Genomic DNA, 72,089 nt, shown 5'->3' with positions numbered 1-72,089 from the left:
GCACCTAGAGAAAAGCCCGTACAGTAATGAAGACCCAGCACAGCCAAATAAATAAATAATTATAAACAAACAAAAAAAGAGAAAGGAATATAGAACTTCAAGCCTCAGTCTTTTACAAGCTATAGAAAGTGAGAAGCTAGTATAATTTACACCACGGTGATGGTTTAGTTGCTAAGCTACATCTGACTCTTGTGACCCCATGGACAGTAGCCTGCCAGACTCCTCTGTCCATGGGATTCTCCAGGCAAGAATGCTGGAGTGGGTTGCCATTCCCTTCTCCAGGGGACCTTCCCGACCCAGAAATTGAACCCAGGTCTCCTGCATTGCAGGCAGTTTCTTTACCAACTGAGCTACACCATGTAGGGAGCCAAATGGGGTCTTCTTTCCCTTATCTGTGCAAGCCTGTCCTGGGCGTTCCTGCCCAGTGCCATTTCATTCATTACCATGTCATCTTTCAAGGCCAGCCCTCTCTCTTTCCTGCCTTCCTTCAGTTAGGGTATGGCAAGCGATTTATGCTGAAATAACTGATTTGACTCATAGTTTTTCTGGCTGGCAGTTAGGTCAGCAAATCCAGATAAAGAGAAATCAAAACCTTGTTCTATTCCACCATCTCATTGATCACTAAGATGAAGTATGTATTTTAATATTCATTCATCTATCAAATACCTATGGGGCTTCCTGGGACAAGAAGTAACATGATCAAATTTAAGATCTTGAAGATCAAACTGACAACTGAGAAGAATGAATGTCAGAGGAACAAGAGTGGAAGGAGAAGAAGTTTTAGGAGACCAGAGTAGTACTCCTTGTGCAAGATGTCAGTGACTTGGACCAGTAGAGATAAGAGAAGAAGACTTTGGTTATGATTTAATGGCAGAGCCAACAGAACAAATGGATGGATTGGATATAGCGGAGGTGGGAAAGACATATCAAGGATGTCAACTAGATTTATGTTTTGATCAATAAGTAGCAGATAACACCATTTCCTAAGATACGAAACTAAAAACAACAACAAAAACCCAAACTGGTATTTTTGATAAATGGGAAAAAAAAAATTATTAAGAATGACCCTTCCTTCAAAAGTGTATGTGTACTGATGCAATTTCATTCAGAAGCTGACATTAGAATAAAAGTAGAAGGGAAAATATATCTGAGAATTTAGAATAATTTGGTAATTATCATTAAAAAAAAGAAGCTATCCTGATAAGTGTTATAAATGCTGGAAGTTCTCTGGCAAACAATATTTTTCATTATGATGCAAGTTTAATAGGCTCTTTTGCCTAAGCCTGGAATTTCCAGGGAAAGGAGATGATTTCTTAGAACAGGGATGGATGGAAAGTTAGGGTATTTCTAAAGACCCACTAGTAAAAGCAGTAGTGTCTCAAGATTGCTTCCTTTTGGATTTCTACAAGTGATTTCTGTCATTTGAAAGAGTTTAAGAAAAAGTTAAATTTTTTTCTCCAGTTGAGCCTCTAACACATTTTTCTGGTACCACTAATATGATTATATTTCCAATAGAAAGGATGGTTCAGTAATAATTCAATATTATTGTTCAAGTCCTTTTTTTATTTTAAAGTTGTTTTTCCTTTAATTAGTTTCTTTGTCACTGGTACACCTGGAAAGTTCAAGTGAAGTCAGTACTGAAGAAAAGGACAGAAAGAATGCCTTTCCATAAGCTCTGAACCTCAGTGACCTAGTCCAGAAGAATTCCCGGTAGGGCTCAGGGTTTTTAGGCTAAATCATTTTGGACAAATGTTTTCTTCCTTTGCAGTTAGGTAGACACAGCAAAAGAAATAATACTCTTTGTGTCAGCCTTTGTTCTAGCTTGATTTCTCAAAGGGAGATTGTAGAAACCATGGGAATGCCTCCCTGGATGATACAAAATTGCATTTTTACCACACCGTACTGCACATAGCAGATGCAGACATTCAGAAGATGTTAATTGAATTACATCTGGGTTCCAAGAATCTTCTAGAAATCTTAGATTGGTCCCTTTCATCTTGCAGATAGGGAGCTGCAAGTGGAGGGGGAGGAAGGGAGAGTAGCTCCTAGGCAAAAAGACACATGTTGGTTAGGAACGTCACTGTTTCCTTTGAAACTGAAACCTTCAGTTTCTTAAGGACACTTTATAGATCAAGGCCCAGAATCCATAAACATTCCATTTGCAGTGATCTTGCCAATTGTACACATGAACTTTAAAGTTTCTATTTACTGCTGTGGCAGGGTAAGCAGAGATCCTTCCCACCTCCCACTCCATCTGGGGAGAGCTTGGGGATCAAAAAATTCTATCCTAGGAAGTAAACATGCTCCACTAATGAAGGACCTTTCTAATGAAATAGATTTAGGAAGGAAACAAAAACTACTTTATCACAACAATGCCAAAATTTTAATAAAAGGGTGAGGCCCAAAACACGTTAATACACTGAAAAATACTTTGTTCCTCTGTTCCTGACCTGCATTGTCTTTGGAAGAAAAGTAATTCTGACCATGCGGAGATATTTGTCCTTAGGTAGGTAATTCATGAAGAAACTTTCCCCGCACCAGCAGCCTCCACTGCCTGAGAGGGAAGGTACACCTGTGCTCCGCTACAAAACCAGCCCAGGTTCCTCCCACTTCAGAGAGAGCTGCAGGCTGGGCAGAGCAAACTTCCATCAACATCCAGCTGAAGCCCACGGCATTAATTTTTTCCCTTAAAAAGAAGGGACCGCGGCGACGTGGGGCCACTTCCTCTAGTGGAGAATAGGGTAGAATGGGACATTTTCTGTGGCAGAAGGATGGAGATGTTATCTGGGAAACTTGAGGGGAGCACATAAGAGGAGGACCGCAGAGGTCTGAGGAGAGAGAACGAGAGAGTGACATTTGGGATAGTTCTCAAAGACCTCAACTGTGAGTCCTTGTCCCATCTGCTCATCTCTACCTTTTCCCAGATGCTAGTAGGGAGCAGGTTACTAAGGTAGGATTATAACTACTAGTCTTCCTACTAGGAATGATTTTGCAGTACTTACCTGTGCTGTGCTTAATCACTCAGTCGTGTCCAACTCTTTGTGACCCAGTGGACCCACCAGGCACCTTTGTCCATGGGGATTCTCCAGGCGAGAATACTGGAGTGGGTTACCATGCCCTCCTCCAGGGGGTCTTCCCAACCCAGGAGCTGAACCCGGTCTCCCACACTGCAGGTGGATTCTTTGCTCTCTGAGCCATCAGGGAAGCCCAAGAAAACTGGAGTGGGTAGCCTATCCCTCCTCTAGGGGAATCTTCCCAACCCAGCAATTGGACCGAGGTCTCCTGCATTGCAGGTGGATTCTTTACCAACGGAGCTACCAGGGAAGCCCGTGATACTTACCTAACTTACCCTTTTTTGGTTATGTTATGGACCTGGGTTCTTGGCCTCCTTAATCAATAGAAATTGAAAAGAGGCCAGACAAGAAATTCAGCCAAGGATTTATTAGAGCTCCTGCTGCAGCAGGAGGGAGTGAAAACAAGTCAGCTTCCCTTAATCACTCCCCAGGTAGGGTAAGCTGGATCCTTATATGGGGTGAGGGTAGGGGAAAGTCCAGGGCTCAGGATGGCGTGGTGGCTGAGGTGGTTTGCCTACCCCTTTGGAGGTGTTGTGTTTATGTGCAGCACTCTGATTTTGCTCTGGATACCCTGTTTTTGCTCCCAGCTCCTCAGAAGTGGCAGTTTTTGGTCTTTTTGTATCTTATTTTTCATAGTTTGTCCCAACTGCACATGCTTGTGGTTAGTTTTGGTGCTGTATACCTAGACAGCATATTAAAAAGCAGAGATATCACTTTGCCAACAAAGGTCCATATAGTCAAAGCTGTGGTTTTTCCAATCATCATGTATGGATGTGAGAGCTGAAGAATTGCTGCCTTTGAATTGTGGTGCTGGAGAAGACTCTTACAAGTCCCTTGGACAGCAAGGAGATCAAACCAGTAAATCCCAAAGGATATCAATCCTGAATATTCTTGGAAGGACTGATGCTAAAGGTGAAGCTCCAACACTTTGGCCACCTGATGCGAAGAGCTGACTCATTGCAAATGACCCTAATGTGGGGAAAGATTGAGGGCAAGAGGAGAAGGGGACAACAGGGGATGAGATGGTTGGATGGCATCACTGACTCAATGGACATGAGTCTGAGCAAACTCCAGGAGACCGTGTAGGACAGGGAATCCTGGAGTGCTGCGGTCCACGGGGTCACAGAATCAGAAACGACTGAACAGCAACAGTAATAGTTCCTTTGCATTTTGCAATAAAGGGTCTCAGTTTCCACCCTGTCTCAGTTCATCCATCAGTGTTTGGGGACTCAGGGAAACAGGTGTGGGTGGGTCTGAGAAAGACAGCAGACTCCCTGATCACTTGGTGTGTCCTGATGGAGACGGGTCTACGAGGGACATGGGTCAGACTCTCTTTCATGATTAAAATAAAGAGAAAATTACAGGCCAGCAGGTGACTCCCTAAAATGGAAGACAACATGCCTACTTTGTCTTGATCCCCCCACAAGTGCTAGCAGTTCAGATACATAGCTGGACAGAAAGGGTTCATGGGATATCTGGGTCACATAACATTTAATTGTTATTATTACAAAGGTTTTCTCCCCTCTAAAGGATTTGTAGATGCTGGGCATAGTATGACCCTGAATATTCCTTCACAAATGCTAATTTAATCCCTTTAGATGGCAGACTTTAATCTGTGTTCTGGGCTAATCAATTCTCTTTGGTCTCTGACCTTAGTGATCTCATAATCTACTGGGGATGTCAACCATGAAGAGATTATTCATTTCAATTCAATTAGGTTGAAGAAAACACTGCAAAGAGAGTCCAATTAGTTCACCTAAGAAATGACAAGGATCTGAACAGATGCAGTGGCAAGAAGGATGAAATAGGAAAGGGAGGCTGAGTCTGAGAGATGTCTCTGAAGTTGTTTCAAGTAGATTTGATAGACAAATTGGAGACAGTAGGAAAGGGGGGTGTCAAACCTTAGACCACCACAACCAAAGGGAAGACTCTGCATAGTTAGGGTGGGGCAAGGGTCAGGGAGTCACTGCAGTTGTGGCATCGAGACATTAAGTATTCTGTGTCATGAAAGGTTGTTTGGCCTTTCTGGATGAGTGTGTGTATGTGTTGGAGAGTTTGCCGATTCTGGCAGTCCTAAAGGGGTGGGGCAGGGGACTAACCTCTGAGAAGGGACGGGAACAAAGAACACGGGCAGAGTAAACCTGTCCAACACCAACAGCAGATCCACCACCTTCCCCCTGGAAGAATGAAACCACCACTAAAATGAGGAAGATACATTCAGGAGGACAGTGAAGTGGCTGAGAGTATGGGCTCCTCAGTCAGACAGACTGGGCTGAGGAGGCTCTGGGCTCTTTACCCAGGGTGTCTGAACGCTTAGCAAAAGTCTGGCACATAGCAAGTGCTTAGTGAACATTAGCTTCTACTCTTCTAAGTAATTCAGGGCAGGAAAGGAAAGTCAGAAGTATTTTTTTCTAAACATGAACAGGAAGCTAGGAAAAAATAGCTTTCAAAATGGCACTAGACTGTAACTCCAGAGCAAAAGCAACAAAAGAAGAAAATAGATAAATTGGAAAGCATCAAAATTTAAAACTTGTGCTTCAAAGGATAGTATCCAGAAAGTGAAAAGACATCTCACAGAATGGGAGAAAAATTTTGCAAACCATGTATATCCAGTAAGAAGCATACATCTAAAAAATTATAAAGAACATTAATAACTCAATAATAAAATGACATATAACTGAATTCTTTTAATGGGCAAAGGATACTCCAATGACTAACAAACATGTGAAAATATACTAAACATCTTTAGCAAACTTGCAAACCAAAACTACAATGAAATGCTACTTCACACACACTAGGAAAACTATAGTGAAAATGATAAACAGCAAGTGTTGGTGAGGACGTGGAGAAATTGAAACAAACACTGCTTCAGTTCAGTTCAGTCGCTCAGTCGAGTCCGACTCTTTGTGACCCCATGAACCACAGCACACCAGGCCTCCCTGTCCATCACCAACTCCTGGAGTGCATCCAAACCCATGTCCATTGAGTCGGTGATGCCATCCAACCATCTCATCCTCTGTCATCCCCTTCTCCTCCTGCCCTCAATCTTTCCCAGAATCAGGGTCTTTTCAAATGAGTCAGCTCTTCACATCAAGTGGCCAAAGTCCTGAAGTTTCAGCTTCAGCATCAGTCCTTCCAATGAACACCCAGGACTGATCTCCTTTAGGATGGACTGGTTGGATCTCCTTGCAGTCCAAGGGACTCTCAAGAGTCTTCTCCAACACCACAGTTCAAAAGCATCAATTCTTTGGCACTCAGCTTTCTTTATAGTCCAACTCTCACATCCATACATGACCACTGGAAAAACCATAGCCTTATAGGAATATAAAATGGTGCAGTCACTTTTGAAAATGGTCTGGAAGTTCCTGAGAAGCTCAAACATAGAGTTACCATATGACACAGCAAATATATTTCTATTATACATGCAAGAGAAATGAAAATTTATGCCCACACAAAAACCCAAACATGAATATTCATAGCTGCATTATATAAAAGAGTCAAAAAGTCCCAAACATCCCAAATATCCATCAAATAATTAATGGATAAAGAGAATATGGTCTATCTCTACAGTGAAATATCATTTGGCAATAAAAAAAAAGATGAAGCACTGATCTATGCTCAACATGGATGAGCCTTGTAAATATTCTACTTGGTGAAAGAAGCAAAACATTAAAAAAATTGTGTATAATTCTACTTATATGAAATATCCAGAATAGGCAAATCCATAGAGACAGAAAGTAAATTAGTGATTTCCAGGGGCTAGAGATGTTTGAGGAGGTATGAAGTGTGAAGGATACTGAAAATGGAGATCCTTTGGGGTGGTAGAAATGTTCTAAAATCAATTATTGTGATGGCTGTATAATTCTGTGAATATACCAAAATATATTTATTTTATACACTGTAAATGGGAGAATTGTATGATATATGAATTGTATCTCAATAAAGCACACACAGAAAACAGTATATTGAGCATTTTCCTGGGCTTCCCTGGTAACTCAGTCAGTAAAAAATCTGCCTGCAGTGCAGGAGACCTGGGTTTGATCCCTGGGTCAGGAAGATCCCCTGGAGAAGGAAATGGCAATCTGTTCCAGTATTATTGCCTGGAGAATCCCATGGACAGAGGAGCCTGGCAGGCTACAGTCCACAGGGTCTCAAGAGTTGGACATGACTTAGGGACTAAACCACCACCACCAAGCATTTTCCTGGTTAAGATATATCACTTGGATGGCATGTTTCAGACTAATGTGTTAGTTAGTCAGTTGTGTCTGACTCTTTGTGACCCCATGGACTATAGCCTGCTAGATTCCTCTGTCCATGGCAAGAATATATCTCCAGGCAAGAATACCATAGTGGATAGCCATTCCCTTCTCCAGGGGATCTTCCCAACCCAGGGATCAAACCTGGGTCTCCTGCATTGCAGGCAGATTCTTTACTGCGTGAGCCGCCAGACTAATAGATTCACATTAAGTGAAAGTTTTCCAGTGACTGTACAAAATGGAAATTCATGGTCCTTGGATGGTCTACGTTTCTTGGGTTACCCAGTAAAAGACCACTTGTGCTGGATATCTTGCCCTTGCTTCTCCAGATCCACTCTCCACCCTCCACTCGCAGTAGAGGCTGATTTGTGTGGACTCTCCAATGGACTCCTATGACTTATGTTTGGGTCTGGCCATGGGGAGCTGTAGCAGGAGACCAAGGAGAGGGAAGAGTGAGGAGGTTTTGGATGCTAACTGAAATACCACCAGTGTATAAGCAATATAAAGCAGGATCCAACAGGACCTGGGCTGGGAAGAACAATGGAGTGATTCTAGCAAGATCATGTTTAATAGGAAGTTCAAGTGAAGATGTGGTTACTACAACACAATGTGAAGTTGTGATTATTGTCAACTCACTGTGAATCAGGGGTTGACATGATGTACCCTTCCATGGTAAAATTGTAACTTCATAGTGCTCCAGATAAAGGAGTTTACATTCACTTCCTTTGTGGTCAGACCACTCTTGGAGTCCTGTGTTCAGTTCTAGGTGACATATGAAAAAATTCTCTGTGTTCAAACTACTGCAGGCTTTAATGCATCCATTTTATTTCCAGCTCCATCTTTTGGGTACTCAGACATCAGGAAACAGGAACTGGGAAGTAATTTGATAGGTAGAAATGGGGCTGTTTTAAAGTTGCCTTCTCTTTCCAATTCTTAAGACATTGTTTTTGAGCAAAACTCTCACTTCCACTACAGTAAATTCTTTCCCAGGAGGCTTCTGGAATCTTTATACAAATAAACTTAACTCATCCTACAGACCTTAAGCCAAACCAGACTTGTGTATACATTTTGGCCTCATGCATGTATGCATGCTAAGTTGCTTCAGTAGTGTTTGACTCTGTGCGACCCTATGGACTGTATGCCAGGCTCCTCGGTCCATGGCATTTTCCAGGCAAGAATACTGGAGTGGGTTGCCATGCCCTCCTCCAGGAGACAAACCTGGTGCATACTGGAGAACAATCTAATCAATAAATTTGATCAGAAATAATTTCTTTAAAGGCCTGGTTTTAAATGTATGATGAAATTCAAGTTGAGGTCAAACAGTGTCAGAATGTTGATTCCAGAAGTATCTTTGATATCGTTTAGTCCAGACCTCTGCCCTTATTAAGTAAGGAGACTGTGGCCCAGAGACATGAAGTGATTTGCCCAGAGTACCAGGACCTAGACAGTGGCAGGACCTAGACAACATCTGAGCTTTCCTGATTTTTAACCCAGAGTCTATTCACTGGGCTACACTGTTTCTCTGATGAAATCATGCTTCTAAAAGCTGATGCATTTGAGCCATCTTGTAGTGGACTTGATGAGACTTTTTCTTCTTTCAATGTTTCATATCGACATTGTGATAAGGCACCACAGATCACATATGCAAGGCATTTGTCTGCCTTAATTCAAACTAGAAAAATAGAGTGCTTGTAATGTTTACCAAGACACTTTAAAATAAAAAAGTTTCCCTAATATTTCTTCTTACACGGGTATTCATTATACAAACATTTATTGAGAGTATTTTGTGTTAGGTAATATCCAAAAGTGTAAACACAACAAGTAGAAAAAAATCCTTATCTTCATAGCATTTATCCTGTAATTTTGTTTTTATATTTGTGGTGGACTTCAAGTAAATTGAGAGAATGCTTGTCTTGCTTCCTGTGGTAGCCAGCCTCCAAGTCAGTCTCCAGTGACCCCTGTCTCCCAGTATTCACTCCTGTGTATAATGCCCTCTCTGCTGTCCTGTATGCACAATAGAATACTGCAGAAGTGGCAGTGAGTGACTCTGATCTTCAGTCATAAAAAACATGGTAACCTCTGTCTTCATCTCCCTTGGATCATTTGCTCAGGGGGGTCATGTAGAAAAGCCATATGTAGGAAGGAATTAAGGCCTCCTATTAACAGCCAGCACCAACTTTTTAGCCATATAAGTGAGTCTTAGAAGTAACTTGGAAGTGAGTCATTGGTGCTGTCTTGGAAGCAGACCAGCTAACCTCTCTGAAGTCTTCAGATGACTGCAGCCTCATGAAAGACTTTGAGCCCAAACTGCCAACTAAGTTGCTCCAAAATTTCAGACTCATAGAGACTGTGAAAATATAGATGTCATTGTTCTCTGACATCACTAAGTATTGGGGTAATTTGTTATGCAGCAGTAAGTAATGAATACACTTCCCAAGTTTTAGGAAGGCTCCCTACAGAAAAAAGATCTCATACATACCCTGTATATTATAAATTGGAAAGGAAGCAACATTTTCCTGCACTTCTGAGTCACAAGAAAACAGAACAAACTCATAGTGGGAAAGGCACCTACAAACATTGACTGTTTCAAACTCATGGTTTCTGATAGAGTGTTCTATGTTTTTGGTGCCACCAGAAATCTGGGGTTTCAAAACTTGATTAGGAAGAGTGTAACGTAGATATACTTTTATTAATGGGAGAGAAGAGAGATGCATGGGTGAAGAAAAGAGAGTCTTCTCCACTACAGTAAAAAGGACTATAGCTATTAATTTAGGGCAGTTAAATTCAGCGGTAGGCATAGCAACAGAAAATTTTGTAAAAAGTGCAACAATTCAGCAAGACTATTTGCTGATAATTTATTTTCATCAAGAAAAGAGAAACATACCTTTGGAAACGTGCCAATTCTCAACAAGCTAATTTGTGGCAAGTCTTTCTTTGGGAAAAGAGATAATTAAATCTTTTTGAAGTTTTTGCTCTCTAACTATGATAGTCATTAGGGCTGTTCACCAATATTCCTCTTCTCTTTCCTTCCTGACATATGGTGGGTTGTACTTTCCCGCCCACTTGAAGATATTACGATGTGACTTGCTTTGACAGATGACGTTGAACGGAAGCTTTAAAAGTGATGATGCTTTGCCATTTTATCTTTTTTCCTGTCACGACAGCCAGCATATTCCTGCTGGTGGCTGCTCTGTTAGCCTAGGACCTGGAGTGAAGATGCAGTAGTGTGGGATAGAGCTTCTGGCTATGATAAAGAGCAGGATGAATGAAGAAATAAATCTTAAAATTTAAGTCAATGAAAATACAGAGCTACTTGTAACACAGCCTAATGTAACCTGTACTGACTGAAATGCTAAGTAACTGAAGTTCCTGTTCATCAGTCCTGCTCATCAGTTGCTGACTCAGCTGCTCTCAGCTGGTTGAGAAGAGCTACTATGTTTAAGAGTCTTACTGGGCCTCTTGCATCTCAGTACATTCTCACAATAAACCTAAAAGGCAGGTATTATTAACTACATTTACCCTATAAGAACTGAGAAGGGAAATGACTTGCCCCAGCTCCCCAGCAAGCAGCAGAGCTGGGAGAGGAAGTCTGGTTTTCTGCATATAAAACCCAAGCAGCCTCACTAGGCTGTACTGGGGCCTCCTCTCACTGATTATAAACCAAGGTAATTTTAGCTTACTTGATAGTTCAACTGTGACCTCTTCCTCTATTAGTCATTTTTGCATCCTCCCCCTTGTCTTTGCTTTTCTATCTTCCTTTAGAAGCCGAGCTGTGGGAAGCTCTCCTTCATCATGTTCCCTCACTTAGAGGTAATTGTCGCCCTCCCACTAAGTGGTGAGGAAATAAATCCTTGGTGTGCAGCCCCTGAAAAGTATGCTAAGCATTTTATATAGCTTGCAATTTTTTTTAGTCCTTATCTGAACCCTCTCGCAGTAGTATTGACTCTATGTTAAAAATGGACAAGTGAGTACCGGCATGTTATGGAAATAGTCTAAGGTTTCAGTTAATAATCATTAGTGGGTAGATTTCAAATCTTTGTCCCCCTGACTCCAAACTTCTTGCTCATTCCCATGCCTTTTCCCACAGTAATATTCCCTGTATCTAAATCCTTAAGGGAAAAAATAAAAACAGAATTGGAGAGGATTAAGACATCCTGCTTTCTGTTTGGATGGGCTTTTCTCTATAAGAAGTAGCTTTTTGGTAGCCCAGAGTCTGCAAAGATCCAGAGATCCTACCATCATGAAAGAACAGGGCCCTCCAAGCACCTCACGGTAAATCCAGGAGTAAGATCGGCTGGAAACAGTTAATTTCTTTTTTGATTTGCATATAGAAACTGCCTTTTTTATGTATTTCTTAATAAATTTCAGTTCTCCAGGGGCTTGTCAAAGTTAATGGTAGACAAATGAGGCTTGTTTAGCCCTTGCAGCCTCAGGGTTTTAATTGGTCCTCTGAATGGGCATTTCCAGTCTCTGCCTTTTCCCATCAGCCTTTTAACACTTTTTTTTTTTTTTTTTTTTTTTGCACTACCATGATCTAGGTACCAACTTCTTAGCCCTTGGTCCAGTTCTGCTCCTGTTTCACTTCTCTGTACATTAATTATCCAGATTCCTGTAAGGAATGAAAAGATGTTATGTTCCTGGGTATACAAGGCTAAATATGTGAGCAGTTGTTTACCATACTCCTTATGCTCAGCTGCTCATAGGTTGATTTGATGTGGTCAGGTCTTAACTTGTCCACACTATGAAGGACTCTCCTTCACAGCCACTTCCACACAGTCTCATCTAGAATGGGACTTGTACATTTGAGAGGATAAGCCTGAAATTTTCCTATCTCAGTGGGTGAGTTAGGGCACTTCCTCTTCCCTGCTACTCTGTGGCAGACACTGCAGGTTGGCTTATCCAAAGCCTCTTTCCTTATTGCCCTCTACTACTAAAGCCATAAAAATCACGCTATGTTTTTACCCAGACTCCTTTGCAGGGATGGTTGGTCACATGGTCCAATTCTGGCCAATAAGCAGACATCACTGGGTGGGCTTTCCTGAAGAACATTTTTAAAGGGACAGATTGTTTTTTTCCCCTTTCCCCACATAGTCTTCTTCTTTCTTGCCTTGAATCAAAATGAATGAACTGGAAGCACAGCGGCAATCTTGTGAGTACAGGAAGGAAACTCTTCTCTGCACGTGTGCCTGCTAAGTCACTTCAGTTGTGTCTGACTCTTTGCCAGACTATAGCCGGCCAAGTTCTTTGGTCCATGGGATTCTCCAGGCAGGAATACTGGAGTGAGTTGCCACGCCCTTCTCCAGGGAATCTTCCCAACCCAGAGATTGAACCTTCCTCTCCTGTGTCTCCTGCATTGGCAGGCGGGTTTTTTTTCCCACTAATGCCACCTGGGAACCCCCAGTCCCTTCCTTGTACTTGTGTTAGTCACTTAGTTGTGTCCAGCTCTTTGCGACTCCATGGACTGTAGCCTGCCAGGCTCCTCTGTTCTTGGAATTCTCCAGGCAAGAACACTGGAGTGGGTTGCCATTCCTTTCTCCAAAGAAACTTCCCAATCCAGGGATTGAACACGGGTCTCCTGCATTGCAGGCAAATTCTTTACCATCTGAGGCACCTGGGAAATCCCAGTCACTTGCTAGGGATGCGGAATTGTGAAGTAAGGGCCTGTTTCCTCTCATGGCTCATGTCAAGCTGCTATATTGGCCCTGCCGGTGCCCTGACTTAACTGTTCTGAGAGGCTAGGGACTCTCTCAGACTAAGGTGTTTCAGGTATTTCTCCTCTTTATTGTGCTACTAACCACATCCCTGCAATGTGTTTAAGCTGTGATTCAAGCTGAATCATATTTGTTTGGACTATGATTCTTGGGATTGCAGAGCCAGCTGCCTTTTGAAATGTCTTAATTTAAGCACCTGGGGCTCTGGTATTCCAGGGCTTCAGGTTAAAACAGGTAAAAAGTATTCAGGGAGTGGCTCCACCCCGAAGTCTGAACACAATAAAGATGATGCAGATCAACTTTAGAAAATAATAGCTGAAGGAAAAGTAGGGGGGAAAAAAGTGTAGAGGATAAAAAGGTGAGGGTACAAAAACAAGTTTTAGGTAGTGCGTCAGATTATACTTCCTTTTGTAAGATCTCCAGAAGTGGGAAACATATCCTTCTGAGGGAAGTCTTTCTTTAAGACAGAAAACTCCTCCAGATATCTCCTTTTGTCCAAATATTACATCTTTTAATTACAGGGAAGTATTTACAAAGCAGATTTTCCAAGGCGATCACATTCCTCTGCAGTATAATTTCAAAAGGATTTTCTTACTGGAAAAAATCTGCCCTTTTATTTGCCCGCTGGAATACAATCCCAGAGTTTGTACATCAAAGCTACATATCAACCTTATCATAGATTACTTTCTCTGATTCAGAAATGTCGATCTCTGTGAAGGTGATCTTCAAAGAGCCAGACTAGCCTGGATTCAGTAGTGTGTTGTGTATGTTGTCTGCCGCACCAGCTGGACTGGAGAGACTGCAGTGAACTGAGTTTATTTTTTGGCCGGATCCTGGACTTGTGAACAGCAGTCTGGAAATAAGGACAGCCACCTTCTATAGGGGGATTTGAAAGACCCACTTGCCCCTCTTCTCCTCCTTTTGGGTACCTTATAGGGGCCACTGCTTTGGGATAAGACAGCAAAGATCAGTGCAGGGTGCGAAGTGGAAAGGCTCCCTTTGTTTTCAGGAGCAGAGAAACATGGAGGCCAACTTGGAAAGAGAGGATTTATCACGTATGTGAAACTGGAACCAGAAAGCTGATCAAGGGTTGAGTCAGCTACAGGAACTGGCTGTTCTTTTTGTCTCTCTCATGATTTTCTCATCTATCTCTCGTGATTTCTCTCCCTTTCTTCCAAGATATGTCTGCTCTATTTTTTTCTCTTTATTAACAGGCCAATTCCTCAATCCAAATGCCAGAAAGAGCAGTCCAAATGACTTTGCTCTTTGACATCGCCCCTTTGGGTAGAATTCTTTGCCAAAGGCATCGCCACAAGCCATTGAGCAGCTAATGAACAGGCGGCCTCAGGCCAGGGGCCCACCTCAGTCCACTCAGTGGCCACTGATGCACAGACACCAGCCTCACACAATCTGCCTGATCCGGGGGGCCTATGGCCAGGGTCGTTTATACCAGAATCACGTGTTAGCTAACGTAGACTCTGGGACTTGCGTTTAGACTGAGTCCAGTGTAATCATGTGATACTTAGCCCGACCAGCAGCACTTAGGTTTCTTTGTCTGTAAATAGAAGGATAATACTGAAACCTATTTCACAGGGTTGCGGTGAGGCTTAACCAGAATAATATGTAGGAGAAAGGGCTTTGTAAACTTAAATATTATACTAACGATATTACTGTCAGAAAGGGATAGCCTCAAGACATTTTGACACATTTGGCTTCTCAAAAAGGCTAGTCATTTAAAAAGAGAACAGTGACAGGGAACAAAGAATGGATGGAGAGTGCCAGGGACAGGAATCTCCTGCTCCCCACTGTGTGAAGGGGTGACTGGGATGGCTAGCCAGGAGTCCTACATTCAGGTCTCATAAGACTCTGGGTGCTTCATGAGTGTGTGTGTGTGCATGTGCGTGCACATGTGTGTAAAATGAGTAACTGAGAGCACAGGAACGCTTTTCTTCTACATGTTCGGAGTCTCTCCTCCTGATGGCCCCCTTTTTACCACTAACCTCTTTACCTTTCTTTAAAGACAAAGAGAAAAGTAGACAGGAACGTTTTTTAGAAAAAAGTTGATTTGCTCAATGTTCTGCATCAGCCTGGATGGGAGGGGAGTTTGGGGGAGAACTGATACATATTTACATATGGGTGAGTCTCTTTGCTGTTCACCTTCACTATCGTAACATTGTTAATTGGCTATATCCCAGTACAATATAAAAAGTTAAAAAAAGACAAAACATAACATGCACACAAAACATAACATAACCTGTGAGTGCTCAGTCACTTCTGTCCTGTCTGACTCTTTGTGACCCCATGGACTATAGTCCTCCAGGCTCTTCTGTCCATGGGATTTTCCAGTCAAGAATACTGGAGTGGGTTGCCATGCCCTCCTTCAGGGGATCTTCCTGACCCATGGATTGAACCAGTGTCTCCTGTGTTATAGATGGATTCTTTACCACTGAGTCACCGGGGAAGCCCAAAACATAATACAATGATAAGTAAAAATAAATAAAATGAAAAAAAAAAGAGTTGAAAAGAGAAGGTGGCAGTGAGTAAGCAGAAGTAATGAGATATTGGGTGTGAGTTGCCTAGAAGGGCTGGACAGTTCAGGCAACAAAACTGAACTGCTGGGAATTTCGGCTCCTAACTAAACTTCCTGTGGCTGTGGGTAAATATCAGGCTCTTTGTGTGAAACACGGCCCTGACCTTGGGCAGAGCCTCCTGAGGGCACTCCTGGAACTCCCTGACTCACTGCGGAGGTAGCTGAATGAGGGCGGGGCGCTGGGCCAAGGACAGCAGGCTGCTGCTGAGCTCACCAGGTGCCCCGCAGAAGCAGGAGGAGAGGGCAAGAGCGGCTGCACAGATGCCTCTTTTCCCGGGCCTTCTGTCCTAGATTGGACACTGGGGGCCCTATTTGAGTAGGGTCAGGTTGCTCACATTTAGGTTGTCAAGAAAGAAATATCCTGAAGTATAGTGAAAAAAAAAAAAAAAACACATAAGATAGTCATAAACCAAAGTTTTCCAAAACATACCTCAAAGTGGAATGTTCTGGTCCAGCAGAATTCTATAGTATGTGCAAAGCCACCGGGAGTAGGAAGATTATACAGGGGAGCAGCAGAAGTAGAAGCAAAGTTTTGACATGATCTTTCAAGAGGAATACAGGAAGGATAATCAAAGGGAGATATGGAAGAGAAGAAACAGATGAATCACTCTGTTCTCTACTTGACTAATTCCCTCACTGGCACTGGGGATATGACTGCTGAATCAAAGTCCTGGGGTCCTGGCTTTCTTCTTCCAGGGTTTGTCGTTCTCTGTTAATTAGGACATTGGAGAAACTGTCATGGTAATTATAGTATCTAGACTTGGGGAACTATGGGGAGCAGCAAGAATATATTTAATTGCAGAGCTGAGAAGACACATGAAGACGGTAGGGTTTTGAAATCCTGTTCTGAGAACACTGCTATGCTAAGTTGTGTTTTTTGGGATTGCCGTGACATTGTCTGTTATGTAAGGGAAATCTTGGATGTTTTGTCTGAGCATTTAGAGTTGTTAAAATGTTCGTTTTCTCAAGAGGAGTCCAAGGATCGGCAGAGAAAGTTCTGCTTAAGTGTTTAGCTCTTTTTCAGTTTTACTGTCACAGCGAGTCATCATGAAGGGTGGCAGAGGCAGATGCTCTTATGCATAGCTGATTGATTCCTTTAGAGCAATAGAAAAGTGATTAGGTTGGAAACCTTTTACTTTGCCAAGTTTGGTCATCATATTTTCCCTTTGATAAATTCAATGACATGTTTTATTTGGCTTATTGGTGGAAGAACAGAGCAGAATATTTCGCTTCCTAACATATAGTAAAATCCATGCCTACTGGTGTCTGGTTATCTAGAAACCTCCCTTTAGCCAGCATTTCCTTACTTGGAGGAGACAGTATGATTGGTGTTCATAATGATGTCCTGAAAGTTCCAGGCCATCCCCAAATGCCTTTTGCTTTTCCCAATGGAAGTATCACTATTGTTTCTGCTGATTATGCATGTAAAACCAGCTTACTATAAAGATTCAACATTGAAAAATGGGAAAGTGGAAAATCCCCTTGTAAATGTCTCATCCCATAGTTAAGTAAAACACTCAATAGTGTAACTCCCTAGGAAATTTTCATACATACAAATACACATGTGTATATAGAATATATTTGTGTAAATTAGATCATACTCTGCATACTGTTGAGTAACCTACCTTTTCACTTTTAGTCATAAATGTCCATATCAAAAATACAGCACTATCTCAATATTTTAATGCTTGCACAGTTCCTATACTTAGTTTCTTTTGATTTTTACTAAATATCTGTTGATTAATGTTTAGTTTCTTCCTTTTCTTTGTAATTATAAATTCTGCAATGACATCTTAGTAGTTCTCTGATTATTTTTTAGAGATTAACTGTATTACCCTTTCTTTCTAAAATTAACTTTATTAAAATACAATTTGTATACAATAAACTCATTAAAAGTGGACAATTCTGTGAATTTTTACAAAAGAATCCACCTACGTAACCAAAACTACAATCAAACTATAGAGCACTTCTATCACCTCAAAAGACTTCCTCACATTCCACCTCCACCCTGGCTCTGGGCAATTGTTGCTCTGCCTTCTGTTGCTATAGATTATGTTATATTTTCTAGAGTTTTTTTTATAGATGGCCTTATATGTTATGTATTTTTTTGAATCTGGCTTCTTTCATTTAGCATAATATTTTTGAGTTTCATTCATGTAGTTGCCTGTATCATGAATTCTTCTCTTTATATTGCCGAATATTATTTCATTATATGAATATACCACAATCTGCTTTTCCATTCATTTGCTGATGAACAAATTGTTTCCAATGTTTGGATATTATGAACAAAGTTATATGAACTACATAAAAGTCCTAGTGTAGACATTTGTTTTCATTTTTTAGGGTACGAACTTTATTAAAAAAAAGTGCAAACTGTTTTTCAAAGTGGTTGTACCACTTTACATTCTTACCATCAGTGTGTTAGAGTTTCAGCTACCTATATTTTTGCCAATATTTGACTTGTTATTTTTTCTAATTTTAGCCATTCTACTGGAAGTGTCATAGTATATCATTGTGGTCTTGACTTGCATTTCTCTGACTTCTGATGGTGTTGAGTATCTTTTCACAAGCATTAATCATTTATAGATCTTATTTTATGTTACAATTCTTGAAATATGTTGCCCATTTAAAATAATTAGGTTGTCTTCTTACTTCATTGTAAGAGTTACTTATATATTCTAAATACATGTCCTTTGTTAGATATGTGCTTCAGAATTTTTTTATTCCCAGCCTGTGGCTTGCCTTTTTTATTTTCTTAATGATGTTTTCCAAAGAGCAAAAGTTTTTAACTTTACATAAAGTTCACGAATTACAAATTATTTTTTTAACATCAGAGAGAGAGAGTGAGTGAGAGAAATTAAATGGTGGTTAGTGTTGTTTTTGTATTGAGTGCATACAATATTTCAATTCCTTGGAAATGGTTAACTATGTTAATCAGAGTATTGTATTAATCAAAACACCCATTTTTCTTATTGTTTTGGGTAACAGAATTTGCTGTATTTATGTGCCCTCATGCAGTGACTCTGAAATTTAAATACCATCTTAAATTCTTTTTTTTAAAAAAGGGACTTAACTGAGAAATGCAAGGAAAAAGGAATGTATCAGATATCTGATTAACATTTATTTCAGAATTATTTTTTTCCCTCAATGAGTAATCTACAAAAGTACGCCAAGAGCAATAATGAAAACATATAATGAGTACTTACTATGTCAGACACTGTGCTAAATGGCTTATTTTATTTAATACTCACAACCATGACCCTATGAATTGGTCATAATTTTTATTCCCTCTTTGTAGATGAATAAACAATTCAAGTTCAACTTACTATAGATCCAAATCCCAGATGATATGTGCCTGTATACCTTGACTACTGCCCACACTTCACTCATTCTCTGTGTTTCCTTCTGTGCATTAAGAGATGTATTGTACACCATCAATAACATTAACTTTACCATGTATTTAAATTGTTGCACCCTAATATTATTCACTACCCAATCTATGCTCTGATTTCCTAATGTGTCACCCAATATTTTTAATGCCAATATTTCACACGTAGAACATTAATGTTCCATGCTATTTGTGGGTTTATAATAACCAGCTATTGCATCTCAAACATACAGTCTTTATTTTTAAATAGCTTTTATATAATGTCATATAAAAGCTTTTATATATGACAATGATCTGTGTCATCATCCTTATTTAGGTATTCATTAGTTTTAAGGGTAAACTTTTGAGATTTTTAAATATTTCATTTTAGCCTCAAAAATAACTTTTTCAATGTAGAAACTTAATTTTTGAAGTCACATTTGCCAATATTCTTAAGCAAAAAATTAGAAGATTCTAGTATTGACCGTTCTATGTCTCTGGCAAGGTACAGCTCAAAAGACAAGAATCTGGAAGGAAAGAGACGTTGCTATGGGAGACGAGGGCCGTACCTCATAAATAAGAGAGTTTGCTGAGTCACAGCTGTTGTCCTTCATTTTCAGATAAGTTAATGAGAATCAGTGGAGGCATGTGGAGGTGAGGTCTCACTGCCTCACAGAGCTGGCTCCGGCTGAGGAGCAATGCACTTTCAATGTGGAATTCAGAGGGATGGTGATAGTACATCAGTGTCATGGCTTTTGATGGCCCAATCTGGCTTTGCTATTAGGCTCTCTGGTTCCATCCTCCTGAGGTTCTCTAACAGTTGCCCCAGGGGGAAATGTCTGAGTAGAGTTACAGTAGACAGCTGTAGGACCTCTTTCTCAGCATTTTGTGCTTTAAAAATTAAGTAAACAGTCAAATGTACTAAGAACATTTTTTTCTCCTCTCCAGTTTCCTGAATCAAAAAACATCAAAGAAATGAAAGGGTATGAAAAAATTCCTTTTACCTCATATTAATTACCAAACTAAATGTCATACCATTATGACCTTTCTTCTCTTAGTCATTCATATCGGCAGGAACATAGACAAATAAGAAAACTTTGGGGAGAATAGTGTACTGTGTAAATAGGAACATCCATTACCTCTGTGAGCATGATCATTCATTCTCAGGCCTAGAGCACATATTTTGTTAAAACAGTTAGAGCCAGATCATGCCATCTGTACTTTCTCTCTCCCAGGCAGTTTTGGGGTAAGGAAAGGAGTGGAGGGGGAAGAAAATATACCCAGAGCTTTGTTCACTGATCCCAGCCAGGGCAAGTAGATTTTTGGGAAAAAAGTAGGAACAGATCCCCTTCCCAGCTGTAATCCTCTTCTCCTCCCACTCCATCCTGCCCTTCTCTCTGTACCTCTTTTTAGAGTTCCTGAAAGGATGTGGTTGGAGGGGGGGAGACTGTAGAGAAACAATCGGAAAACAGCTATTCAAGACTCAGGGTAAGGGGTGTGTCAGAAAGCTCCTTGGATTAGATTTACTCATTTTCTAGTCTTATTACTTCTATTTATTAGCTGAGTGACCTTGGATAAGTACCTGAACTTCATTAGGCCTCCTTGTCCTCATCTGAAAAGTCAGGGGTTTGGACTGGAACTAGATGATCTCCAATGCTTTTCAAGATTTGACCACCGTGAGTCTCTTCTGTAATTCTTTTAGTACCACGTGCCCCATTTAAGACAGTGCAATGCAGCATGTGCTTTTTCTAGCGGTCTGCTAAAAAAAGACCCTGGCACCCTTCTTTTTAAAAGAATTCATTTTCTTACAGTCACATGTTTCTTTAAAAACAAATATAAGAGCCCTGGATTGATCATAGCAATATTCTTCTAGAAATATCTTGTGAAGGGAAGGCTACTTATTTCCCCTAAAGGACTGCATATTGGCCAGAGTACCATTTCACATGCTTTTCATTTCTTTGAGCCAGAGCTTAGCTAGTATGCCCTTAGTAAGGACTGATGAAACTGTATGAAAGTTTCTTTAAAAGTAAGTTTCTTTTTAAAGACAGGAGAGTGAGCCTATATGTACCTACTTCCCACCATTACTCTGCTGAAATAAAATTAAACAAGTACTGCCCCAAAGTAGGTGTTTGGAATCAGTAGAAACTCATGGACTGGAGATTTCAACAAGTTTCTAAAAGATAAAAAGAGAAAGGGGGAAGATTAATGGTTGAATTGGCTGAAAATCCCACAGTCTAGAATATATAAAATAAAATGACAATTAGAAACTTGAGAGATAAGGAAATTCAGAACAACAAAGACCACATATGAAGTAAACTGCAACTAGGCATGAATCTAAGCAGTTAATAGACTGTAAGAAAAAGCAATCTATTTTTCCTTGATGCTGGAAATAAGCCTCATTTGAGAGAGCCAAGGGTTATAACACTGGGTCCATGGAAAATATCATCCTAGCATATTAACATTGAACAATGTTTATATTGATTACAATAAAATACATGCAGTATATTGGCTTGCTTCCAGTGTTTATTATATTTTAATAAAATTTATTTTTTAGAACAGTTTTAGATTTACAGAAACATTGTAAAGACACTTCAGAGTTCCCCTATTATTAACATCTTATATACCATGAATTTGTTACAACTAATAAATGAGTATTGATACATCATCATTAACTAAAATCCGTATCTTGTGCAGATTTCTTTAGTTTTGATCTAACGTCTTCTTCTGTTCCAAGATCCAATCCAGAATACCACATTACATTTAGTCATCAAGTCTCTTTAGGCTCCTCTTGGCTGTAATAGTTTCTCTGACTTTCCTTATTCCTGATGACCTTGACAAGTTTGAAAAATACTGGACAGGTATTTTGTACAATGTCCTTTATTTGGGATTTGTGTGGTGTTTTTCTTATGATTATACCGGGGTTATGGGCTTTGTAGTGAAGACCACAAAGGTCAAGTGCTGTTTTTGTCACATCAAATCACTGGTATATACTATCAACATGACATCACTATGACTCACCTTGATAACCCGTTTGAGGTAACGTTGGCCAGGTTTCTCCAATGTAAAGTTTCCCCTTGCCCCCACTGTTTCATGCTGTCCCTTTGGGAAGGAAGAATATAGACTATTAACTTCTAAAGTCAATCGAGAGATAAAACAGGAAAGAATTTTTTGTGGTTGAAGTAAAGACTTGTAAGTATTAACAGTTTTGTTAGTGGTAAAGTGTTGCTGACAAAAATAAAAGGGACAAGAAAAATGGAGGAATGGGAAGGGGGATCAATACCTACATTGAGAAATTATTTACTTACGGCTGCACTGGATCTTTGTTGCTGTGCACAGACTTTCCCTAGTTGCAGCAAGCAGGGGCTATTCCTCCTTGTGGTGCACAAGCCTCTCATTGTAGTGGCTTCTCTTGCTGCAGAGCACGCGCTTCAGTACTTGCATTGCATGGGCTTAGTTGCCCCACAGCATGTAGAATCCTCCTAGATCAGGGATTGAACCTGTGTCCCCTGCATTGGCAAGTGGATTCTTAACCACTGGACCGCCAGGGAAGTCTAGTACCTGCATTTTTATAGAGGAAATCCATTTTGTTGCCGTTCAGTTGCTCAGTCATGTTCAACTGTTTGCAACCTCAAGGACTGAAGCATGCCAGGCTTCTCTGTCCTTCACTGTCTCCCAAAATTTGCTCAAACCTATGTCCCTTGAGTCAGTGATGTCATTCAACCATCTCATCCTCTGTTGCCTGCTTCTCCTCTTGCCCTCAATCTTTCCCAGATTCAGTCTTTTCCAATGATTTGGCTCTTCAATCAGGTGGCCAGAGTCAAGCTTCAGCTTCAGGATCAGTCCTTCCAATGAATATTCAGGGTTGATTTTCTTTAGAATTGACTGGTTTGATTTTCTTGCAGTCCAAGAGACCCTCAAGAATCACACCACAGTTTGAAAGCATCAGTTCCTTGGCGCTCAGGCTTCCTGATGGTCCAATTCTCACATCTGTACAAGACTACTGGAAAGGCTATAGCTTTGACCATATGGAACTTTGTCAGCAAAGTGATGGTTCTGCTTTCTAATATGCTGTCTAGGTTTGTCCTAGCTTTTCTTCCAAGGATCAAACATCTTTTAATTTCATGGCTGCACTCACCATCTTCAGTGATTTTGGAGCCCGAGAAAATAAAATCCGTCACTGTTTCCATTGTTTCCCCATCTATTTGCCATGAAGTGATGGGAACAGAGGAAATCCATAGATACATTATAAAAAATAGAAATTTGAGTCTTTGTTTAAAAATGTAAACATTTAGTTCCAGTAGAGGATATAAAACACTGTCACTGTTGTTAAACATTGTGAAGAAAAGAGTAGAATGAGATATACGCTGATCTCCACACTGTGAAATTGATTGATATTGACTAAAGTCGGTGGCCTTCCCCGTTTGTTCAGAAGTAAAGAATCCGCCTGCCAATATAGGATACACAGGAGACGTGGATTTGATCCCTGGGTTGGGAAGATCCCCAGAAGAAGGGCATGGCAACCCACTCCAGTATTCTGGCCTGGAGAATCCCAAGGACAGAGGAGCCTGGCAGGCTTCAGTCCATAGGGTTGCAGGGAGCTGGACACGACTGAAGTGACTAAACACACGCAAAGTTGGTAATCCAAGAGAGAGAGAAAGAATGCAACGGAAGTGAAGATTGAGTGATCTAACTCCAGGTAAAACCAGTTTTCCTCTGTAGAGAGAATTGAAGCTAACTAAGCAAGAAAAGAAAAGGTTATAGTTTTTCACTGGAATTTTTTTTTATACTACTTGATTTATTACCATGTGCACAAATTATTCGCTTTAAAGCCAAAGACAGTGGGTAGGGTGGTGTCAGGACTAAAACTAGATCACCCGGTATGATTCCCTTTGCCTTCAATGATAAAGCAAACCTATCAACTGCCTAAATATCACTCACACAAACCATACTACTGTATCATGTTTTGTTGAGGCAGGAACCTTACTTCTGAGAGAGCAAACGGGTAATCTTCTTAGGTCTTTGATTTGTAGGAAAGGCACTTTTGAAAAAAGAACTCCTTTTGTTTAGAAACAGATTAGGAAGATTTCAGTTGCAAGAGAAACTTTCTGAAAGATACATCAACTGTTTCTGGTTGTAAAGTATTGGCAGACAGTGGAATCCTTTGTGTGCTTCCTGTGTTTGGCATTATACAACATGTTTCAGTTTAAAAGCTCTGTACAGTCATTAGCTAATTACCTCCCAAGGGCTGCAGGGTAGTTAGAGGGAATACTGGCACCAAGCCAGATTTTAGAGCTGAAGGATGTGTATGTGTCTGTACCAGCCCTGATTCAGGGCATAGTTGTTATACAGTTTCACATGCAGGGATCGATCAGTTAATGTGTGGCTATTCAATCTATAAAGTTTCTTTTCTAGACTCAGCATTTCCTTGAGAAATACAAGTTACTGAAACAGAAGAGAACTTATTCTGATATCATCTCTTGTAAGTGTCTTGAAAATCAACATTGTTAACGGTTTTAGATTCATCATTAAATCAGAATCTTCAAAGTGAGGCCTGGATTATGGAATTTTTTAAAAGTACCCAGATTATTCTAGAGTAAAGCCAGGCTTGAGGACTACTGACTTCAGTGGAAAAGAGCTGCTTCTGTTCCTACCCCCAACACTAACTAAATCTACAATGAGAATGAAATACAATATTTGGTTAGGGAGAAAATTTATTAAAAACACTAATTACTGATACATATTTAATCTTGTATAAAATTTTACATGATAGAAGTGCTCAAGAAATTTGGATAGTATAGAAGAGTAAATATCTATGTCTATGTGCATATGAGAAAGCATCACAAAAAGAATCACTGTTCATGTTTTGGGATTTTTCTTCCCATTTTATTTTCATGCTTTGTCTTTTTAAAAAATATTGACATTTCTCTTGTAATTCCATATACAATTTTGTATCTTGGTTTTGAAATGTATCAATGTAATAAGTTTTTTCTTGATTCATCCTTTAAAAGTCATCTCTAAAAATGAAATCTAGTGAAATGAGGCAAACAGGGAAATTTATATCCACAATTAAGCCAAAATAGAAATTCAGGTACCTGTAGAGCACAGGCCCAGAGGAACAGTCTCTATGTCTATTTAGAACACTCAGACCAGCCTTGTCTAGAACACCCGCTGAATTTCTGCAGCTGAATTTTGCCTATATTTGGTGTGTGGTGCCCTCTACTGGCTCTCCCAGGGTTGTGCCTTTTTTTCTATTTGTAAACTTTGTGTTTGGGTCCTAGGTGCCTCAGATGGTAAAGAATCTGCCTGCAGTGCAGGAGACCTGGGTATGATCCTTGGGTTGGGAAGATCTGGAGGAGGAAATGGCAGCCCATTCCAGTATTATTGCCTAGAGAACCCCATGGACAGAGGAGCCTGGCGGGCTACAGTCCCTGGGGTCACAAAGAGTCGGACACAGCTGAGCAACTACCACTTTCACTACTTTTCCAAGGACTCTAAAGAAGCGTGTTAAATTGTATGTGTGCATGTTTGATTTTTGCATGTCTGTATTTTTATTAATATGTGTTGCCTTAGTGTAGAATTGAAGCTATCTAAATAAATATTGGATTTGATTGTGGGTCTGTTTCATTTTTATTTATTCCACAAACATTTTCGAGTCTACTAGGGGTATTGTACTAGGGGTCTGGAGACAAAGAGCTGAAATCTCCACCTTCAAGTGGCTCATTATCTATCCTAGGCAGGATCACGATCTAACATGCTTTGGCTATTCCAGCAGAAGAAGCTGACTCCTTAAGGACCCTTGTCCCTGCTCTGTCTAGGAAAATCAGCCTCTTAAATGGCATGAGCAGTTTTGGGAGAGACAGGTGTGGCACAGCCAGGAAGAAAGAGGACACCTTTCCAGCAAGGCAGATATACCAAGTTGATTCTGGCAACTGATTGCCAGATGAATAGATGTCACAGAGAGCTTGCTCTCGATTTACTTAGGGAATTAAAATTTATGATGGACCATCACACATTAATAGATAAAGTGAGTAGTAATAATTCAGAGGCTTACCTGAGCCCCTGTAAGGGAATAGACCTCATTTTCTAGAAATGTAAACTTCATGTAATGTATACGGAAGGAAGGGAGGTAATTATTACATTTTGAAAGCACTTTTGTATTTAAAATTTTACCTCCATTTGGGGGGAAGGAAGTGCCTATGAAAAGAATGGAGTTTTTCTAATCTGAGGAAAGCCAAAAGGATAGAACAAAGTGAGGAATTTCTAAAACATTCATGATCACCTCTTTTGATTTGTAGTTTCTTTGACCACACTATGTACAATGATGCAGATGATACATTAGCAAATCCCTCTCCTCTCTTTTTAACCTGAGAACCTGGATGATGATGTTGGGCCTACAAAGTTGACTCCATACACCAATGGATACAAGCATGACTATAAAATATTTATGATGAATATTAAACAAGTTTATATCATATATATATATATATATATATATGATATAAAGAGCCAGATATCCTGGAGTGCAAGGTCAAGTGGGGCTTAAGCAGCATCACTACAAACAAAGCTAGTGGAGGTGATGGAATTCCAGTTCAGCTGTTTCAAATCCAAAAGATGATGCTGTTAAAGTGCTACACTCAATATGCCAGCAAATTTGGAAAACTTAACAGTGGCCACAGGACTGGAAAAATGTCAGTTTTCATTCCAATCCCAAAGAAAGGCAATGCCAAAGAATGCTCAAACTACCACACAATTGCACTCATCTCACAGGCTAGCGAGGTAATTAATACTCAAAATTCTCCAAGCCAGGCTTCAACAGTATGTGAACCATGAACTTCCAGATATTCAAGCTGGATTTAGACAAGGCAGAGGAACCAGAGATCAAATTGCCAACATCTGTTGGATCATCAAAAAAGCAAGAGGGTTCCAGAAAAACATCTATTTCTGTTTTATTGACTACGCCAAAGACTCTGTGGATCACAACAAACAGTGGAAAATTCTTCAAGAGATGGGATTACCAGAGCACCTTACCTGCCTCCTGAGAAATCTGTATGCAGATCAAGAAGCAACAGTTAGAACTGGACATGGAACAACAGATTGGTTCCAAACCAGGAAAGGAGTTCATCAAGGCTGTATATTGTCACCTTGCTTATTTAACTTATATGCAGAGTACATAATGTGAGATGCCGGGCCTGACAAAACGCAAACTGGAATCAAGATTGCCAGGAGAAATATCAATAACCTCAGATATGCAGATGACACTGCCCTTATGGCAGAAAGTGAAGAGGAACTAAATAGCCTCTTGCTGAAAATGAAAGAAGAGAGTGAAAGAGTAGGCTTAAAACTCAACATTCAAAAAACCAAGATCATGGCATCTGGTCCCATCACTTCATGGCAAATAGACGGGGAAACAATGGAAACAGTGAGATACTTTATTTGGGGGGGCTCCAAAATCACTGCAGATGGTGACTGCAGCCATGAAATTAAAAGATGCTTGTTCCTTAGAAGAAAAGTTATAACCAACCTAGATAGCATATTAAAAAGCAGAGACATTACGTTGCCAGTGAAGGTCTGTTTAGTCAAAGCTTTGGTTTTTCCATTAGTCATGTATGGATGTGAGAGCTGGACTAGAAAGAAAGCTGAGCACCGAAGAAGAATTGATGCTTTTGAACTGTGGTGTTGGAGAAGACTCTTGAGAGTCCCTTGGACTGCAAGGAGATCAAACCAGTCAATCCTAAAGGAAATCAGTCCTGAATGTTCACTGGAAGGACTGATGCTGAAGCTGAAACTCCAATACTTTGGCCACCTGATGGGAAGAACTGACTCATTGGAAAAGATCCTGATGCTGGGAAAGATTGAAGGTGGAAGGAGAAGGGGATGACAGAGGATGAGATGGTTTGATTGCATCACTGACTCTATGGACATGAGTTTGAGCAAACTTTTCTCCCCGGCTTGGGAGCATTGTGCGCGGCTTTCGGGAACAGCGGGCCTCCCGCGGGGAGGGAGCAGCGGCCGGCCGGCGAGAGTGCTTGCAAACCGGCCTTTGGAGGCAGCCGGGGAGGTCTTCCAGGGGGAGAGGGCCGGTTGTGCTCAGAGGCCCCACAGGCCAAGCCTGGCATACTGCAGTCCATGGGGTCGCAAAGAGTCAGACGTGGCTGAGGGACTGAACTGAACTGATACCTAAGAGTATGAAAAAGTAGCTGGACAAAGAAGTACCTAATGAATTGCAACTAAAATTCAATGTTACTAACTGCTATTAAGGTAACATAGAGGGAAGGGGATTCTTACTAAGAAGGAGGCATTTAAAAAGAGATAAAACATGGATATTGAACCTTTAGAATGGTGGAGGAGAGGAGACGTAATAGATGCAAAGAGAACAAGACAAGCAAAGGCATAGAAATGTGAAAATACATGACTTTCATGAGGGACAGCAGATGATCCTATGTCATTGGAGCAGAAGGTATGTAGGTGGAGGGTTAGGAGATGAAGAACAAAGGTCCCTGGGTTCTCAGGAAGTCCACTCACCTGGCTTTTCTCAGGTTCTGGGGAATGTGGGATGGTGGGGCTTCTCTGACAGCTCCGTCATGATTGCATCTTAGGTGTGGCCCCTCACTTCCTCCTCCCTGAAGTCTTTCCTTAGTCTCAGCCCACCCTTTAACCTCTGCATTTAAAAACCCCTACTCTCTTTCATTTTCCAAGGGACTCTGCTGGTCTGGTCTTTACTAACCTTGTGTCTCTTGCGAAATAGATGGAAGATGAAATGATGTAAGACTTTGTATAAAACACTGGCCCCTCAGGGTAAAAATCTGAGCCTAGTAAAGCCGGAAAAGACCAGGTAGCCTAGCTAGACTCTGGGGAGCAGGAAAGAGAGAACAAATGGAGAAAACTATGTTTGGCGCATGGTCGGTGCTTAACCAAGATTTGTACAGTAAACAGTTGGTGGTGGTGTCACTTAGGTGCTAAGTTGTGTCCAGCTGTTTGTGATCCCAGGGACTGTAACACGCCAGACCCCTCTGTCCATGGGATTTCCCAGACATGAGTATTGGAGTGGGTTGCTATTTCCCTCTCTAGGGCTCCTCCCAATCCAGGGATTGAACTTGCGTCTCCTGCATCGGCAGGCGATTCTTTACCTCCTAATTGCTAGGGAAACCCCAAAAAAATGAATTAGGGAATGACTTGATAGTCTCTTGAGTATTATGGAGTACCTCAGGTATTGCCACCTGCCTCTGCAAGAACAATTTGTATTAGGGAAGGAGGAAGGAAGGAGGGAAAAGATCCACGTATTCTGGTATTTCCTGGAGTTATGAGTTTCTTATCTGGCAGTTTTCTCTTTCAGGGGAATAAGGGGTGTGTGTGTGTGTGTGCACACGCATGTGCATGTGTACACATATGTGCACATGATTCACAAAGTGACCCAATATTTATTTTTTTCCACTCATGCCAAGACCTGAAGACCCTGGATTATAAAATCACTTCTTTGCTATGATAACAAGAAAAAAAGAGTCTCAGGAGAACTCAGTTTTAATTGTTAAACTTATGTGCTTGGCACTTAGGATACCAATAAGACTTGGGTCTAATCTCAAAGGGCTTTTAATATGGAGAGACATAGTATTTTGTGCAAAGGAGATAGTGCTAGAGCAAGGCTGTCCCAGGAAACTCAGAGGAGGGGCTTTTAATAGAGCCCAGGGCCTTGCTACTTATTCCAAGTATAGTTTGACTGCCAGCAGCAGCATCTCCTGGAAAATTGTGAGAAATGCAGACTCTCCAGCTTCAACCCAGACTGATTGCACATTAATATTTGAGAAGCACTAGGTCTAGGGGCAGGGGTGGGATGTGAGAGTGTTCTTAGAGGAAATAAGTTCTGAACTGTTTTGAGCATGAGTAGGGTTAACCAAGGGGGCTTCCCAAGTGGCTCAGTGGTAAAGAATCCGCCAGCCAAAGCAGGAGATGCGAGTTTGATACCTGGGTCAGGAAGATCCCCTGGAGGAGATGGCAGGCAACCCACTCCAGTATTCTTGCCTGGGAAAGCCAATGGGCAGAGGAGGTGGCAGGCTACAGTCCATGGGATCACAGAGTCAGACAGGACTGAGCAGCAGAGGGAAAGCCTTAAGCAAAAGTTCAGAGTCATGAAAAAGTATTGGGGTGTTTTGGGAACTGTACGTAGCTTAAAATTGCCAATCAATAGGGAAAGAGTAGGGGAGAGAGGAGGACGGAGAAATGCAGGAAGGTGGCAGGGCAGGCAGAGGCCAGACCCTGCTGGATGTGCTTTGTGTTAGAAGCTTTGCCTTCACCCAATCCGTGATAGAGATGCATGATGTTTCAGATTTGCCTTCACATCACTGAGGCCCTGAGGAGCCCGAGAAGGTCAAGGTGGAAAGACAGAGAAATTACTTAGGAAGCCAAGGCAACAGTTTAGGAGAAAGATAATGAGAGTCTAACTCAGGTAGTGCAGTGAATTGGAGATCATGGGCAAACTATTAGTAAGACATTTTAGGAGGTAATAAGCAGATGAAAGACTTCGGTATGGATTGATGATGAGAGAATGGGAGAGGGCTGAGTCTTGACTGCATTAGTAGTGGCTGGTTGCTCATGACGCCACTCACACAGCATTATTCACAGATGAAAGAATAAAAGTAGATGAACAGGTTTGAGGAAGGAAATTATGAGTTCAGTTTTCAACATGTTCTGCTCTGGCAAATAGAAAACGTGCATAGGAGGGAAAAAAGAGAAGAAAACACTGTAAGGGTGGAGAACTGGGTGAATCAATGAGGGTGGAGAAGGAAAGCGATGAAGAAGGAACAGTGCCCTACCCAGATCTGGGGCTGTGCTCAGTTGTGTCCATGAACTATAGCCCCATGAACTGTAGCCCGCCAGGCTCCTCTGTCCATGGAACTTTCCAGACAAGAATACTGGAGTGCCTTGCCATTTCCTACTCCAGGGGATCTTCCTGGGATCAAACCCGCATTGCTTGTGATTCCTGCATTGGCAGGTGGATTATTTACCTCTGCGCCACTGGGGCTACAGTCATACAACTTAGTATACCTGTGAGTTTTCCCTTTAGTCGTGTTTCCAGAGACTATTTTCTTGCAACTTGGTTCTGGAAACTCATTGGACCTCAAAAAAGGGCAAACGGCTTGATTCATGCTTTTCTAACCTGTGATCAACTCATCATTGACACAATTTGCTCTATGAAAAAATATCTAATCTGGAGTTCAAGCTGCTCCAGGATTAGAATGACCAAATAGTTGTCTTTTCCCACGTTGTCTTATGGGCGAGTGACTGTCCACTGTCCTCAACACTATTTCCAAAGTGAGAATAATACAATGCTGAGTGATACTCCCTCTGTCGTGTCCGAGTCTTTGTGACCCCATGGACTGTAGCCTGCCAGGCTCCTCTGTCCACGGAATTTTCCAGGCAAGAATACTGGAGTGGGTTGCCATTTCCTTCTCCAAATACAATGTTAATATATAATGTATCAATATGTGTGTTTGCCCGTGGTTGTTCTTCAAGTTCTGGATGACTCCTTCCAAAAATCTTCCCTCTGTTAACTTTTACAACACTTTCATTTTGCACCTTGAAATTCAGAACTCGACCGTGGTCTGTCTTGGATCACACTCGTAACTGTTTCCTGTTTAGCAATCTGTTCTCTGCTCACAGGGGTCTAAAAATATCCTGGCCTTCTGAATCTCCACGGCAGAAACTCCAGAAGGTTTTTTTTTTTTTTTTTAAACATTTTCCGATCAGTCATTATCAGCCAATAAAAAGGGAAAGGTCGGCACGTGGTATACTAGTTCGGGCAGGAGGAAGGTATTCCAAGCAGATCCTTTCGCTCTTGCCAGAATCAAACATGGCGGGCTTCAGCCCGACCTTCCAGAAAACCCGGCTTTCTTTCCCTTGAGCCCGGCCAGTCTTTGGGATCCTTTCTAACCTTCCTTATCCCTCGGCGACTCCGAGAGGGTCAGCACCTGGGAGCGTGACAGCGGACCTGCTTCCCGCCCCCATTCTAGGGCCCGCCCACCAGCCCGCGCCAGCCAGTCGCGGGCCGCGCTGCGGCGGCTGGCAGCGCCGGCCGGGCCCGCCCCCCAGCCTCGCTGTGGCCTGCGGCTCCCGGGCCGGTAGCGCCGCTCTTGGTCGCGCTGACTCGTAGTGTGGAACCGCGGGTCACGGGTGCTCTTCTCCGGCCACAGATTAGCCAAGCGCCGCCGAGGCCGTCGGCCCCGAGCCTCCGCCATGGACTTCGAGGACGGTAAGCGCGGCCTCTGGCTGGTCACCGCGGCGGGCGGCAGGCGGGGTGGCCTGCCCCCGGGGTCTGTTTACCGTCTCAAGATGGCCGTGTGGGCTTTGTTCTGCGGGCCTAGAGGCCGCCCGCCCGCCTGCCCGCCTCGGGCCCGGTGCCTGGAGTCGGCCTCGGTGGGGACCCGCGCGCCCGGATCGCCCCGCCCGGCGCCCTCTGCGGCCCGCGACCCTGAATTCCGCTCCGGCCTCGGCGCGGGGAAGGAAGCTCCCAGAGCGCCGCGGCCTCCCGAGTCCCCAGATCGGCCCCCGCCCCGCTGCGAGCAAATTGCCAGGAAGCCTCCAACTTCCCGTTCTGGGCGAGAGGGCGAGCGGGCCTCCCCCGCCGCGGCTCGCGCTCGCCCGGTGGGCAGCGACCCAGATCGTCCTTTTAGTAAATCCCCAACTCCAGGTTACTACTCTCCAGATAGAATTTTCTGAGGCTTGTTCATGATCATGTTCCTTGGTTGTCTTAGTTTTTAAGATGAGTTTAAAGGGCGTCTGTAAGTGATTAAGTATAGTAGATCTCTATCCAGAATGGAACGTAAGGTATTTCTGGTTAGCAAAGTGGGATGTTTATCCGCCAACAGACAGTGCCCGGGCGTTAATCCCTAAATTTAAAATGCTTCTGTGAACCAAAGTGTTTTCTCTGGACAGTGTGTTAAGTTAGTCAAAATTATGGCACAGCTTCACATGCCCTTCAAATTCAGACCTGTACACAGCCGCCTGGGGGTGGACTGCTGATTAATTAAATGAGCACTACCTTTCGGTCGTCTCTCACGCCAGTTCTTTAAGCCGTTTCATACACTCACGAAATAAAATTAATTTGGTCTTCATATTATCTTCAAATCTTGCCCAACTTTTATAGTGATTGGTGTCAGGGTAAGATGAGTACGTAATGACAGCACTAGGGAGACATGAAAAGGGATGTGAATAAACTGAATTTAGTCCTGAGTTACCGGGCATTTCTGAATAAAATGGCTTCACTAATTAGTCGTAAGCCTCTAACCCAATCAAAAACATTAACTTTGAATATGCTGAGCCTGATTAAATGATCTTTTGACCTTTGATTTGATTTCATGCCACGAAGAATTAAAGCTGCCAAGTCTAAGTATATGAAAGGGGACTGGAATAACCTTTTGTGGATACTTTTAAGTTACTTTGAAATAGGAAGTTCAGATATTAACAGTAGCACACTCCAGTGTTTGTTTTAGTTGAACATTGACTCATTTTGATATCGATACCTTTAAACTGAGTATTTGAAATGCCAGAGTTGAGAATGAATTTTATTTTATTATTATTATTATTATTTTTTTCGAGAATGAATTTTGAAAATATGTTGCTGTGTTTTCACACCAAACTTTGGTGACAGTACTAACACCCAAGGTGCAGCAGAAACTACCAGTGTGGGAGAAGGGAGTGACGGGAATGGTCCCCTCCCCCCATGAAGGAACCCATTGTCTTAGCATGTCTACTTTTTATTATCACCATCTGCCCACAGTTCTAAACAATGTGAATCATAAAATTCTAAACAATGTCAGTGATAAAATGTTCCCTCTCTCATGCTCCCTCCTTACCCCTACTGCTTTATTTGAGGGATGGAATTTGCCTGACAATATGTGGGACTCTGATCCTCTGTGATGTAGTTGGAGTCTATTGTATCCAAAGGACTGCTCTATTAAATTCCTATTTGTTAGTAGAATTAACTAAAGGGTTTAACAATTGCCAAATTAGTTTTGACGAAGAAATTATCAATATGATCTTTGGTGATGATGCCACATCCTGGATAGAAATAGCACACACAGGTATACACATATATGCATGTGCATTTCTCAAATAAGATCTTGAAATCTTATTTGAGAGCAAATTAAGTGCTAAGAGAAATAGTAACTTGGGAAGAAAATATATTGAATCGATTTTCACATGTCCCTGTTTTTTGCACTGTTTGATATATAATTTATCTGCCTTCCCTTTTGTTATGCTGTATAAATCAGTATTGGATCTCCTTTTTGGACTGTAATTATATATCAGGTTTTATTAACTAATTTTTACATTACCATGATTTGGATGATAAACCTGCCATTTGGGGAGATAGTGAAAGGGATATATATTTTCCCATATGAAGTATATATAATTATTAACACCCTGTTTTTGTAGATAGTTGAGTTAATGGCAGTTTAAAAATTGTATTTGTTTTTAGTAAGTGGGTATATAATTCAAGATTTTTGCTAATATTGCACTAATTCCTTTCTGTTAAATGTGTCTTCATAGATTATACACACTCTGCTTGCAGAAATACTTATCAGAGCTTTAATGGTGAGTATCCTCTTTCATTTGATCTAAAATACATTAAGGGAATGCATCTCCGTTTTTTTTGTCACCCAGCTAAAGTATCAATGTAAAAAGGAAATTCTGCCTTGTTTCAGTCACTGTTTAGTCTTTTGATGTGTTAATGTTGTCATTACTACATATAGTATTTGAGTTAGGAAATTTGGAATCAGAAAACCTTAGGGCTATTCAGATTAGTTTGACTCTTTATTTGAATTCTGAGTTCTTTATTCCAAAAGGCCCTGACTGTATTAAGTGATGACTTATAAGAAACTAGCTGAGTTATTTTTGTTGAATTAGAGGCTTTGGTATTGAGTAAATGTAGATTAAGTGGATTATTGGCTTGGTTTTATATTGCTTCTTTCATAATTCATTTTGACCTTGTTTTTGAGGTCATTTGCTTTAATGTGTCCAAATGTGTTAGTATATTAAGAACTGTCTAGAGCATATAAAAAAGCCTTGTCAATATAAGCATTGACATCAGAGTGACTAAAGAGCTAGATAAAATCATGGCATATGTAGAATACAATTGGGGTGGAGTTTTGATAGTTTAGATTAGAGTTAAGGCTTTGCCAGACAGGATAAGAACATAAAGAAGAGCATGGAACAGTTCAAGAGGTTATAAAAGCATTATATGAAGGGCCCCAGAGAGTGGAATTAAATTCCCTGATTGCCAGAAAAATGCAACTTTCAACTGTTGTACAGAATGTAATATATTCACAAAATAAAACTGAAGCAAATGTACTACTAAATGAAGACTGTGTCATTTCATGAGAATAATTACCATGCAGTTAATTGCTACTTATCATCTCTAGGAATTTAGAGAAACTTCGAATTTGATGTCAGCTAAAAAAGTTAAACATATAGGAATAGTCAATATATATTGAGTGCTGAAAAACATATTTTTGAGCAGGAGAGTGATATAATAAAGTTACCAAAAGAAGTTTAATTTTCATCCACTGTAGGTTATATTGAAAACTGGAGAATTATCAAGTTTCATAAATTCAGGTGTAAGAATTTTACACCTTGGGAGGTGATGATAGTAATTTTAAAAATATTGAGCCATTTCTTGAGAAAGTTAGCAGAACTTTCCAGGCTGCCTAGTAGTGAGTAGAAAATTGAGAAGGATGCATAAAAATGAATCCAGGATTGGAAACTGGAGTGAGCAGGACTAGTACTTTTACCAAAGAGATTTGGAATGATAGAAGGCCGTGATTTCCAGTAGGATGTACCAGAGAGTTGAATTTATGCCTCAATATAGGACTTTGAAATACAGAATCATAGAGGGTCAGAAGTTTATTTTCTTAACATACAGGACTGTGGGGGAAAAAAAAAGCTTAAAATATTTCTGTCACTGACATTATGACCTTCTTTCAAAAACAAGCGCTTTAATTGAGGTGTAGTGGACATCGAGCATACTAGTTTTAGGTGTACAGCAGAGTGATCCCATGTTTGTACATGCTGTGAAATGATCACAGCAGCAGTAAGTCTGGAAACCCTTGATCAGCACATATAGTTTTCCTGCAATGAGAAATTTTAAGATTTACTTTTTTTAGCAACTTTCAAATGTGCAATACACTATTATTAACTATAGTCACTATGCTGTATATTACATCCCCATGACTTATTTATAACTGGAAGTTGTTACCTTTCAACTCCCTTCACCCATTTCAACCACTCCTACCCCCTTCTCTGGCGATCACCAATCTGTTCATTATGTCTACAAGCTTGGATTTGTTTGATTTGTTTTGTTTTGATTTTTTTTTTAAATTCTACATATAAATGAAATCATACAGTTTTTATTATTCTTACTTCACTTATTTCACTTAGCATATGCCCTCAAGGCCCATCCATGTTGTTGCAAATGGCACGATTCCATTCTTTTTCATGGCAAAAGTAATATTCCATGTATATACACACATATATATCACATTGCATCATCTTTATCCATTCATCTATTGATGGACACGTAGATTATTGCATATCTTGGCTATTGTAAATTATGCTGCTGTGAAAACCGGGGTTCATATATCTTTTCAAATTAGATTTTTTCTAACAGTTAAATGTTAGACTCTTTTTTTCTTTTAATTTTAGTAGTGGTTTTCATTTAAGGGTGATTGTTAGACTCCCCTGTGGAGCTTTTTCAAAATGTATCTATTTAGGTCATACTGTAGTCCTCTTGAATCTTAATTTTTAGGATAAATGGTCCCAACTGTGTCAGCTTTAAGAACTATCGATACTTTGAATCATTTTAGAATGCACCTCTGGTTAAAGAACACTGCTTGACAACACTTTGAGGCCTGAGTTATCTACATTTTATAAATGAAGAACTTAATTTCAGGGATGTAATTTGACTTCATTCAACAGATATTTACTGAGTGTTTTGTATTAGCTAGTGTTATTGGAGCTGGCAATACAGCAGTGAACGAAACGGACAAACAGTCCTGCCTTTGTAGTGTACCGTCCAGTGGGGTGAAATAGTAAACAAGAAGTAATATTTATTGTATTGCAGCAATTGCTTGGGAGAATAATAACACGGGACAGCTGTGTATGTGTGTGTGTGTGTATTATACTTTTAAAAGAGATTAGCAAGGGAAAGAATCACTGACAGGGTAATAAGGCATCGAGTTGAGGGAGGTGAAGGTGCAAGCCATGCCATTGTCTCCGTATTTCCATACGTCTGTAAATCGACAACGGGAAGGCATTGCTGGTAGAGGGAAAACAGGAACATAGGTCAGGCCGAGCGCAGTGCGCTTCAGAGTGACTTAAGAAGATGGGCTTGACTACAGCAGGTGATTTTTGCTGAGTGATCTTAAAATAAGGTTAGAATAGGGAGGATTATGTAGCCAGAAGGCAGTGAAAGTCAAAGACAATTTGCTTAACACACATGAAGTAGTAGAAAGTGAAGACCTGAAAGAACTGAGCGTGTGAGCAACACAGATACAGAGGAAGAGCATTCCAGGCAGAGGGGATAGTAGGTGCAAAAATGGGTGTGTACCTGTTGTACTCTAGGAATGGCAAGGGACCTAGTATGGCTAGAGTGGAGTGAATAAGGGGAGATCACAGATGATGAAATTAAGTGGAAATAAATCAAGTTAAGAGGTAATGGGAAGGATTTCTTAACTTTGTCTCTATTGACATTTTGGACCAAATTCTTTGTTGTGGGAGAATGTCCTATGCATTGTAGAATGTTTTAGGAGCATTCTTGGTCTCTTATCATTTGATACAAGCAGCATCCATTACTCATTTTGGTGACAACCAACAATGTTTTCATTGTTTGACCCCCTCTGGGGTTCAAAATTGCCCATGGTTAAGAACCACTGATTAGGGTCTTATAGATTATCTAAAGGTTTGTTTACTTGGAGTAAGTTGGGAAGCCATTGGAAGGTAATGGGCATTGAACATAATTTAACTTACACCTTAACAGAATTCTTCTAGCTATTTTCTTGAGAATGAACAGAAAGGTTGCAGAAATGAAAACAGGAAAATCAGCTGGGGGGCTGTTGCAGTAATGTAGGTGAGATATGCTAGTGGCCTGTACCATGATGGTAGTAGTGTGGAGGTGATAAAAAGTGGTCTCATTCACGACTTAGTGTTACACAACTTGTTAGTTATTTTGATCATGTCAGTTGTGTTTTGTATTACTCCACACCTCTTGTGAGTTAATTATAAGTGAACTTAGCATTTTGTTGAGCTTATCATTTATGAAAAGTGAAAGTGAAAGTCGCTCAGTCGTGTCTGACTCTTTGCAACCCCATGGACTGTCGTCCATGGAATTCTCCAGGCCAGAATACTGGAGTGGGTAGTCTTTCCCTCCTCCAGGGGATCTTCCCAACCCAGGGATTGATTCCAGGTCTACTGCATTGTGATTCTTTACCAGCGGAGCCAGAAGGGTGTAATCAAACCAGTAGAGTAGATTTGATTTAAAATATGTCAGATTAATTTTGAGTGAATAGCTTTCTTATTTAATATATATTTTATTCAGGGATAATAAATATGGAATGCTAAATATGTGAGATATATAACAGTGATTCACAATTTTTAAAGGTTATATATAATATAGTTATTATAAAATACTGGCAATATTTCTTGTGTTGTACAGTATATCCGTGTTCTCATTTACTATTAACAGTAAAGATATGTTATAGTCTTAATAACTTTATTTTTAGTGGTTTTTAAATTCATTCAGTAACCTGGAAGAATATAGTTTATATGTAAATGGTCATGGTCATCTTATAGACTCTATCCCTATAATCAACACTGATCATATGTAGTATATATAAAGACTTTCACTCTTTTCCTTTTTAACTAACTGAATAGTGACAGTACTGTGAACAGTAAACCAAGAGACACTGCTGTGTAAAGATAGCTCTGTTAACCCTTGTGTGCTCTCTAGGCCTGGGCAAAGGTGAGTGTTCAGTAAATGTTAGTAATTTATGACTTTGTAGTGAAGTAGAAATATACAGAATCAAAACCTCAAAGATTTAGTATCCAAAGGCAGCCTCTGCTGATTGAAAATAGAAATTAGCAGAAATAGCAGTTTAAGTTTTTTTGTTTTGTGTACCTAACTGAACCTAACTCTAAAATTACTTTTTAATACTTTTTAGAGGAAAGCTTTTTATTTTGAAGTCTTCATCTTAATGTCAAAATTATCCTCTGTTTGAGAGATATGAGCAACTTACATTGTATACTTATCAACTCTAAAGACAAATGACTTTTATTAGTCTGGAACTGTGTTATCTGATGTGGTAGACGCTAGTAGACACTAACCATGTATGACTGTTGATAATTTCAGTGTGGATAATCTGAATTGAGGTGTGCTGTCTTAATATGAACTTGATTTGAAATCTTAGTATAGACAAAAAACATTTAGAATATCTCATTAGTACTTTTTGTATATTGGTAAACTTTTTGTCATTAAAATTCATTGGTATGTGTTGTACTTTGAATGGATCTTTTTATGATGTGTAATCCTGTAATATCAGGTATTAGTTATTTGAAAAATACTGGTTTATAGAGTTATTCAGATTTTTCAAATATTGGCAGATTTTATTGTAGAAATTAAAAAGTTATATTCATTAATACCAGTATCAATTTCATCAGAAAAGCCTTTAAGTATTGGGAAACTGTCAAGCTCAAGTTTTAAATTCTAATTTTCACATGAGTGCTTGAATTTTATCTTTGGCAACAAATACTATCACTTGTTTTCTTTCAGGTGACAGTTTCACTTCATTCATTTTTGAAAGAGTGTCTGCCAGATGCTCAAGTCTGAAAGCCATAGTTTTTGAATGTCATCTTTCCTTTTAGTAAAAACAGTGTTCCTTGTAAAAAATGGCTGTCAGTGGCTTTTCCTAAAGAGAACTATGGCACTTAATGAAACTTTATGCAGTGATATGCAGCAAAATTGCTTTATGTATACTTTCCATTTTACTATCCAGAATATCATAAACTATACACAAAGGTCGTGATTTAATAAAATTGCTAATTTTTACTTCTTCATCAAGGACATTCTTTAAGTGAAGATTATGTTATTATTTTTATTATCTTTTATATTTTATTCTTTTACTGCAAGTGTGCAATACAGCTGTCAATACTAGTGTGGTCTGGTGTCACTGCCTTGATTTGTGCTATAGCACAAACCGTTTTACCCACCGATGGTTTTGCATCTTCAATGCAAAAAAATTTTCATCACTGTGTAAAAGGCAAATAATGTTTTAGTATCAATAATGTTTATAAAAATAGTTTGACCTTGTGGATCCCCTGAAAGGGGCCTGGCAACTTTTAGTGGTCAACAAGGCTATTGAAACCTGCAAGCCTGGGGTACATAAAAAATTAGTAAAAAAGAGACCCTGATCACAAGACTAGCGTACATTTAAAGTGAGGTCACGGGACTTTCCTGGAGGTCTAGTGGTTTAAGACTACACACACCTACCTAGGGTGCATGGATTTGATCCCTGATTGTGGAGCTAAGATCCCGCATGCCGCGTGGTGCAGTCAAAAAAAAAAAAAAAAAAAGATTAAAAAAATGAGGCCACAGATAGCAGAATACTGTATAAGGCAGAGTATCATAAACACCATGTGAAAATGACAGACTTTTGTAGATATTCAAAAAAAAGAGATGATAATCAATTGAGGCAACATCAGTAAGGTGTTCTTAAAAGGGTTAGTATTTGAAATGGACTTTAAAAAATTAAAGAATTTCAATAAGCTACTATTTGGGCAGTAGAGAGAGCATTTCTTGTAGAAGTAATAGTGCGAAGCTAAAGGGGTTGATATTTATAAGACTTTGGGAAAATCATTTCATCTTTTTGGTTCCACAGTCTATCAAATGAAAAGGTTAAATTTGATCATTTAGGTTGCTTTCAGGTTTAAAATTGCAAGATTTTGTTGTTAGGACTAGAAGTATTTATGTAATTATAATTACAATTTAGTGTTTTTTTAAAAAATAAATGTAGTTGCTTTGTGTATACTCTTAGTACATAAAACTTAGGGTGATAAATGAAGACTTTTAAAGGACTTTATAGGAAACACATTGTAAACAGTTTTAAAATTTTTTCAATTTTATAATCATAGTAAATTCCTTTTATTACCTTTTTTGTTGTATTTGTTTTTCATGTCAGGTGGAGATGTAGGTGGAATTATAGGAATTGTAATAAAATACATTTAGTGCTTTGATTATAATTTTTTTAGTGTTTACATTGCTAGAATTCACATTCATTCCCTTTATTCAAAGTATTTGAGGATTTAAATATTTTTAATATTTAAATTTATATGTTGAGTGATTATTTATATGCAGAGTACCACATAATGGCCCCACTCTGATTTAACTTTTTAAAAATATCTATTTCAATTACTGTGTGAACTAATTTCAGTTGGGCAGATTTAAAATGAGGCTGTCTCTGAATTTTTAGATGTTTTGAGAGGAGTTAGATGCAGAAAACAATACTATGAAAATCTTTTTCCTTTTGACGTTATTGAATACCTTATTTTCTTGAGAATAAGAATTATTATGTACCATTGTAGCACCTGACATAGGAACCTATGGTAGTATCCTAGTCACATAAATATTGGCTAAATTGAAGATAATTTTAATATAGAGCTTTTTAGTTGATAGTTTTTTTTTAAAAATCAGGTCTTATTGGCAAATCTGATTTTTCAATAGATTATATGATATAGGACCCTATGGTAGTACCCTTGTGTAAATATTGGCTAAATTGAAGATAATTTTAATGTAGAACTTTGTGGTTGATAGTTTTTTTTTTTTGTAATTAGGTTTCATTAGCAGATCTGGTTTTTTCAGTAGATTATAATCTGTGTGGTTTTTCCTTCAGTGTCTAGTGTGAATTTAGCTAAAATGTTAGCAGTGAATTATCATTTCAAGTGATTGACATGAATATCTTGTGTTTTATACAGAGATTCCTGAAGAGATGGTATTTTACTGACCTTTTGTTATTGACTATCTTTTAGGAATGGATCGTGATTATGGCCCTGGATCTTACGGAGGTCTGACATTCAAGGATATTTATCTAAAAATTCTTCTTTTGAGTGCCAGTAAAGGTGAGCATCATTTAATTTTTTTTCTTTTTAAACTCTTTATAGGGATGGATCGTGACTATGGCCATGGATCCTATGGGGGTCAAAGATCCATGGACTCCTACCTAAACCAGTCATATGGCATGGACAATCACAGTGGTGGTGGTGGGGGTAGCAGGTAAATTGCTTCATCACTTGGCCAAATAAATAGATGACTATAAGATTCTAGATAATTTAAGTATTCTCTAGGCATGTTATGATACTTAAACTATATTTAGAACTGAATAATCACCTTAAATGTTTAAAGGTGTTAATGGTTATAAAAACTATCTCAACATCATTGGCAGACATTACTTTAGGAAAACCATTATTTCATTATGCTAGAGTAAGATTTTCTGTCTTTAGCAGTGATTTTTTTTAACTCCTTGTCAGTTAAAATGCCCTAAACAAATGATATAAAAATATTATTGGAAATATTATTTATGAAGCTTTTTCTTATATTTTTTCAAAAATGTATTTACTAATGTGGACTGCTTTATAGAGTAGCAAAGCAGTCTTGGACTAGAATGAAGTTAACCAAACCTGTCTAGCAACACTCAATTTGTAAGAAACATTTAAGATAGTTATTCTTTTAATTTTAGTTTTAAAGTGAATTACAGGAGCATATTGTAATAATAAAAATATTCTTTAAATCATGTTTAGGTTATTTATTGGCAGGTTCTACTTATGCCAGAAACACTTGTGGTCTAGACTAGGAGCTTTATATTAAAGCTATGAATGAGTACAATATCTTTGTTTATTTTAATGCAGTACAGTTTTGATTGTACTTAATGTTTCATTGTTGATGCCGTGTAAAGCTTAAACCTAGCTGAACTGCTGTAGACTTTAGGGTTGACCACATTTTAGGCCGAGGAGGCACAGAGATTTTTGAGGCACAGAGATTCCTACTAAATATTGATATAAGTAAAACTAGTTAGGAAACTTTTTGAAAGTATTGTCCTTCATAAATTGAAGGATCTGGTTTCCTTAAGGATGGACTGAATGATGCTTACTTTCCTTTTTTCTGCTTAAGTGTGCCATTATGGTTTATAGTAGAGAAAAATCAGGAAAATAGATACAACAATTTTGCTTATGTGATAGATGTTTTGAAAAATGTAGTTGAAAAGAGGAATGATTTTTATATGGTTACTAGGATTCTGAAGTAAAGTGCCTTCTATTTAGTGATTGATAAATAATTGAAGTAATGTAACACGTTTTAAATATTTTACCTTATCAGTTGCTGCCCTGTTACATTGTAAATGTAATGTGTGTGAACTATGTAGATGTTATAATTTATCTTATGTAATTGTGGGCCTTTATAAAACTATGTTGTAAGATAAGCAACTTTTGTAATCCATGCTTTGGTGAGAAGTATGATTTGTTTCTTCTGTTCACTCTATTAAAACCTTGAGGAGACTGTGTGCTCCCTTTTTTAGAGTAGCTTTATGTGATAATTTCATGTGATAGTAGGGAATAATTTTTCAAATAATTGAAGACATTATAAAATGTATTCTTTCTAATCTGCCTTGAAAATTCATATGCAAAGGGTATATATTGGTGGTCTTTTATGTTCTGTTTAATGTGCTTATTCTTCTAGATTTGTAGATTTATTAGTATACAAGTGAAAAGTGACTAAGAATTGATTATTAACATTAACCAAAGTTTAGCAGGTTGTCAAATTTTATAACCAGATAATCCTCCCAATTTTGACTGCTGTAGACATAATGAAGCAGTTTTGTCATATAGATTATTGGGGGTGCGAAAGGATCTCTTCTGTGTCACAAGTAGCCTACAGCTTTGTAGTCTTCAATTTGTGTCCCTATTGAAAGCCAAAATGTTGTAAATATTTTGTATTTTACTATTAGAGATGGGTTCAAAGAAAGTTTGAGTAGTCTGTGAACTTTAACAAATGACTTTTTCCAAGACTAGGGCTGGGCTTAAATAATGACAGACAAATCTTTTCTGATAAAATAGAAAGCTGCCAAAAAGCAGATATTTAAGCTAAGGTTACTTAACTCAATTCATATTTAAACACTGACTCAGATAGCTTTCTATCTGGTCTCATGTTGAACTGCCCAGCCCTAATCAAGTGTGAATAAAAGTAGAACTGCAAACCAGTATGGTATAAATGAATTTTAGTTGATAAATGTCATCTGATAATTTGTCTTTTGAATTGTCTAACATTAGTAAGCTTACTTTTGTTTTTTCCCTCACTGTGCAACTCTTCCAGGTTTGGACCTTATGAGTCTTACGACTCCAGGTCTTCTCTGGGTGGGCGAGATCTGTACAGATCTGGCTATGGTTTTAATGAACCCGAACAAAGCCGCTTCGGAGGTAGTTATGGTGGTCGATTTGAGAGCTCCTACCGGAATAGCCTTGACTCTTTCGGAGGTAGAAACCAGGGCGGGTCTAGCTGGGAAGCACCTTACTCCCGTTCAAAATTGAGGCCTGGGTTTATGGAGGACAGAGGAAGAGAGAATTACTCTTCCTACAGCAGTTTTTCTTCACCCCATATGAAGCCTGCACCTGTAGGCTCTCGGGGGAGAGGAACGCCTGCTTATCCTGAAAGTACGTTTGGAAGCAGAAACTATGATGCTTTTGGAGGACCATCAACAGGCAGAGGCCGAGGCCGAGGAGTAAGTACAACAGAATCTTTTCAGATTCTTTTCACTAGTCACTCTTTTAAACCCTTTCAAGACCATGGTTTTCAACTAGAATAAACACTGTTCATCCCAGTGTATTTTGAAGCAAAAGCTGAGTCATAAGCATAATTTTTAGGTTGCCTGTAAAAGTTTCCCCAGTACCTCAGAAAATACATGGCAGTGTGAGATGACTGTTCATATAGTTTTGCTAAATCTCCCTTTATTAAAAAGGTGAGGATATTAGGTTTGGTCTAAAAGGGGTTAAAAGGAGTTGCATTTTTCCTTGTAAACACTAGCAGTTTTGCTAGTGGGACAGTTCTTGGGTTATTTTAAAGGTAATGAACCCTTTTGGAGTTTCTGAGTAGGTTAAAGGTGCAATGTATGATAAAACGTATATACTTTGCTGCTAAACTCCAGCACATAGAATTTCTTCAAAGCTTCATATTTCACATTAAACACAAGAGAGACTAACAGTTGGTGATAGCTGAGGGTACTTTAGCCATGTTTACATGGTGAAGAAGTTGATATGTATAGTAGACTGTAGATGATTTGTGGTCAGTATAATTTTGCTAACTCACTCTCTTTCAGTATGTTCTATTGCTGGGTGTTCTGTCTTACCTCTGTCACTAGTTCTACTATTGAGAAATAATTTCCTCCCTATAGAAACATGTCTATGGCTCCTTCCCAGGAAGTAGTATTTTGTAAATTACTGCTTAAATGAATAAATATGCTAGTCTTCAAATATTTAATTTCAGGATATGTAGTATAAAGATTATGCCTTTACATTCTTAGGTAACTAGACTGACAAGAAATTTTACCTAGGAAGTGTACACAGATTGTGGAGTTATTATGTAGTTTGATTTTATAAAGAATATTGTATTTTTGCCACCATGTAAGAATTGTTTGTTTTTTTTTGAAGTCAGTTGCTCTTAATATTCTCTTTGCAGAGGAACGTGCTTCTGATAAAAAAAATGTAGTAGGGCACATGTTTTTGACTGCTCATTAATCTTTGGTACATCAGCATAGTTTGTCATACTTGTGTAGAAATTTTGCATTTATAACAGTTACTCTTTACTTATGTAAAATGCATTGCACCTTTAATGGATAATTAATAAAGATTTTTCTGATGTGACTAAATCACCTGGAAACAATTTATTCAAGGTTAGATAGGTATTCCTAAGCATAGTATACAAATGTAAGCAACTAGTATGTTGCTGTTCTACCATGCTTTATGGTTGTAGATTAATTGAAAATAGTTGGGATAATAGGCTTTGGATTTTGAAATTGAAAATCTATTCCAGTTTGAAAATTTGGAAAACTCTTAATGTTTTCCATGCTGTATATTACTTTAGGCAAATGATTTTTTTCCTCAGAGAGACTTCAAATACCAATTTTGTTTTCATGATAGAAAAAGAGGTATTCTTGTACTTTGTTTCCACCATTCTAGTCAAAGTGGACTTTTCTTTCTTTCTTCCTGTTAATGAAACAGATGAACCAATAGGTCTTTCCTTTTTAATCTTCACTTGTACAATTCCCATTGGATTCTTCTCTTCAGATTACTCCTCAATCTTTATCTTCTAAAAGTGAGGTTAGTAGGATAAATTTGTATGAACATGTGGCTTCTTGGTGTAGTGGGTTTTGTTAACGACGAGAAGAGAGGACACAAAGAGTCGTTTGGTTGCATGACTCTTCGTCTGTAAACTTTTGCTTCTTGGGCTTCTGGGTGAGAATATGTTTCTCTAGGTAAGAATGTGAATGGAACGTCAGATGCAATTCTTTATCTGAAGTGTGTCTTGGAAGTTGATGCATGGTTATGCTTTAACTCTCCTATTTCATACTAATGTTCCATCTCGCCTTCTCATCCCTTTTTCAACAGGGAGAAATCCTAAATCATTTCTGGATCTTTTTTAACTTCAAACTTCAGATATGGTCTTCTTTGTGTATCTTAGTTTTAAGCCAGGTTTTAGTAGAGTAAAGATTTCTTTTAAGGTCTTTTCATGGGAAAACATCGATTAGGAACTCTGAAGAGGAGTTGTCAGAGAGTTGTACAAGTGGTAATATTCTGACAGGCACATAACGTTGTTTATAATCTCAAGTAATTTTGAATCAGAAGACTCAAACAATAGGAAATATCCATATTTGTTCTTCTGGAAATAAAAATACTGATTCACTGGATTTGAGTTCCTGTAATAATTTACAGTTTTTCAGTGTATTTAGAGTGGACTTGTAAAATTTAGTTACATTCTGAGGAATTTTCAGGTGAAAAATTCTAGATAGATAAAATGTAATTTATATATGAATTCATACTTTTTCCTTGGATATTGTGCTAATATTTTTTGATTTCACAAATTTGCAGCATATGAGTGATTTTGGAAGCATTCATAGACCTGGAATTGTTGTTGACTATCAAAACAAACCCACCAATGTGACAGTTGCTGCTGCAAGAGGAATAAAGAGAAAAATGATGCAACCATTTAATAAGCCTGGTGGAACCTTTATCAAGAAACCCAAGCTAGCAAAACCTGTGGAGAAGATGAGCCTCAGCAAATCACCCAGTAAGTTGGAAAACATAATTGCTGTGGTTCAAGGCAGTTTACATTATTTTTTTTAACTCAGTGCATTTAAATAATTTTTTAATGTTTATGTAGACAAATTGTATAATAATTACAGTTGTAGAAATTAGATCTGCAGTTGCCCTATCAAAATTACCAAAAGATATTTATAAATTCACATACCCTGATTCACCCGTTTTCCCTTAATCTTGATTTAGGGTGGAACCAGAACATCTATATTTTTACAAAGATCTTACACATTATTTTGATTTGGATTCCTTTCTTGGGTGTTATATTTATTGTTGGATAATTATTGAGGAAGTGGTATGTTACATTACATAGAATCTCCTGCATGAGGTCAAAGGCAAGAAATTTTTTATTGTCCTTGGTGCCAGGAAAAGCTATGTATTCTAGAAAATTAATTTGCCTTTTGTCTTCTGGACGTTATTCTTAGAGATAATCATACTTCCATTTTTACATTGTTAAAAATTAAGAGCCAGTCTGAAAGTGAAATTAAGAAAACAGTTCATGGTAGCATCAATAATTAAATACTCAGGAATAAATTTAACAAAAGAATAAAAAACTTATACTTTGAAAACTATAAAACATTGTTAAAAGAAATTAAAGAAGATCTAAATAAATGGGATACTAAATAAATGTTCACATATCAGAAGACTTAATGTTAAGATGGTAACACTCCCCAGACTGCTCTACTGATTCGGCCCAATCCCTGTCAGAATGTCACCTGACTTATTTGCAAAAATTTGACAAATTGATTCAAAAATTAATAGGGAATTGCAAGGAACCTACAATAGCCAAACAATCCTAAAAAAAAGAAGGAAACAGAAAGACTACTGCTTCATGATTTCAAAACTTAACTACAAAGCCACAGTAATCAAGACAGAGTGGTACCGGCACACGGACAGACATGTAGATCAATGGAATAGAATTGAGAGTCCAGAGAGGAACTCATAAATCTATGGTAAAATGTTTTTTTTTTAGCCAGGATGTCAAAATTATTTAGTGAGGAGAGAATAGTCTTTTCCACAAACACCGCTGGAACAACTGGATAGCCACATGCACAAACTAACATACAGCAACTAAATGCAAGGGCTAGAACTCTAAAACTCTCAGAAGACAACAAGAGTAAGTCTTCATGACTTTGGATGTGGCAAGAAATTCATCTGATACTAAAAGAGCAACCAAATGAAAAACAGGTAAATTGGACTTTGGGCTTCCCTGGTGGCTCAGCTAAAGAATCCGCCTGCCAGTGCAGGAGACGCAGGTTTGATCCCTAGGTCAGGAAGATCCCCTGGAGAAGAAAAATGGCAACCCACTTCAGTATTCTTGCCTGGGAAATTCCGTGAACAAAGGAGCCTGATGGCAATAGTCCAGAGTTGCAAAAGAGTTGGACACAACTTAGTGACCAAACAACAGTGAAACTGGATTTTATCAAAATTAAAAACTTTTGTGCTTCAGAGGACACATTAAAAAAGTGAAAAGATAGCTCACAGAGAAGGAGAGAACATTTGCAAATTACACCTCTAAGAGACTTGTATCTAGAATATATAGAATTTTTTAATTCAATAAAAAGACAAATAGCCCATTTGAAAAAAACAACTGAACAGACATTTTTTCCCCCCAAAAGATATACAGATAGCCAATAAGCCCATGAAAAAGTGCTCAACAGTTAGCAGGGAAATAAAATCAAGACCTTGTGAGATTGATCACTTTTACTTATCTGAATGAATAGAATCGAAAAGATAATAACAGGCCTTAGCAAGGATGTGGAGAAATCTTCATATACCTTTGGTGGGAATGTGAAATGGTCCAGGCACTTTTGAAAACAGTTCCTCAAATGATTAAACAAATTACCATATGATCCAGTAGTTCCACTCTTAGGTATGTATCAAGAAATATGAAAACATGTCTACACAAAAATTTATGTACAGATACGCATAACATCATTATTCATAGTAGCCAGAGGTATAAACAACCCAAATGCTCATCAGTGGATGAATGGTTAAACAAAATGTGGTTTGTCCATAGAGTAGAATATTTTCCAGCCTTAAGATGAACTACCGTTACATGGTACAACTTTAATGAACCTTGAAAAGGTTAATAAAATGGAAGAAACTAGTCACAAAAGTCCACATATATGATTCTTTTCATTTGAAAGTCTAGAATACAGAAATCTATAGGGTTAGAAAGTAGATTAGTGGTTGCTTTGGGCTGTGGGGGTGTATAGGGAGTAATAAATAACAGGATACCAGATTTCTTTGTGAGGTGATGAAAATGTTCTAGAGTTGATTAAGGTGATGTTTGCACATATCTGAATGTTCTGAAAAGCATTGGATTACATACTTCAAAAAGGGTGAATCATATGATATGTGAATTATGTCTTAATAAATCTTAAACATTTGAGCCGGATTATTGTTACATTCTCTGTTACTGTATTTTATTTAACTTTGTAATATATCTCTAAATGAAATCAAGTGCATTTGATCAAAATAGATTGTCAAGAATATACATAAATAAAAGGTAAGGAAATGTCTTTTTCAGCATTCTTTGTGAAAACATTATAGCAAATATTATACAACAGATACTATACCTATTTTTGACTGTACACTGAATTATGTTTTGTTTTTTATATTTATTTTATATTTGCCTTGATGATTGAAAAGTATTTTATCTTTCCAAATTAGGTGACATTACAAGGGATTAAAAATTTCTCTCTTTAGAATTAATGTTGGATTACCTATTATTGTTGGGACTGGGCAAGGTGAAGATCATCGTAATGAATGAATATTTCAAATTTTTGTGATCTAATTTTTAAAAATCTTTGCATCCAGTTTAAAAAATAAGATACATTGTTAAGATGAATTTATTACTTCCTTTGATGTTGGAGGTACTAAACAAGTCATGATAGCCTTCAAATAATTATTTAAGAAAGAGGGTAATTATTTAAGAAAGAAGCAAGGAGGCCTAGATAAGTCCTACTTTAAAACAGGTTTTTTATATATTTTTGGATACTGACAGTGTATTTGTTTTGTTCTTTGAATTTCATTTCTATTTAAATCACCTCAGGATGAATACATGTATCCAACTTGACAAAAGGATTGTACCAATTGTTAGTAAACTAGCACTTAACTGCATGCTTATTGCACACTAGGCAGCGGTGTGTTAAAGGGCATAACAGGCATTGTTTATGCAATTCTCATGTCAGCCTGCCCAGGTGCAGGTGGTGTACCAGACCCTCTGCAGCTGAAAAAACAGGAACAGAACATAAATTTGCTGCCTGGGTCAAACAGCTGGCAAAGCCAGGGTTTATTCAGGGCAACTCTTAATCTGGAGACCCTTCAGGTAAAGCTCCATGTGATTGTAATGGAAAATTACTTTGTATTACTTTGTATTATATTATCCTTATTTAAAACAACTTTTTAAAAATAATTACATTACAGACATTATAATATATCTTATCAAAAATATGATATTTGAAATTGCAAATATTGGATTTTTTCCTCAAAATTATGAATTATAATCCAAAACTCAGTAACACTTTAAATAGTATTTTTAAATCTACTTTCCTGCTTTGCAGGAAATGCTTTGCATTGGACATCTATATTATTTAGTAAAAAATAGCAATATTCTGAAATTCTAGAAACCTGATTATAGAGTATGTCTTAGTAGGAATAAGTTTTATACTGTTACTTGGTGGATTGTTATTTACTGAATTGTGTACTCTAAATATTACTAGAATAGGCAATTCAGTTGATCTTGGGATAGATTTTTGCAGGTTTAGTTAAATAATACAAAGTTTGATATAGATACTTATTTGTCACTAAAGCAGATATATGTGACTTAACTTTTTTTTTCTTTTTAACAAAACTTGAGAGTAGTGTAGTATTTAAGAATGAAACCAAAATTCTGTAGTCAAATCAGGCTTTCACTGTCAGGCATGAGGTGGGCATTCTGAACGATAACCACTGAGTATTCAGGAATAAGAAATCTTGCTATGCTATAATATATAGACTGTATGATTTGTTGAAATGCAGTAGGAAAGGAATCATATTCAGTCATTTGGATAGAGGTATAGTGTATATCAGCTTTAGCTGATTACTTATTCCTTTTACTGATTTTCAGTAAAAGGAAAATGAAATTGCTTCTAGTTTAAGGTCATATGCGACCAATTTTTTTCATAGAGGGAGGGTTTAATGGAAACTGAAAGAGGATATTGAAAATGGTTAATAAAATAGGAATGTATGTTTAACCTCTTATAAAATGATGAAGGATAATCTAGATATTGAATTTTAAGGTATGGATTTTATACAGTTTTGAAACATCCTGCTGTATGCATAGCAGATACTTAATATTTGTTTATTGTTAAGTTCATGAATCCCCAGGTGTTCATGATTTTGTATTAGATATTTTGCCGAAGGTAATCCAAAAGGATAAACAGTGTATAAAAGGAAAAGTTTGAGGGCAGATGAGTTTTTTAAGTCTAAAATTAACTATATTATAAGAAAGAACATTTTTTTTTTTTAAATACAATGAAATATCACTTCCTATCACACGTGAAATTGATGGTCTTAAAAAAAAAAGAAAATAACAAGTGATGACTGTGGGGAAATTAGAACCCTTATACATTACTATGAGAATGTAAAATGGTGTGGCTGTTGTGGGGAACAGTTTGGTGGTTCCTCTAATGATTATACGTAGACTGACCATTTGAAGCAACAATTCCATTTCTAGATATGTACTTCAAAGAACTGAAAAGAAGTATTCAAACAAAAACTTGGATACAAATGTTCATAGCAGCATTATTCACAGTTGTCAAAAGGTTGAAACAATCCACACGTTCATCAGTAGATGAATGAGTGAAAAGGCAATGTGATGTATTTGCACCGTGAAATATTATTGAGCTTTAAAAAGGAAGGAGGTACTAATACATGGTACAACACATGGAAGAGCCTTGAAAACATTATGCTAAATAAAAGAAACCAGACAAAAAAGGCCACATACTGTATCCTTTTATATGCAATATCCAGGATATTAAAATCTGTAGAGACAGAAAGCAGATTAGTAGTTTTGCCAGGTGCTTTAGTGACTTCTCTTTGGAGTGATTAAAAAGTTCTGGAGCTAAATAGTGGTGATGGTTGCATGATCTTGTGATAAACTTAATGTCACTAAATTGTACACTTTGAAATGGCTAAACTAGTACATTTTGTGTATTCACATTAAGACATGTTTTGAGAAAAAGAGGAAGAACCTGCTTTTAGCGTTTATTTATTTTAAGAATTTTTTTTTTATTTTAAGAATTTTTAAGAGAGCTTTATAATAAATGAGTTTTTGCATCCAAGGCTCTCTTTCTAGTGCTCATTGTTTTTCCACTTTCATGCAAGGTTGGGTTATTTGTCAAATGTTTCCCAAGGTGTGATAATTCAAAATTATTTTAGGTAATATGGATATTATTGCTTAAAATGAGGATAAGAAAAAATGAGTGGATCTAGAGAAAAATAATGTAGCAAATAATAAACATAGGTGAGAAGTAAATAGACAAAATTTATGGTGATGGTATTCATGTGAATGAAGTTTCAGAAATACTGAGTAATCTCAAACTCTGATTTTTCTGGTGAGTTCAGTTTAGATAATGACCACCAAATAAATCATCTGTAGTTTATGAATTGGGGACTGGAAAGGGAGAATGGAGAAGTGATTTTTAGTTTTAACTTTTTTGTCTAATTTTCTAGCAAAAACTGATCCTAAAAATGAAGAAGAAGAAAAGCGGCGAATTGAAGCTCGGCGAGAGAAACAAAGACGAAGAAGAGAAAAAAACAGTGAGAAGTACGGAGATGGATACAGGTTTGTGCTTAGTAGAGTCAGAAAACTGGACTCATTAAGAAACTGTTTCCAGGATTTGAGGGTGGGAAAATTGAGTAAAGATGGCCAAAAGGTACAGACTTCATTATATGATAAATAAGTTCTGGGGATATATTGTACCCGATGATGACTGTTGTTAATAATACTGTATTATATATTTGAAATTGCTAAGAGAGTAGATCTTCAAGGTTCTCATCACAAGAAAAAAATTAGAACTAGTGAGGTGCTGGACATTAACTAAACTCATCGTGCTCATCATTTTATAATATATACATACATCAAATAATTATGTTGTACATCTTAAACTTATACAATGTTATATTTTTTAAAAGATTTTATAAATAAAATTTTAAAAAAGATTGTATTTTAAAAAAAACCACTGTTGGTATTTTAACCTGGTTTTACAGTTATGTAGAGTTAGCCTATGTTTGATACCTGTCTCAAGGATATTGACAGATATATTCAGTTTGCTACTGTCCACCTCTTCCATAGCTGTTTGCTCCTCAAGGTCTAAAAGAAGGCTTTATCATTGTCCTTGAGACTTTCAAGCCACTGACAATCACTCTATATAGATTTTACAACTAGAATTCCTGGTTTTTCTGTGTGCACAGCAGTAATCCATCTGGCCAAAAGAGATTGTGATGTTTCATTAATTTTATGATACAGACTGATTTCAGAAATGGAATCAGGAAAAACATGTCTTAGAATCAATACAATACTATGTTTAAGCATCAAATAAAACAAAAAAATACCTAAACATGTTTGCTAGAAAAGGCAGATAAATTAATTGGGATGTGAAAAAATTCCCGAGAGTCAAATGAAAAGGATTGATCAAAGATATATAGGAATGATTTTGATTTTTTGATATTTATAGTCATCCCTTGATATGCACAGTGAATTGATTCTAGGATCACCACCCCCTCTACCCAGCCTCCACATCCCCAACCATTTGGAAGACCGAAATATGAGGATGGTCTATGAGAGTTCTCACCTTGTTAAGATTAGAAAACTAAGGCCTAGGGAATTTAAGTTGCCTAAAGTCACTTAAGTGTGCTAAGAAATAAACCCAGCAGTAGATTTCAGATTCTATACTCTTACTCAGGAAAATAAATATAATAGTGCTCTAAGGAATTAGTTGGAAAATGGAGACTCAAGATAAAGAAACCCATTAGGAGACTATTGTCATAATTTGAAGAAAAGGAAGTAACAGGGATACATGAGGTAAGAATAATTAAATTCATTCTGGAGTGACTCTTGAGCTTTTCAATGAGTGCTTATGTCCAGTTCAGGCCTGTTAGACATCTGAAGTGATTTTTGATCATCTAAGAGCTCTCATAGAGTGAATTATGGTTTTCTGGTGTCCTACCTACCTTTGTTTCTACTTCAGTGATTTGGAAGCTTGAAGATAGAAGAGTGTAATGTTAGTGGAACTTTGGAACTTGATACTGCTTGAAGTTTGCTTTGGCTTTCTGATCTAGACTTGAAGTGGATAGTTAGGGTTAGATGAAATAGATCCACTGATTCTGTTTTTCATGCTCAGTAGCTCCAGTGTGGTCCAGAAATAACAATTAGTATGATGACAGTGTTGTCCAGACAGGTACTTAAATGCTATTTTTTTTCTGACTTGAGCTAAGTTTAAATCAACCATTACTTGGAAGAGAGGAAATCATTTATGCTGGTAAAATTGATTTCATGGTGTAGTCTTATGAATGCTTTCTAAGTAAATAAGGTAATATTTAAAGAAAAAATTTTTTTTCCCTTTACAGAATGGCATTCACATGTTCATTTTGTAAATTTCGAACATTTGAAGAAAAAGATATTGAACTTCATCTGGAAAGTCCTTCACACCAGGAAACATTAGATCATATTCAAAAACAAACCAAATTTGATAAAGTAGTTATGGAGTTTTTGCATGTAAGTAGTTATTTTTGGAGAGGCACTGGATCAGACATTTGAATTTCTTATATTTTCATCATTACCCATATTTCTCCTGTTTTATGTTTCTAAGAATTTAATTTACTGTTCGCTTAAAAAAAGTTGTCTTAAAATTAGCTTAGAAGTAGATGTGAATTCCTCTTTCATAGATTGTAGATTTGTGATTTGAGAGTACATTTTACATTTTTTACAGAAGTTTCTGATAGATGTGTCAGGAAAATTCCTTTAACACTGTTTATTGATATCAAATCAGCTATCGTCTATTAACAGTCTTCTATGTACCTGGTGGTGTGCTGGGTAATTTTCTTCATATTTCATTTCAACCTTATACCAATTTGTCTTTATCCTAAAAGATTATGCTCAGAGCAGTTTAGTGACTTTAAATAAATGGAAGTCTGAATTGAATTCAGAGCCAGAGAGCCTGATGTTTGTTTAGCGTCCTTTATCAGAATGTGGTCACCAGTTCAGTAGTTTTTCTTGAATACTTAAGAGTAGGTGCTATTCAGGCACAGCACCTGAAGACACTGAAGACACAGACATTCCCTTTGGTGAACTAACAGTAATTGGAAATCACACACACACACAGATGACACTATCAAGTAGAGAGCCCTGAGTGATAGTGTACGTAGAAGTGACTTGGAGAAGGGGAGGATAGTTTGGGCCAGGACTGGAGCTGGACTGCTAACTGTACTTGCAATTAATTTGGGCAAAAGAGATGGAATTGTTAGAAGGTTAGAAGTACAGAGATCCTGTATCCTCTGTATCCTTGGAGAATTGTGTACCTTAATTAAATTTCTTTCTGTAATTTTGTTTAACTGGTTCCTGTCATTTAGGACTTAAGTATTCACTTGCTCTGAGATCTCTTGCCTATTCCAGCTGCCTTTGATCTCTCTCTCTCTATAATATATGCCTAAAATATTAATACATCTTGAAAAGTAAATACTTTTTGTAGTTTCCTGGTACTTCATTATAGTCTTTTCAATTAGATTATAAGCTCCTTGAAAACATTTACTAGTTCTTATATAACAGGTACTGTTATTTTTCATAGGCCAAGCATGGTGCTGGGCCTATACTACGTACTCACTAAAAAGTTTTTGGATTCTTTCTATTTTGTTTTCTAGGAATGTATGGTAAATAAATTTAAGAAAACATCTATTCGTAAGCAACAGACAAATAATCAAACAGAGGCGGTCAAAATAGTAGAAAAGGATGTTATGGAAGGTAAGTTAACAAATTGATTTAGAAATTTGCATATATATTTTATATACCATAAACTATGTCAGTGTAAGTGATGTCCGTTAGAGTGATATAGTACGTAGTCATGTATGGTAGGCCTGAGTGGATTATCAGAAATGAACTTCTTTGATTTCTGTTCTCATGCTTACAAGTTTATCACTACCTTCTCTTAACGTCTTTCGCTTCATTTCCTTCATAGAGGAAGTATCAGCTTTGCCTCTACTGGAAGATACAGTCATCCCTAGGTATCTGAGAGAGAGAGGTTTCAGGACCTGCTTGAGGTATCAGAATATGCAGATACTCAAGGCCCATAGTTGGTTTTCCACTATGTGTAGATGGAGAAGCCATGGATACAGAGGGCTGCCTGTACTTCTATATGTCATGTATTTCTCTTATTCCTTCTCATCTCCTTAAAGACTTCTGCTCAAATTGTGAATTCTTCTCTTCTGTTTTTCAATCTTTCTTGGTCTTTTGATTCTGTCTCTGAAGCCTATACACTTACTTAAACAAACAAACAAATTAAAAAAGACCTAAAGAAAAAGAATAGAAAAACATAGACACTAATTCCTCTAGAACCTGCTTTTCCTTTTAGACACCCTCACTTCTCTAAGCATAGTCCACACTGGTTTCTGTTTCTTCAGTCTCACTTACTGCTTTACCCACAGTGGGCAAGTTTCTGCCATCATTAGTGTACTGGAGCTGCTATGATGGAGGATACCAACACCAACTGCAGTTTTATTCAGCAGCATTTCCCACTGATAACTCTGTTATTTATGAATCTGTTTCCTCCCTTGGTTTCTGTGGTGCTCACTGCCTCTCTTTACTCCCTTGTCGTTTTTCCTCTTTGTGCTTTTCTTTCTCTGCTAAGCTTTTAGAAGTTGATATTTTTCAAAAAGTATTCTGTCAGTCCCATTAACTTCTCTCTTTATATTTCTTCCTGATGAATTAATTTATATACAGGATTTAAATCAACATCTATATGTTGATTACTTACAGATCTATATCTTCAGCACAGATCTCTCTTCTGAACTCCAGTCTCCTACATCTAACTGCTTACTGACATCTCTCTTCAGCAGTCTCACAAATTGAACATACTAAAAAAAAATTTATCCTTCCCTTGAGCATCCCCCACCCCATGAAGAAAACAAGACAAAACTTAACAGGTATCTTCTTCATTTATCTTGGAAAGTGGCCCCATCAATGCCAGAACTGTGAAGTTAATGTTAGTACTTAGATTTGCTTTATGTAAATGTATGTAGACATACTACTATGTCTGTAGTATTTTGTTCTGTCGATTCTATCTTTTGAATATGTACCAAGTCTGTTTTCTTTACGTCTTTTTTAAATACTGAATTTGTTAAAATCTTTATGAGTTCTATTTTTCTAACGAGTGTCCCTCCTTTCAGTCTTATCTCTTATTCTACTACGTGATTTTATTACTTGAAGAATTCAAGTAATAAAGTGGCTTCCGCATCCTCCACAGAATAAAGTTCAAATTCCTAGGCATGGCAAACAAAGCTCTTCATGATCTTGGCCCTGTTTATTTTCCCTTTTGTTCCTTCTTTAGTTTGTGCCCCAGCCATATTGAATTACTTGTAGCTCCCAGAAAGGGCCATTTTCTCTTAGATCTTTCCTTTGCATAGACAGCTGTCTCTCTGGGTCTGACGGAGGTTGGTTCTAGGACCTTCCTGCAGATACCAAAATCTGTGATGCTCAAGTCCCTTATATAAAATGGGTGTAGTATTTGCATATAAACCATGCATGTCTTCTTATATACTTAATTTTTTGGATATTTTCTTCAATTTTATTTTAAATTTATTTATTTTTGATTGGAGAGTAATTACAGTATTGTGTTGTTTCTGCCATATTTCTTTTCTTTTTTTTTTTGCCATATTTCTTATATCATCTCTAGATTCCTTATGATACTTAATGTAAATAATTGTCAGGGTGGAGTTTTGATTTTTTGGAACTTTTTAGAAGTTTTTTTTTTTTTTTAATATTTTCTGTCCATGGTTGGTTGAATCTGCAGACCTGGAACCAGCAGATACAGATGATCACCGTATAGTACCTTACAGTATTACTTCAGGAATGAAATGTGAAAGATCATGCAGATCTTTTTATTTAGTTGAAGCTGCATGTTATCTATTGTTTTCTTAATCAAATGTCATGATAAATTCAATTGCTGAAGGAAGAGCCAAATCAGTTTTTCTCAACATAAAAAAATACATGATTCTTTAAAAATGATATAATTCTAAGGAAATTGGTGTGTTAGTTTTTCATATGCAGCATTTAAAGAAAATTCCTGTGAACATACATGTAACTTACTAATTTAACATATTTACTAAAGTCCTATTATGTGGCTGGCACTGTTCCAAGGAACCAGAGATACAGTGATAAGCCTGGGAGCCAAAGCTGTTTTTTTTTTTTTCCTATTGAGTTGTGTAGAAATCAACAAATAAAATAGGTTTTAAAAACATATAAAGTAGCCTTCACTTGTAATAACCCTCAATCACCATTTTTAAGATCTAACATATATTTTTGGCCTTTATGAATCCAATTTTGACTTATTTTTCCCGTTTCTACCAACCCACATTCATAAGCATGAAAATTCTTATTTTACTACAGAATCAACATTTTTATATTATATTTTTGGGGGTTGAACTTAACAGGCCTCAGAACATCATTGTATAAGATAAGTAGGAAATATAATGTAGTTATACTTTATAATTTTAATCTTTTATCCACATAGTTTTTTAACTTTATTTTTTAAATTATAAAAGTATAATACACATTTACAGGAGACTTGTAAAATACAGAGCAAAATTATACATAGTTCCACTATATATTACAATTATTTTTCTCAAGTAGATAAATTAAGATTTTTTGGTTTCTGTTTCAATATCAAGCTCTCAAATATTAATAGAATGAGTAGGTAGAAAATTAGAATGATATAGTAGACTTGAAAAGCCCAATGAACCAATTCAACGTAATTAAGATTTATGCAATTTTCACGTAACAGCAGGACACAAATTCTTTTCAAGTTCCCGTAGACTGTAAACCAGGAGACATTGAAACATATCCAAGGACATAAAACAAGGTGTAAAAATGTCATGGTCTAGAGGTATTGAAATCCTAGTCTGTTCTCCTATCACTGTGGAGTTACATTAGAATCACTGTGGAGTTATGTCAGAAATCAATATCAAAAGACACTTGAAAACTAACCCACATATTTTAAAGTGCAATGTGACATTTACCAAGAGAGATCTTTGACTTAGCTATTGAAAGCCTCAATAAAGTTCACAGACTGAAAAAACACAGGTGATGATTGTAGAGAAGAAAGCATTTAAATGAGAAATTAATGTCAAAATGAGAATATCAAAGATACTTTAAAAACCTCATGTATTTAGAAATTAAATGTCCACTTTTAATTGATGTGTGTATCTAAGCAGCCATAACATGGAAAATATTTGTAACAAAAATGAAGAGAGAATTTATCAGGTTTTGTTGCATGCATTCTGAAGCTGCTCAGTGCAACTAAATACCATGTGGAATCTTGAATAAAGTATGAAAACAAATAATTATCTGTATTGTTTTTAATCTATGTTTGCAGATTTATGAGATTCGGTAGAAGAACTCAACCTATATACTCTGATCAGTTTTTTTGGAAGAAGGAGTATAAATCATAATGGAAATGAAACAGTGAAAACATATTTGTCAGAAGTATATGAATCATTGCTTTTCTTATTAATAGTTGCATTTCTTTTGTAGGTGTTACTGCAGATGATCACATGATGAAAGTAGAGACTGTTCACTGCAGTGCTTGCAGTGTGTATATCCCTGCTTTACATAGTTCAGTTCAGCAGCACTTAAAATCTCCTGATCATATCAAAGGAAAGCAGGTCAGTTTTAATCTACCTTAATGAAGTCATTGAATTATTTATTTAATCCCTTATTGCCTTTTAAGGGCTATTGTTTCACACCTACCTACTTGTGTACAATCCAATTAATCTCATGAGTGACTTACTATAAAGATGCTTAGAGAGTCAGTGTAGTATTGTGGGCTCCAGAGCAAGACTTCTGTGAATCCTGGTTCAGTACATACATATGTTAAGCAAGTAATAAACTTTTCTTTGTCTGAGTTTCCTTATCTATAAAATGAGGATGGATACATCTTATGTGATTGATTAAGGATTAGTTTAATTAAAATGTAAAAGGCATCTGAAGTAGTACATGGCACATAGTATATATTCACGAAATCATAGCTGTTATTGAACTGCTGTTTTTATTGTTAACATTTTTTAAAGGTGGTGCAAAATTGTTTTATGAGTGTGTGTTTGTGTATTTTAAAACAAAAAAGAAAGACTTGTTTTTTGATGACTGGGAAAAATAAAAAGCCAGTTACTTTCTATTGTTACATTTTTAGTAGAATTTACTCAGAAATTCTAGGAAACTTACTCTTTTCTTCTTGATTAGTGTTATTTTGCTCCTGTGTTGGTTAGTTTTATTTAGTCAAATTTATTTCAAATAAAAATATTTATTTTGTGAGAAATTTATTTGAAAAGCAAATGTAAAAATTCAAGTATTAAAGACTTAAGTTTGATAGCATGAAAATTAATAGTTGGAGTAGCTGGGGCTGGGGAAGGTAGCTTCAGAATAGATAGGAGAGAAAACAACTGTTTAGTAGACCTAGACTTAAAGAGTATTTAGTGACTGGGTGTTTTTGTTGAAGTTCACTGGCTTTTTGAATCTTCATTGTTTTAATTCATAGATCATTTGGATTGTAATCACAATAGCTTTTGTTGTTCTATAGCTTTACTTGACAGAAATTAAATCATTTAATTCTAAAAATTTGAGCATGCAGTCATTTTAATTAAGGAAAATTTTTTCATGGCATCGTTTGCAAGTGTCTCAGTGTGTTCTGTTTTTCATAGGCTTATAAGGAACAAATAAAAAGAGAGAGTGTCTTGACTGCTACAAGCATTTTAAATAATCCAATAGTGAAAGCACGATACGAACGTTTTATTAAGGTAAGACTTTAGAGCAAAAACTGGGTTATATTGTAGTGTTGTAACAGTTAAATATAGCATGGTAACTCTTTGTGATATTTAATATAGTACAAAATTAGGCAATTTTATTTGATATCGTACCTACAGGTAAAATGTCTGTTTTCCTAATTATTGGGATTTGTTGGGGGAGGGAGCAAGACGCCATTCCTTTCTCTTTCCCTTCCTAGCTCTAGGTCATTTGAGAGATACCCAAGAGTCTTGATAGAAGACCCAAATGTCAGCTTTATCTTGATTTTTTTTAAAAAGGGTGACTTGGATGATATGTCTTAGATAGTTATTGTGGACTTTCTAGTATTTCACTCCTAGTATTTCACTTACCTCTCTCCAGCTTCTGTGACCGCTTCAGCTGGACAGCAGTAGGATTGACCTAGTCGACCCCATGACAGAGCAGACTAGAATGCACCCTTTCTGTTGCTTAGAAGACAAAAAAGAGGGCCTTGATGCCCAAGTGAACCCCTTCTGTCCCCTCTTTTGGGTGTTCCTAGTGAAGGGGAATTCCAAAGAGGAATGACCTATCCAATTGGTATTTCTTCTTCTGAGCATACCAACTGGGTAAGCCATTCCTGGGTAACACTTGGAGGGAAAGCAGGAAGTTCAGATATTTTGCTTTAGAAACAAAGCTCCTGCTCATAGTGTAACAAGACCAGAAGAAAGGAGGTTTGCTTCTGTTAGGAAACTCAGAGGTGAACAATTAGGTAGGTATACCTGGCCTACTGCTTCTCAGGATTTTTACCATATATTATTCCAGTGATCCTTCTTTACATATTATTCCTCAACCAGATGACTTCCAAGCTGAATAAATCTCAGTTCTTTCTGCTTGTTCTAGAAGGCCCTATTTTCTGATTATTCTATTTGGCACTGTTTACTGCACTCTTGACACCATTTTTAAAAGGTGAATACAGCCCTAATTTGAAATCATATTTTGTTGGAGATATGGTGTCAAAAAGATTAAAGCATCATAGCTAAATTAGGAAAGATTAGATTTTTATTGTCCTTGCTATATCATAAACTTGAGAGGTTAGTTGTTTCTAAAGATGTATGAAGGTAATTTGTAATGAGAAAAGAATACAAAGTAGAATTTCTGTGTAAGGTTTTCAAGCTACACTTTAGAGTCACTTCATGGAATGGAAGATGTTGGAATATCTTGCCTCACGTGCATACTGTGAAGAAAGTACCTTAACTGAGAATCTTCTAGAACCTTGTTACTCCATGCAATCCAAGGATCAGCAGCATTGAAATCACCCTGGCAGCTCTTTAGACATGTAGAATATCAATTCATACCCAGGTCTATTGAATAAGAATCTTCATTTTAAAAAAAGGTCATAGTTGATTTATATGCATGTTAAAATTCAAGAAGCATTGGTGTGTCATTACTTAGAGATGCTCTTTGTCTGGCTTTTTTGTCCAGCAGTCCTGTCTGCTCTGTTTCTTGCTGTTCTAGAGTCCACAGAAAACTTCGGCTCATAATCAGCTCTGGTCATGGCTTTAAAACACTTCCATCTTTAAGTGCTTAGAATGACAAAATGCCTTTTAAAATCTTTGTCCTGTGAAATAATCACTTCATCAGTTTCTCCCAGGTCTCCACTTATATATGTTGTTCTGCCTTCACTCTGGCCTGGACACTCAACAGTCAGCCCTTATAGCAGTGCAGTGCTGCCATTCTAAAACTCTTTTCTTAATTTTTCTACTGCTTACTAGTTCTCAACTCTGCCATTTATGGTTAGCTTTACTGTCTTTCCTGCTAAAAATATCATGGAATTGTGCCAGTACTATGTTTGCCAGATTTCACTGCAGTTCACAAGAGTTTTAGTTGCTATCAATCAATGTAATGTGCTTCCTGTAGTGATTGTTTCAAACTTTTCACTCTTCACATATCCAGATTTTATTCCTACTCCCTTCACTTACCATATTCTTATCTCTTCTCTCACTCTAGGGAGATTGAAGACCACTGGATGTGAACTCTAACTTTTCTCCTTTCTACTTCAGAATCATGTATCTTTTTCCCTCATTGTTATATGTGAAGGAAAATACTCTTTTTTTTTTGCTTCATCTCAGTTCTTGTTTCATCAGTTATCTCCTTATTTTCATCTGATTTTTTTCCTATTTATTATCTTACTACTTTTTCCCAAAAAGACATGTTTATGAGTTCCTTAAACTAAAAATGACTGAACGTTTCCTAGACTTTAGCCCTTCTTATCTCTTCTCTTACCATCATACTTGAAAAGGTAGCTTACCCTGCATTGTGCTCTTTACTTCCTATATATTATTCGCTCTTTAATCTAGTGTTTCCCTATAGGAGGTATATGATTAGAATCCCCTGTGAAGTTAAAATCAATTAAAAGCTACCCAGGCCCCTTGTAAGACCTTCTGAATTGGGGCTTCTCAAACTTTTCTGATAAAGATCTCTCTAAATGCTTCTTAAATATGCAGATTACCAAACTTCTTTCCTGGACACTTGATTCAAGAAGTTTAGGTCTGAAATTATTTCATTTGTGCTTTTAGCAAGAGCTTCAGTACTTGATTAAATCGATATCTCGGAGTATGGGGTCTGGGCCAGTGTGTTTTGAGAGCTTAAGAGGGAATTGTGAAGATTCATTTATGGGCAGTCATAGCTATCCAACTTGCATTTACATTATACTTTTGAAACTGTTCTTTCTAAGGTTACCAGTGACTTAATTTTCAAATAAAAATTTGTAACATTTTATTGTTTGTTATTTTAAACATACAGAAGTTAAGGGGATAGTACAATAAATCCCTCAGGTACCTTTCCTCAGCTTTAATTATTATCAGCTTTGGTGAACTTTTTCGGTTGTTTTCTACTGTTACTTATTTGCATCATATAACACTGTTGATCTGTTAATTCATTCTTGAAACTTTGTTTTGCTAGATGATATTCTATAATCCTAGGTTTCTGCATTGAGTATTCCTTTTCTAACTTGTGTCCCCAGGTACAGGCTTTTTCAGTAGGCTTTATTCTCAGCCATTTTTTTTTTTTCTCATTCCTTCAGCTCTGCCCTGGGCTATCCTTTTTAAGACCTGGTTTCACTATTCACTCTGTGCAAGCAATTCACAAATCTAAATATCTTACTTTGAAGTCTTTCCTCTTCTGAGTTGCAAATTTATAGTTGCCCTTTAAATATTTAGACATCTTAAATTCAAATTATATATAGTATATACCTGCTTCTTTTCCCCATCTTAATTTACCCATTCTGCCAATGGTGTCACTTTTACCCTTTCGTTTCCTGGGCTGTTAGAGTAGCGCAGTACTAATATTTTTTCTCTTGCTATAGCCACTCAACCTGCGTCTTCCTACCTAGTGTATCTTAAAAGTGTAGCACCAGTCTTATACTTCCCTGTTTTAATGACCTTCATTGCCTCTGTATTTCTTATATAATTAATATAGCCTTCTGATAAATGTCAATTTATGAGACATAATCCAGATACATAATTATTTAAGTAAAATACTAAAGTTGTGAATGTTTAGTGAATTACACATTTATCTTTTTTAAAGTAAAACTAAGGCATGATACTTAATTTGTTTCCGATTTTCATTTGAGTTTTCAAACGTACTGATTTTCATTTGAATTTTTTAAAGAGAACTTGCAACAGTAGTGCATTGAATACTGATACAATTAAGTAGAACATAAATCTTCATCTGCTTTGTTTTATGGACTATAAAGTACTGACTTCAGGAATATATATACCCACATTGGTATGAAATAGATACTCAAAAAATACTAAATAGATTTAATATAAGTTGAAATTAAGTTTCAAATAGTATTTATTTTTAATGATATAGCAAATAGCAAATAAAAATTTCACTGATAAAAAAATTATTGCACTCTTTTAAAAGCTTTTTTTTCATGTGTTTAGGGTGAGAATCCCTTTGAAATTCAAGATCATTCTCAAGATCAACAAATAGAAGGAGATGAGGAGGAAGAGGAAAAGATTGACGAACCTGTGGAAGAAGAGGAGGAAGAGGAGGAAGAAGAGGAGGAAGTGGGGGAAGTGGAGGAAGTGGAGGAAGTGGGGGAAGGTGGAGGCGTGGAGGGAGTGGGGGACACCGAGGAAGGAGGGGACATAGAAGGAGAGGGGTGTGTGGGGGCCGAGGGGGAAGGAGAGGGGGAGGGGGAGGGAGTAGGGGAAGGGGAGGGAGAAGAAGCAAAGGAAGAGCCTGTCAGCTTTTCTGTTGACCAAGCAGAAGAAAATTAAATATAAGGTATTAGTTTTAAAAGAAGCTTTAAATTTTTGTCCCAATGTGGAAAAGGGTAAGAATTTCAGTAGTTTAAAATACGAGAGTTAACACCCATGTTGCATGCATTCCACGCATTAACAATTTGTTTTATATAATTTCTAAATGTTTGGCATTTGTTTACTAAAATGAAGGTAAGACTATTTTAGTTTAGTTTTTATAGCTACCTAACTTAGTTTCGAGAAATTGTTTGTATAATTTTTAAGCTTAATTTTTATTACTTTATTGGTGTTGAGGATAACAGATGTGTATTGTTAATATGTCTGTTCTAATCATTTGAACTTAAATGCTGCTCTTGGGAGTATATATTCAAGTGTGCATTAATGTTTGAATACTTACCCTAGAAGAGATAAGTTGGGCAAGTATTTTGTGCTCTGTGTATTTTTTTACCGCATTGGACACTGAATATAGTAATTTGCGTTAAGATACGCTTAAAGGCTTTTTGTGACCATGTTTCCCTTTGTAGCAATAAAATGTTTTTTACAAAATTTCTCTCCCTGGACTAGCAATTTAAAATGAAACAGAATTAATTGATCAAATGACTATATAAAATTGGAATTTGCCTTAATATATGAGTTCATCTTGGTATATGAGTGTTTTAAGATAATTAAATTGACTTGAATTAAAGAAAAAAATTATTTCACGTTTTTTAAAGTATGATTAAAATATTTTTAAACATATTTCAAATAGAGATCAGCCTGTAACTGACCTGTTTATACTTGTTTTAATTCACTCATTTTCTCTGTACCTGTGTCAGATCTTGAAATCTTCTTGGAAATACATTTGAATACAAATAATTTTTCATAGTGATGTTAATTCTTTTGTCATGCCTGCTTTTGGCTGAAGAACCAAGAAACAAACGATCACTTTTTAAAAAAGAATTATTTCTCTCTTGAATATTTCTCTCCTTTTTATAGCTCATATGCTTCATACTCAAAAGAGAAGATGAGATTGATAGATTATGTGCTCAGTCACTTCAGTTGCTTCAGTAATGTCTGACTTTTTGTGACCCCATGGACTGTAGCCCACCAAGCTCCTTAGTCCATGGGATTCTCCAGGCAAGAATACTGGAGTGTTTGCTATGCCCTCCTCCAGGGAGTCTTCCAGACCTGGGGATCAAACCCTGGTCTGCTGCATTGCAGGCATATTCTTTACTGCTGAGCCATTGGGGAAGATAGATTGATTGTCCGTCTTCAAATGACTGTGTCACTGAAAAAAGTATTGCTCTTATTTGAATCTTAACTCTGGTAAGAAATCTTTTGAGAGGGGGATTCTTCCAGTGAAATTAGCTTCTGAAAAATTTGAGGCATTGGATAGATGAACATATTGGTGTGTAAGTAATTTTAAGGCATTAAGTGGGTGAGTATATGGGCATTTGTAGAATTTCACAGATAATTTCTTTTTTAGTGTACAACAGACTTCTAAAAATAGAATTCCTTTTTAAGGTCAATTTGGGTTTATTGTAGTGGGCTAGATTAGCTTATCTTTAAGCTGGGATTGGGAGTCAAATAAGAGAAGGTTAGTTGAAGATCGGAGAAATATAGATCCTACCTAGGAGTCTCTTATTAAAGAGACATCAGAGAGCCTTTGTGCTCAGAAGTTATAGGACTTGATAGATCTTCCTATTTCTCATTTATTTAAAAATTTTGGGGAATGATTAAGATAAAAGGAGACTAGATCTCTTTAGAATTGCAGCCGGTCCTCTCTATCCACAGGTTCTATATCTCCAGATTCAACCCACTGCAAATCAAAAATATTTGGGAAAAGAAAATTCATAAGCTTCTAAAAAGCAAAACTTGAATTTGCCAAACACTGGCAACAATTATGTGGCATTTACATTTTACATAATACATTGTATTAGGTATTATAAGTAACCTAAAGATGATTTAAAGTGTAGGGGAAAATATGCATAAGTTATATGCAAATACTGTGTCCATTTTATGGCTTTCTAAGTGGTTCAGTGGTAAAGAACCTGCCTGCCCATGCAGGAGATGTGGGTTCCATCCTTGGGTCAGGAAGATCCCCTGGAGAAGGAAATGGCCACTCACTCTAACATTCTTGCCTGGATAATCTCATGGACAGAGGAGCCTGGTGGGCTGCAGTCCATGGGGTCTCAAAAGAGTAGGACTTGACTTAGCAACTAAACAACAACAAAATGTCCACTCGGTATAAGGGACTTGAGCATCTGTGGATTTTGGTATCTCTGGGGGTCCTAGAACCAACCCCTGAAGATACTGAGGGGTGACTGTGTTGGATTCTTTCGGCACACTAGTAGAGTACTTTTTTTAAAAAAAAAGGGTCCCAGGTAATTTGATATGTGAAACTTTTGGAAAGATTTCTGTTTAACAAGAGTGTCTGTAAAACTTCTAAATGTTTTAGAATGATAGATAAAGAACATCTAAGTAGTAATTTTTGTCAGGAACATGTAAAAACATGTACTCAGATTAGTTTATTTGCAAGGTATTAATAAAATACATTGTGTTGTGCTTAATTCAGAGATTTAAATTTTGTATATCTTTTCAGATAATTTGTAGATAGGCAGTTTAGTTTGCAGGCAGATTAAGTTTTGTGATTCTTAGTGTTTACATTTTCAATATTTTTGTGATATTACATAAATGTAATACTTTAATACACTTTTAACTTCTGTTATCCAAGTATTATTTGTTTTCTTTATCAAAAGGCTAAACATGTAGTTCTGTAACCAAAGAAATTTATTTACAACATACACAGTTGTTTAAACGAGATGCCTAGGGACTATCCTATAGTATTCTCTTTTTATCACTGTCTACTTCCAGTGTCCTTCCAATGAAAATTCAGTGTTGTTTTCCTTTAGGACTGACTGGTTTGAATCCTTGCAGTCCAAGGGACTCTCAAGTATCTTCTCCAGCACCGCAATTTGAAAGCATCTCTCAGCATTCTTCACAGGCCAACTCTCGCATCAGTATGTGCCTATTGGAAAAACCATAGCTTTCACTATATGGACCTTTGCTGGCAAAGTGCTATCTCTGTTTTTTAATATGCTGTCTAGGTTTGTCATAGCTTTCCTTCCAAGGAGCATCTTTTAATTTCATGACTGCAGTCACCGTCTGCAGTGATTTTGGAGCCCAAGAAAATAAAGTCTGTTACTACTTCCAGTTTTCCCTCTTCTATTTGCCATGAAGTGATGGGACTGGATGCCATGATCTTAGTTTTTTGAATGCTGAGTTTCAAACCAACCTTTTCACTTTCCTCTTTCACCCTCATTAAGAGGATCTTTAGTTCCTCTTCACTTTCTACCATTAGAGTGGTATCATATGCATAACTGAAGTTGATACTTTTCCTGGCAGTCTTGATTTCAACTTGTGATTCATCTAGCCCAGCATTTTGTGTGATGCACTCTGCATTTGGACTTCCCTGGTGGCTCAGTGGTAAAGAATCTGCCTGTCAAAGCAGGAGATACAGGTTCAGTCCCTGGATCAGGAAGATCCCCTGTTGAAGGAAATGACAACCCAGTCCAGTATTCTTGCCTGGGAAATCCTATGGACAGAGGAGCCTGGTGGGCTATAGTCCATGGGGTTGCAAAAGAGTCAAGCATGACTTAGTGACTAAACAATAACCACCACCTCCAGTCTACCAGGAGGTCTATGTTTTCTACTTCCTGAATTTATCTGCTAACTCTTCACCTTAGCTGCTACCAACTCCAGTTCAAGTCACCATCATCTCCTTCCTGAACTATTGAAATAGCTTATTAACTAATCTTGCTTCCACTCTTGCCCTGTTAGGATTCAGTTTTCCACACAAAAGTATAATCTTTTAAAAATGTAATTCAGATAATGTTAGTTTCCTGGGGGCTTTTTTGGTACCTGTACAGTACAAACCCCTTATCATGACAGTCAGGCCTTATTTAGCACTCTGACTTCATATCATTCTTGCCACCAGCTCTGATGGCCTTTTTTTCATTTTTCAATGAAACTTGCCTATCTTCAGAACTTTGCATTTTCTGGAACCTGCACCTGTCAGCTTTCATTAGTAGACGCTTCATCCTTAGGGTACCTTAAATGTTAGAAGAGGCTGCTCTGAGGAAAGATAAGGATAGTAGCTCTTAATTTTTGTAAAAGTGAGAATTTAGGGGCATCTGTGCCCCAGATGTCCTAAGTCACATTCTTGGGCAGTGGTGTCTTTTTAAGAGGTATCCCAGGTGATTCTGTGGGTAGTCGTCATTGATTGCATTTGAGAATATTTGTACTGCTTTTACAGAAATTTTAGTGAATTTACCAAAACTCTCATATCAAAGCAGGGGCATTTGTCCTTTAATAAGTTTGAGAGAGTCTCCATAATATTTTATGAAAACATTGTTACAGACCTCCGGAGTCAGAAAAGGGTCTTGTTTGTGTTCTTTCTCCTCTTACTGAATTATTTCTTACAAGCATTTTGTAAAGTCATAATAATAGGAGGAGTAGTTTCTCCATATAACGAGGTTTCTTCTGTGTCATTCCCCTACTTAAAATCCTTCATTGGCTTTAAATACCAGTCAGTGTAATTACTGTCCAAATCTTTTTAGGGTGGCATCTGTGGCTCTGTGTTTTGTTCCTCTTCTGCTTCTTTGGCCTTATATATCAATCAGTCTTAACATATTTGTGTTAACTGCCTCTTCCCATAAACATTTAAATTTATGATCCTACCTCAGGAGACAGGAGTGGTTCTCAGAGTAGCCAAGATTTGACTATAATCTGACTATATTATAACATCTGGATATTCTATTTGTATTTTACAGTATCACACTATTGTAGAACATACTTATTTATATCTTATATTTTATAGTAGTATATAATCATGTAACATAGTCCTCTCTTAAGAATGAGGTTGAGGTAAAAATGAGAAAAGAACAGATATACCCATCTGAATGCAGAGTTCCAAAGAATAGCAAGGAGAGATAAGAAAGCCTCCTAAGTGATCAGTGCAAAGAAATAGAGGAAAACAATAGAATGGGAAAGTCTAGAGATCTCATCAAGAAAATTAGAGATACCAAAGGAACATTTCATGCAAAGATGGGCACAATAAAGGACAGAAATCATATAGACCTAACAGAAGCAGAAGATATTAGAAGTGGCAAGAATACACAAAAGAACTATACAAAGAACTATACAAAAAAGATCTTCATGTCCCAGATAATCATGATGGTGTGATCACTCACCTAGAGCCAGACATCCTAGAGTGCAAAATCAAGTGGGCTTTCGGAAGCATCACTACAAACAAAGCTAGTGCTATTTCAAATCCTGAAAGATGATGCTGTGAAAGTGCTGCACTCAATATGCCAGCAAATTCAGAAAGCTCAGCAGTGGCATAGGACTGAAAAAGGTCAGTTTTCATTCCAATCCCAAAGAAAGGCAATGCCAAAGAATGTTCATACTACCACGTAATTGCACTCATTTTGCACACTAGCAATGTAATGCTTAAAATTCTCCAAGCTGGGCTTCGACAGTACATGAACTGAGAACTCCTAGATATTCAAACTGGATTTAGAAAAGGCAGAAGAACCAGAGATCAAATTCTCAACATTTGTTGGATCACAGAACGAGAATTCCTGAAAAACATCTGCTTCATTGACTATGGCAAAGACTTTGACTGTGTGGATCACAAGAGACTGTGGAAAATTTTTCAAGAGATGGGAAGACCAGACCACCTTCCCTGCGTCCTAAGAAATCTATATGCAGGTCAGGAAGCAACAGTTAGAACTGAACGTGGAACAACGGACTGGTTCCAAATTGGGAAAGGAGACGTCAAGTCTGTATGTTGTCACCCTGCTTATTTAAATATGCATAGTGTATCATGGGAAATGCCAGGCTGGATGAAGCACAGCTGGGATCAAGATTGCTGGGAGAAATATCAATAACCTCAGATATGCAGATGACACCACCCTTATGGCAGAAAGCGAAGAGGAACTAAACAGCCTCTTGATGAAAGTGAAAGAGGATGGTGAAAAAGCTGGCTTAAAACTCAACATTCACAAAATGAAAATCATGGCATCTGTTCCCATCACTTCATGGCAAATAGATTGAGAAACAATGGAAGCAGAGACTTTATTTTCTTGGACTTCAAAATCACTGCAGATGGTGACTGCAGCCATGAAATTAAAAGACGCTTGCTCCTTGGAAGAAAAGCTATGACCAACCTAGACAGCATATTAAAAAGCAGAGCCATTACTTTGCTGACAAAGGTCCATCTAGTGAAAGATGATTTTTCCAGCAGTCATGTATGGATGTGTGAGTTGGACCATAAAGAAAGCTGAGTGCCAAGGAACTGATGCCTTTGAACTGTGGTGTTGGAGAAGACTCTTGAGAGTCCCTCAGACTGCAAGGAGATCAAATCAGTCAATCCTA

General features: G+C 37.6%; 1 protein-coding gene across 5 annotated transcripts; it reads left to right on the top strand.

Moving 5' to 3' along the window:
* Positions 1–32,077: 32,077 nt before the first annotated feature.
* ZNF326 (zinc finger protein 326) lies at positions 32,078–66,527 on the top strand. 5 transcript variants are annotated; one of them, XM_061121418.1, is made up of 12 exons: positions 32,078–32,241; positions 34,539–34,583; positions 42,063–42,098; positions 42,195–42,306; positions 44,662–44,803; positions 47,166–47,364; positions 53,112–53,223; positions 55,008–55,155; positions 56,298–56,397; positions 60,181–60,311; positions 61,344–61,439; positions 65,352–66,527. In XM_061121418.1, the coding sequence occupies exons 1-12, from the start codon at positions 32,226–32,228 to the stop codon at positions 65,688–65,690; spliced, it is 1,476 nt and encodes a 491-aa protein (XP_060977401.1). In that variant the 5' UTR covers positions 32,078–32,225; the 3' UTR covers positions 65,691–66,527. The 5 variants fall into 5 exon arrangements, with proteins under 5 accessions (XP_060977401.1, XP_060977400.1, XP_060977403.1 ...); XM_061121417.1 differs by having other exon boundaries at positions 44,398–44,803; XM_061121420.1 differs by lacking the exons at positions 42,195–42,306; positions 44,662–44,803 and having other exon boundaries at positions 32,100–32,241; positions 42,063–42,152.
* The last annotated feature ends 5,562 nt before the right edge of the window (positions 66,528–72,089 follow it).

This window comes from Dama dama, chromosome 20 (genome assembly GCF_033118175.1).
Source record: "Dama dama isolate Ldn47 chromosome 20, ASM3311817v1, whole genome shotgun sequence".
Classification (NCBI taxonomy): domain Eukaryota; kingdom Metazoa; phylum Chordata; class Mammalia; order Artiodactyla; family Cervidae; genus Dama; species Dama dama.
This window is presented reverse-complemented; position numbering and strand designations above follow the sequence as displayed.

Excerpts from the sequence above, each read along its gene's own strand:
- ZNF326 (XM_061121417.1), top strand. Across the intron at positions 42,099-42,194 it reads TGGCCCTGGATCTTACGGAG|GGATGGATCGTGACTATGGC; the intron begins GTCTGACATTCA and ends AACTCTTTATAG. Across the intron at positions 55,156-56,297 it reads TAGTTATGGAGTTTTTGCAT|GAATGTATGGTAAATAAATT; the intron begins GTAAGTAGTTAT and ends TTTGTTTTCTAG.